This window comes from Quercus suber, unplaced genomic scaffold, assembly GCF_002906115.3.
Source record: "Quercus suber isolate HL8 unplaced genomic scaffold, Cork oak 2.0 scaffold_60, whole genome shotgun sequence".
Classification (NCBI taxonomy): Eukaryota; Viridiplantae; Streptophyta; class Magnoliopsida; order Fagales; family Fagaceae; genus Quercus; species Quercus suber.
Window position 1 is genome coordinate 1,342,491 of NW_027069525.1, and position 72,089 is coordinate 1,414,579.

General features: G+C 37.9%; 2 protein-coding genes, 2 long non-coding RNA genes and 1 pseudogene across 4 annotated transcripts; 3 read left to right on the forward strand and 2 right to left on the reverse strand.

Annotated features, from left to right (window-relative positions):
• The first annotated feature begins 20,621 nt into the window (after positions 1-20,621).
• On the forward strand, positions 20,622-25,187 carry LOC112010658 (probable inorganic phosphate transporter 1-9). The gene is made up of 2 exons (XM_024043008.2): positions 20,622-21,575; positions 24,062-25,187. The coding sequence occupies exons 1-2, from the start codon at positions 20,863-20,865 to the stop codon at positions 24,891-24,893; spliced, it is 1,545 nt and encodes a 514-aa protein (XP_023898776.1). The 5' UTR covers positions 20,622-20,862; the 3' UTR covers positions 24,894-25,187.
• A 3,513-nt stretch (positions 25,188-28,700) lies between these two features.
• LOC136067153 (uncharacterized) lies at positions 28,701-31,301 on the reverse strand. The gene is made up of 2 exons (XR_010628673.1): positions 29,372-31,301; positions 28,701-29,192 (listed from the first exon to the last, which is right to left on the reverse strand). It is a non-coding gene; the product is annotated as an uncharacterized LOC136067153 (long non-coding RNA).
• A 512-nt stretch (positions 31,302-31,813) lies between these two features.
• Positions 31,814-57,707, forward strand: LOC112010660 (probable inorganic phosphate transporter 1-8; annotated as a pseudogene).
• On the reverse strand, positions 36,973-39,404 carry LOC112010661 (uncharacterized). The gene is made up of 3 exons (XR_002882773.2): positions 39,215-39,404; positions 38,219-38,285; positions 36,973-37,301 (listed from the first exon to the last, which is right to left on the reverse strand). It is a non-coding gene; the product is annotated as an uncharacterized LOC112010661 (long non-coding RNA).
• A 9,042-nt stretch (positions 57,708-66,749) lies between the features above and the next one.
• LOC112010647 (probable inorganic phosphate transporter 1-9) lies at positions 66,750-70,060 on the forward strand. Its single transcript, XM_024042995.2, is given in 4 exon segments — positions 66,750-67,450; positions 69,193-69,257; positions 69,260-69,628; positions 69,631-70,060. Coding segments are annotated over 4 exon segments (1,509 nt in total). The 3' UTR covers positions 70,005-70,060.
• The last annotated feature ends 2,029 nt before the right edge of the window (positions 70,061-72,089 follow it).

Below are 72,089 nucleotides of genomic sequence, written 5' to 3' on the forward strand. Positions count from 1 at the left end.
TGTTTGGCAGTGGAAATTCGTCTTTTGGGTAGACCCTGTTGAGATTTCTGAAATCTACACAACACCTTATCTGCTCGTTCTTCTTCTTTACTGGCACTATGTTGGACAATCAGCACGGGTGCTGAATGGGCTTAATGAATCCTACCGCTAGTAATTTTTGTACTTCCTTGACTATTTGTCCTTCTATCTTAGTGTGAAATATCTTGGCAGGTTGGGCCACTAGCTTGGCCTCGGCATCCATATTCAGCATATGCACTACTAGCCCCAGATCCAACCCTAACATTTCATTATAATCCCATGCGAAGACATCTTTGTATTCCTTCAGCAACATCATCAATTCTGAATTTTCCTTTTCCGACAACCTTGAGCTGATTGAGATTGGCCTTGGTTCCTGTGAGTCGGACTCCAATTTAATCTCTTCCAACTTTTCTTCTGCCACATCCTGTACATCCTTTTCTACCATGTCTTCCTTATCTTTCTCTTCATTACTTTCTTCCTTTGAGCTTTCTTGAGCCACGCAACACACTGGGCTCTTGTGCTGTCACTCTTGTCTAGGGCCCGCTTGTATTTCACTCGTGGGCCCTACGCACATTCATAATTTGTATATACAATCTTTCCATCAAGGCACCGGACTCTGACACATTGTGGTGTGTCGTCTGACTTTACGGCGGGTGCTTCCTTCCTTTCCTTCTTTCGTGATAGCATCTCTTTTAGATCAGGTTCTGGATCACTTTGGATATCTTCCCACTTAGGTACGAAGGTGCCTCGTGGCTTTAATATTGAGCTTTCCCTAGATGGTGCCCATTGGTTGTAGAACATAATTTCTACTAAATGAGCCTCTGCTTGCTCAAATGGCAAGAGATTTGTTGTTTTGCGTATTATTCTGCCATTCAACCTTCCTTTCACACACTAGTGATAGGTGGATAGGACTAATCGGTGTTTATGCAACCATGGCCTCCCCAAAAGCACATGATATGAGACCTCCATCTTTACCACGTGGAACCAAGCTAATGAAGCTATGGGGCCCATCTTTAACCACAGTTGGATGTGGCCTACGGTGTATTCACCCCTTCCTTCGAATCCTATCACTTCCATTGGGCACCCTTGAATCTTTCTTTCTGAAATTCCTGCTGCTTGTAGAGTGCTTAATGGAATGAGATTTATAGAAGCACTTGTATCCACCAAGACTTTCTTGATGGGGATTTGATTTATGGATGCTGCTAAGTAAAGGGGCCTTCTATGGTCTGGGTACCCCACCTCCATATCCTCATTACTAAAAGTGATTTCACTCGATTCCTGTAAGAGGGCTCTGTCATCTGTGACTTCTGCTGATAAACATTCTATTCCTGCCCCAGAGGCAATGCTTACTAGGGCCTTTGTGGCTATCTTTCGCTCTTTGCCATAAGCCCCAATTGGTTAAACAAATTTTTGAATATGGAGCTTTTCTGTAAGGTGGTAATTGCTGCGGCAGGCAGGGCTGGATTCTCCTCCTTGTCCTCCCTTGGATCTGCACAAATTACTACTGTTGCTACACCCTTCCCTTTTTGGTTTGGGAGTGGGTTTCTTTGAACTTCCTGTTGAGATCATTCTAGAGTCCATTCTTTGATCGTACGGTATACCAGTCTGCGGAGCACCCAACATTTTGCGGTAGGATGTTGCACGTAGTTGTGCAAACGGCAGAAGCGTGGGTCCCTCTGCTCTTTTTTTGTGGGCTCTCTAGAAACTTGATTAGGCTTAAAGACTTCATCTGCTATCCACTTGTCTAGGAGCACATCTAACTCATTTGGGGTACATGGTATTGATGGAGGAGTATCGTATTCTCTTCCATCAGTTTTCCTTCTTTGTTCACCAGTGGATACTGCCATAGTCTGTGAAGCGTTACTTTTGTCGAAACTAGGCTTCACCGACTAGGCAATCTTCTTGGCTTTTTGCAATAACTGCGCAAATTTGGAGATTTCTAAGTTTTCCAAGATTGCCCTGTACTCCCCGATCATATTTGTCATACACATTTCCACCAATGTTCTTTCTTCACAATGATCATAGCAGTTGAATGCTATGTCCCTGAACCTTTTGATATATTCCATTAAATCCTCACCATTTCTTTGCTTGGTTGCTTGCAAGGTTGCAAGCGTTACTATTTCTTTTCCGTGGAAGTATTTAGTGCAAAATACATCCACCATGTCATCCTAAGTTGGGATTGATCCTGGCTTTAGGCCGATGTACCAGGTGTATGCTTGGTCACATAGTGATTTGGAAAACTCTCAAAGACATAAGTCCTCGTTTGCTGCATAAGGGCCAAGAGTATCAATAAACTTGCTCATGTGCTCAACGACACTTCCCTTTCTACCATTGTATTACACAAAGGCCCGTGGTTCATATCTCTCGGGGTATGGTTTGCTGAGTACCTTTAGTGGGTAAGGAGGTCTTTGTGCATAGAATCTCTCCTTAGGTGCTTTGGCCCTCTCTTACTCCAGGAGGGCCGTTACTTTAGCCATAGTGATAAAACGTTGTTTTGTATTCTGTGGGACACCTTCTGTTGGTGTCTCTTTTTTGTCTGCCGCATGCTTCGGGGTCATGCTGGCTCCTTTTCTCCTTTGTTTTGTCTATTTTCAGCTAACGAATTTCTTCCATCATTTGCTGCTATGAGTGCTGCAGGGACTGCAACACCTTAATGAAGACGTTGGCATTGTTAGTGGGTATTCTTGGTTGTGGTTAGGGTTTAGCCCCCATTCTGTTAACACCTTTTGTCTAATTAGGCTGCTGTTGGTAAGGTATTATTGGCTTAGACTCTGTCGGCAAGGGCACGGTGTTCATGTTTCGTGTTGTTATGGATTTAGGGGGCATTTGTTTGCGAGGGTTTCTGTCCCTATCTGCTTCCCAACTCCCCAATAAAGTCGCTAATTTAAATGTGGTGGGCCTTTTGGTAATGTTAGGCTGGGTTGCCTTCTACTGTACTGGGTCCAAGTGTTTTGGATAAGGGAGTTGGGATCGGTTCAATTGTAACCCACCTTGGTCTGGCTTTTGCACAAACTACGCCTCGTTTGCCAAAACTTTGGTCAATGCCTATGATAGGCGAAGCTGCTATAAGAAAGTTACGGCATGCAGATGTAATAAAGATAACAAAAAAATGTGTTCACTACTTAGACATAATAAATAAAGGGGAGCGACAAGAAGCGCCCTGTACATAAAATAGCAGAAATAAGTGGGGAAGAAATAGTAATGAGTTTGTTGAATCAAAGAGGGAAATACTAGTTTGCCGTGCCAAATTATATTACAGGGCCGAAACCAAGAAGGGAGCCATTTCATCAATGTGAATAATCTCCCCTAGAAAGAAATTAATTGCTTTGAGGGAACGGGCCTAAATAACCTGTGCCCAAAAGAATCCTTTGCCTTTTGACAGAGAACAGGACTTTAGAGGGAGAGAGGGGATTAACATATTGGTGCATGCCTGCCATTCTATGCTCTCTATTTTTTCGTTCCTTCTAATTCTTCTTTTCTTTTTCCCTTTTTCTTTCTCAGTGCTTGCTTATATGTTGTGATTCTCTCCTAGAGTCTATGATTACTGTGATTGTGATCCCCCGGCTATTCACAGCAAGGGTCCTTTATATAATGCCTGTTGTGACTGACTTTTACTATTTTAGCCTTTAACTACTTTTGTCTGGTCTGGGTGTCATTGCCGACCACCATTAGTTTGTCAGTCGCTCAGCCACGACGACTTACCTATGCTAGCTGTGCCACTCCCCATCACCAGATAAAGAAGACTATTTTATTTGTTTGTTTGTCGTTGCATTCTTACCTGTTACGGTGTGGGTACTCTCTCTCTCCCTATCTCTCATGGCATGCACCTAGTAGTTCCAACTCATCATTACTTCTTTTGGACGATATGTCATCCCAGCAGGACATTTCTCCCAAAAAAGCTTGAGTGGGAAACCCAGAATAGGTTTTCCCCTCTCCCCACCACTAGACCATGCCCTTTCTTACATTTGACCCATGACCCACCACTTCTTGTATTGGTTAGGTACAGGCTGGTGATGTCTGGGCCTTGCGTGTGATCCACTTCTGTGTATGTCCAAAATCTGCCTGCTGCCTATGCATTGGTCGTGGTTTGGAGGCTTATCTGCACATTCTGCCGTCCATCCTTGACTTCTTATGGCGTGAGCTATTTTCTGATTTTCCATTCTTTATGGCCTGCTCCCTTTAGGGACTGGACTTTGCTTGATTGTGGACTTTTCTTCCTTTAGCCTACTCTCTTTGCTCCTTTTTGCAGTCTTGCTACCATTTCTTACTGTACCACTCTGTCATTCCTACTATGATGTTATTTGACCCAAGCCTGCTGGGCCTCTTTGGGCATGCTGCTTATTCTTCTCTCAATGATTTAGTATGATCATTGAGCTTTTTATTACATTACTCGCGGGCTCTTTTGTACCATTTATTTCCTCTTAGGCATCCTTGGCCCATTTGCTTTCCTTGGACATCCTAGGCCCTTTTTCTAATTCTGCGTTCCCATGGGCTTTTACTAACTCTTTTGAGCTTCCTTGACCCAATTACCTTATCCTTTATCCTTAGGGCTCATGGACTTTCCATCAACCCCTTACTTTCTTTGCTTGCATTACTTCGGGCTTGTTGTGGCCCATTCTCACTTTTCTACATCACATACCGCCCATGAGTTTGCTACTTCTCTCTCCGGGCTCCTTTAGGCCCGTTTGCTTCCTCAAGGCTCATTTGTTTATTTTATGGGCCTATGATCCATTATTCATGCCATTTGGGCTTAATGGTTTTTCTATCAACTTACTAACTCTTTTATGCCCATGTTGCTAGGCTTCTTCCTTCTACTAGGCTCCCAAAATGAGCATCAACAATATCAGAATCAGAGACAGAGAAAGAAAAGAGAGAAAAATAAAAGAAAGGAATCATTCTGTGAGAAACGAAGAGGCCGGCGTGTGGAGGCTGGCGGTAAATGTGGACTGATGAAGGCCGGTGTGTGTGAGACAAAGTGATGGAGGCGTGTGAGTGTGAGAGACAATGAGAGGGATTGAATGTGGGGTAGGTAGGGTTATTTATTTCTTTTTTTCTTTCAATTAGTTTATGTTTAACGTAATTAGTTTAAGTTTAAGTTTAATGTATGTTAGTTAATCTAATGGGTTAATGGGTTTTAAATAGCCCAATGTTTATGAAAATAAAAAAGGCCCAATGTTAGCATTGCAAGGCCCAATATGTGTTTTATATTATATATATAATATAAAATATATTATAAATTATAATCTATTATAATTTGGTTCGGTTTTGGCCTGTTCGGTGCATATAAACCTGCCACCGAAACCGAAATTGAAAATTATGGTTTGTAAGAAATGAAAACCGAAACCGAGCCACTTCGAAACTGAACTGAAATTTTGGCAATGATTTGACCAGTTTCGGATGGTTTTTTAAGTTTCTTGGTTTTGCGCACACCTTTAGCCTATACCCTACTTTACCACTGCTAGCCATGCAAGGATGGGACAAGTATCAAGGAGAACATTAGCAACCCTCCAAGTGGAAGGTTGAGATGTAAATCAAAGGACTATAAAAGGGGGAAGATCCCACATGACTAGGGATCTGAGAAAAAAGCAAGAAAGAGGTTTAGGATAGAAATTATAGTTCACAATTGTATAAAAAAGATCCATGGCCTGCCTGAGGAGGAAGATAAATAAGAACTTCGCTTCATTTAATTCTCATTATTGTTAACCAAGTCTTGGACTCAATCTTTTCTCTTTACTCATCAAGTTGGTAATCCTAGGAACCAAAGTGTTGACTTGCACATCCATCTCTAACAAATTAATTGTATTGGGGTCAAGATCTAGCCTAAGCCCGCTACCGAAGGACACATCTTGACTTTTTGCCCCCTACAATATTTATTAGGAGACCAATTGTAATGCTATCAGCCAAGATACTTCTTTAAGGATTTTTTATTTATTATTATAAACCATTTTTTTTTTCTGGTGTCAAAATGTTAGGAAATGTAAACCTACTCATCTTCTTTAACATCTGAGACTCTTGTACAATGTTTGGAAGTTTATAAAATACGAAATGGAATGAAAAGAGATGTGACTTTATTTTCTCTAAGGGTTTATAAAAGAAGGAAAATTGAAAAAAATTCTTGTTTATTAAATATGCATGAAATTATTAATAAATTATCGATTTGACTCAATTACATGATCCGCAAGATTAGTATTATATACCGCATTTCAACAATTCACAAAATAATATAAAATAAGAAATATAAATAAACAACCATATGAGTTGGCGTAGAAATGGAAAACAAATGAGTAATTAATTCAAAAGAAAAACTACTATGCCGTAATTTATCCCTAGGCAAACCCACTAAAAAAGAGTTTCTAAACTACTTGCAAAAGAGATTTTTTGGCTTATTCTAAACCCACTAACTTATTCTCATACACCACATTACGCTCCACTGCCCTCCTGCAAAGAATTTTTGGCTTACGTTTTATTACGTCACGTCATTTTTCCCCCTTCTCGAGTCGTACCACTACCTCATTCACATATCAGTTTTTTTTTTTTTTGGTTGAGAATTAAGTTACCTCACATCTTTTATGTTTTAATGTGAACCACAAGGTGGGCGTGATTATGAAATGAACCCATTTTAAATAAGAGATTCATTTGTTTAAGTACGAAAGTTGACACCGTAGGCACAAGCAAAGAAATAACATATTTTACAATATTTTTATAATTAAATAATAAGTTCTAATTATCTAAAACATAGGATCGTCACTATCATCACTTTTTATCCATTAATCACAAATTAAGAAAAGTTTTATGAAGGATTACTCTCAAGTCTGTACACAACTTTGATAATGCTTTTCATATTTCATATTATAATTTCTAATGTTTTATAAGTTTTGACGACCTAGCCTTATTCTAGTAATGAGATTACCAGCTCGTTTGGTTTAGAGGTGTCTTAGTTTTCATAACTCAGTACTCAGTTTTCATAACTCAAACTCAAAACTCAAAACCCATAACTCATAACCCAAACTCTACTATCACTCAAAAAATCCAACATTTTTGTTTGGTCACAAAACTCAGTCATGTATCTCAGTTTTTAACTTCACTTTTTGCCAAAATAATGGAACCACCCACTGCCACTACACAGAAGAATATGGTTGCTACCCGTGTCCCTTTTCTATTTTGCTCCTCAAACCCAGCTACAACGAAGCCTAGCTCCACCACCAACAATGACAAACCCTTCATCCACCACTATCAACCAAGCTCCACCACCACCAACAGCAAACCCAGAAATCCACAACCACAGCTGCCACCACCAACAGCCCTCAACACAACCACAACCTCCACCAAAAAATCCGAATGAATCAAAAATTCAAACCCACCAATAGACCTCAACCAAATGTGTTTGATTGAAGAAGAAAAAAGAAAAGAAAAAGAAGAAGCATTAGGTCTCATCGTGTTATAGCCATCACCGTGTGAAAAAGAAGAAGAAGAAGAAGAAGAAGAAGAAGAAGTAGCTAAGAGAAGAAACCAGAGTGAAGAAGAAAGAAAGAAAGAAAAGAAAAAAGAAGAGAGAGAAGAAAGCATTAGGTCTCGAATCCCCTGTTGCCGGTGAAACTTCTGATCTTGAGGTCTGCGTGTCTCATGATTCGACCTGGGCTCAGTTTGACGTCGTTTCTTGAATCCCCTATCACCGGCGAAGCTTCCAATCTCTGGTCTTGCTCTCTCTCTGATGCCATACAAAAAAGAGAAGGAGGGCGCTAGGTCAGTGAGAAGAGAGAGCTCTGGGTAAAAGGAAAAAATGAAGAAGGAGAAGTGATAAAGAAGAACGGGTTGGAGATGGGACAAGACATACGGGTGGGTCCCATTCTTTTCTTAATTTTACAAAAATGCCACTGAAACTCAATTCTCAAAAACTGAAAACACCTTCCTTTTTTTTTTTTTTTTTTTTTTTTTCCATCATTCTAACTCAAAATTTATGGGACTTCCTTTTTTTTTTTTTTTTTTTTTTTTCCATCATTCTAACTCAAAATTTATGGGTTTTGAGTGATGGAAACACAATGTGAAAATCAAGCCAAACAAAAAAAATTTGTGGGTCCCACGTTTTTTGAGAACTTGGTTATGAGTTTTGAGTGATATGATCCAAAACAACTCTAAACCAAACAGGCCCTACATATCTCTAATATTATTAATTTGTTAATACATAATTTTTTGAAAAATATATAGACCCGCATGACGAATATTATAATATATAAAATTTACATAGGAACATAGTTTTATGCTTATGATCAAATGATACTTTGTTATAGATAATACTAACTAGTAGTTAATATTTTTCTTCAACTAGTTATATTTATTAGGATACCAATGGTAATGTTAAATTATTGCACAGCTAAGATACTTCTTTATATTAGTCCAAGTAGTTAAGGCCCAAGCCTAGACATAATTGGTGTGCAAGCCAAGACATATACTTGTATTACAAGTACACTAACTATAGTTAATGTAGGGTTAGGCCTATTATAAATACGTATATTGCGTTCTCTATAATATATGAATTATACTTCACTCATATATTAAATATGCAGTCTTTAAGGGTTTCATCTATGGACATAAGTTGTTAGACCGAATGCATATTTAAAGATTTTAGTCGAGTGAAAATACAAGATCAGTAATAGATATTGATTGCTTAGAGCATCCACATCAGTGGATGCAAAGTCTTGTATAATAGAAAAAACACCACATTTTACACATTTTGACCTAAAAAACACCCGCATCAGTGAGTGTAAAATTGTGCATTTATGCACAAGTGCTACAGTAACCATGCCTATATGCACGGTTATTGTAGCTTTTGTATTTATTATTTTACATTTTTTTTCTCTCTCCTTCACCTCACTCTCTCAACTTCTCACTCTCACCTTTCTCTCGTTTATCTCTCCCTCAGTCCATCGATCAGTCCAACTTCACTCTCACCGATCATCAATCAATCCAGTTGTTGGAAAAATACATGTTTGTATCGCATAAAAAACATATGCAACGGAAAATTAATGGATCTACTTCATTCACAATAGATAACATGTACTATGTAAATTTTAGAATATAAGAACAAGAGAGTGTACCTTGGTGCGGTGAAATTCAAAACCAAAGATTAGAAGTACTCGAGAACACTTTTAATCTTCACTCCAATTCCACTTGATACCTAAGAAGTGTGGTCTCTCAATCAGTTTATATGTATGTGTTCAAGGAAGAATAAGAGAATGTCTTACACTCACATACAAACCATTTCATTCTAATAATAAAATTCTGTATGTTTCTCTCCTTATAACTGATTATCTATTTGGGCTAGCCTCTTGAGCCATTCCAATTGGGTTTTAGTATGTGGCTTGGGGTGGGACCAAAATAGAACAAATAAGATACTAGCCCCAATGGGCCTTGAGCTTTTCTGTCAACTCTTGACAAGTCTAAAGTTACTATTAATTATATTTAATACCACTATATAAATATAATTTCACTTTAGGCCTTATTAATAAATTATATTCCAAGACTTTATTATACATACAACCTCTTCATAAAATATTCGTAGTAATATAAAGTCATAAATATAGGCTTCTACATTGAAGATTACTATATCTTAATTCTTGAGTACCTGGTTTAATCCTTTGAGTTATTCATCATATATTTATGAAATCTAATTTCATAAATATATACTTTAGTAACTCCTTACTAAAGTAGTTAGGCCTAACATTCTGAATAATCAAACCCATTAAACTTATCGAAAGGGAATATTTTATATCTCTGTTAAGAGACTGTGAATTCCATCTTGAAAATATATGTTCCATCAACACTAAATGTGGCTGCCCAACATATTGAAATTTTGATCGTTACTTTAGATTTCACTCTTGATATATCAAATTAACCTACACTTCATGATTATGACCATTATTCTCTCGGGATTAAGAGTTCATGTCAATAGAAACCGTGAGATTTATTATTCATTTGACAGTCGTTAGAAGAATAATAAATCTTACAACGGTCCAGTTCAATATGTCTTAATTCTTAAAACATATCAACTAGAAGTTTCCACTTCTATGATCAAGACACATCATCTTAGTAATGTATTATAGTCTTCGTAGATGAAATACTCAATTTCATCATCGACTACAAACTAGAATTCTGAGTTTACAAAGAACTTGTGATTTATATCTTCTGTGACTAAATGATAATGTCTAAATATTCATGTAACTATTATTTTAGATAATAATAAAACAATTTTATTAATTACAACATTAAATCATACATAATGTCATACAATAGGATTTAAGGGCACTAATCCTAACACCAGCCTCATTCTCACTGATTAGTCCAGTGCTGCTGATACGATCTGAAGCTCACCGATACGATCTCACCTCCGATACGATCTTACTCACCTTTGATCCTTTTTAATTTTTTTGTTTGATCAGTTTTGGATTTTTTGTTTGATCAGTGGGTTAATGATGGTGGTTATATGGGTTGATGATGAAGGGATGGTTATTGATCGTTGATAGTGGTTGGGTATTGATCGGGTTGATGGTGGCTGGGTTTAGAATATTTTATTAAATAAATGTATAGAATAGACAAACTAATGTGGGTGTTTTGTAAAAATGGGTGTGTAAGTTAGGCTTAGATATTTGGCCTATAAGAAATCCATAGTTATAACAAAGTCCCTTGTTCTGTATTCAAAACTGACATTTTGAAAGAACACTCCTCTCCCTAGTGGGCTAGCCAAAAAAATAAAAATAAAAGCAAAAAAGAAGAAGCCACATTCTATTATGTACATCTATCAAAAGTTGAAACGCATTTGGGGAAAAAAAAAAAAATCAGAACCTGGTATTGTTGTCTTTTAAGGACATAGTGACCAATAAGACAGTAAATATATTCATATGCCATCATAATCATAGTCATATACAATGTATTTATTGGGGCTGACATCGTTAAGGTAGAAAATCCAACGAATCAAATAGGAAACCACAACCTTAAAGTTGTCTCAGGAAAACAAAACAAGAAAACTCACAGCAATGCAATTAGCGTGAGTTTGGATAGCGGTTACTGCTATGTTTCCAGTGTTTGCATTTTTGGCTAAGTCTCATGACACTATTCATGAATTAGCCAAAAACATAAAACTGCGCACACCAATGCATTTTTGGGTCCCATTACACTATTCACACCATTAAAAATTATTTTGCTACAGTGTTTTTAGCAATAAGTTTTCAGTTTTTAGTAAATAAGCGGTATCCAAACACACCCTTAGTATTAGAAATTCATGATTGAGAATACAATACCATGTGATTACCTGATGATGCAGACATTGTCAGTTGATTAGGTTCGTCTATATATGTTAGCATGGGCTTTGTCTTTGTACCTGCAAGGTTAAGAACAAAGTCCTCTTTGAGTGGTTACTAGTGTGGTGCTGGCCATAGAGTCTCCGATGATAAAGTTAGTGAATGAAATTGCCTAAGAGGGCTTGTGAGAGTTAAAATGAATAGTAAAAGTATCAGTACTTTTGTGTGTATGTACATTGTTTAGTTTTGAAATGCATATATATATATATACACCTCTTTTCTTCTAGCCATTGTACCCTATTTATGGTGGCATAAGTGCCTCTTTTGTAATGCCTTTAGGCTCATTCAATGTGGGGTTTGATGGGTCTCCCAACGGTCTTATGTCCAAGATATTGAATGCTCTCTTTATGGCTTCTCTTCCATCGTCCATGATGGGTCTGGGTGGATGATGGTACTTAATGAGTTCGTTTGGACAATGGCATTTATTGGGCCTATCAGTTGCACCCCCCCCCCCCCAAATTCTGTGGTCGTCCTTATGACGACCTCAAGAAGGTGGAAGGTTTTTGGTTTGGACGAGACCCTTGAAATTCCGTTCCAGTTTCATTTAATGCGTAGTGGTGGCGCTGTACATGTCGTGGCCACGTGTCACATTCTGACTGGTGGAATTCAATGCTCCACTCATGTGTCCTTTGGGTTTCCTGCCATTTTTTAGTTTTTCATGCCCAGATTTTTAAAACTGTTTTTCTTTTCTCTTTCTTCCTTACTTTTCTCCCCTTGCGCCATTGTTGCTTTGTGTTTCCCTTCTTCGAGTTCTCTAATTTCTATCGCGTTTTTCCTTTCTGGGACTGTTCTTTCCCTTGCTTTACTCTTTGTAGTGAAAATTATTGGTTTTTCCTTTTTTGTTTTGGGATTCGAGTTTTTTTTTTTTTGGATTCCATGGTTGAGAGCTCTGAGGTTAGGAGACTTTTTCCTTCCATTTTGTTTTTCTTTGCGTGCTTTGGGGCTTCTCTAGGTTCTTCCTGTACCTTTTGCCCTTTAATTGAAAGTTTTGTATTTGGGGGCAGTGGCCTAAGTTTAGTGTTGGCCGATCTGCTTCCCTTGCTTCATCAATCAGTGAATTGGTTTGAGAAACTAGTGGGTGACCGGAGGGCTATGTCAAAAGTAAGATCTAGCGAGTTAAAAATGGGGTTGTCGTCTAGCGACGACCCTATTGAGGCGGAGGTTGATACTGCTATCTCTGGTCGGGGGGAGGTCAGGGCTTTTAATGCCCTTAGTGAAGAGTGTGTGCTGAATGTTGACACTCTTTTTAGGTTTAAGGATAGGTTCTAGTTTCCTGAGGATGTCAAGATTTGTCTTCCTCATGAAGGAGAAAGGGCTTACCACTTCTCGCCTGGGGAAGTGTGCTTCTATAAGGCATCTTCCCAGTGTGGCCTTAGGTTTCTCGTCCATCCTTTCATCATGGAGCTCCTAAACCATTTCAACATCGCTCCTAAGCAACTTATGCCGAACTCGTGGAGAATAGTAATAAGCTGTATGGAAATATGGATGATTGTCACTGAGGGTGACATGATTAGGGTGGACGAGTTCGTTTACTTGTATCGTTTGAAGGAGTCAAAGGAGTACGAGTACTATGAACCTTTGCCATGGGTTAGGAAGGCTAGGATCATTACTAATCTATTGTCATCCTTCCAATACTGGAAATCAAGGTTCCTTTTTGTGTCTGGGGATGGATGGGAGACCCTTTATGATGATTTTTAGGGTGACATCCCTAGGTTGCTTCATCGTTGGAGAGCCCTGAGTTTAGGTGCGCTGTCTTTCTGCCAATCCTTTCTTCTTCTTCTTTTTCCTTGATTTGTTTTAACCTCTCATTTGTTGCGTTTGTGCAGTTAAGAAGCATTCAAATCTTAAGAGTAGGTATAAGGAGCGCGTCAAAGCTGCTACTAAATATGCTAAGATGATTGACGATTTTGGCGACCTAGTCAATCTGAGAACTTTGGCTCATCACTACCTTGGTCCAAAGCCTTCCTCTTTTGTTTTGTGCACTATTAAAATTGAAGAAAAGAGTAAGCGTTCGTTTGGTTTGTCCAGAGAATCGTCCATGTGATGTACTTGTATCACGCATTTTTCCTTTTTTGATTTTGCACATGGATCTGAAGGTTTGGTGTTTTACATAATCTTCTTTAAGGTGCTGGGAGAGACGATCCACATCACGTCAAAGTACTTGAGCCATGAGGCAAAGGCAACGTTAGTGAGGTCCAAAGTGGAGGCTTTGGGGGTGGAGAATGCTAAGCCGAGGAGGGAACTTATTTCCACATGGACGAAGTTAACATCGCCATGGAAAAAGCTAACTCCACTAAGGAGAAGACTAAGGCTTTGGCTGACGACTTGAGAGCTGAGAAACAGCTGACCATGAAGAAGGACGAGCAACTCCAAGCTGTGAATCAGAGGGTCAAGACTATTGCTGCTAAGGCCGTAAAAGCCTTTCAACAAATTGAGGAACACAACACTATTCTCTTCAGTTGGTATTACAAAGGTTTTGAACTCCTTCAGTAGTATCTAGTCAAGCACCCTACTGGCGTGGACTTGGGGGGTCTGGACCTTGAGGAGGTGGATAAAGAGATGGAGACAAACTATGCTTCTCAGTCTGCGGCTACTGCTCCTAAAGGCAATGCTCAAGAGAACACTCCTATTGACGTGGCTGGTAGTGACGAGGTTATTGTTGAAAAAAAAAATCTGTCTAGTATATTTTCTTGTTTTCGTTTTTGGGTGCCTAGTGTATTTTTTGGGCTCTGCATTCTACTTTCAAGACAATGCTTTTTGCCTAGTGTTTTTTGGGCATTAATTACTGCTTTAAAGACAATGTCCTTTGCCCAGTGTTTTTAGGCTCTAACTACTGATCATGGAAAAAATATGTTTATGCAGTGGTTTATTTTCATACCTTCGATGGTTCTTCTTCTATTCTTTTTATGGTCATCATGTGGATATTCTTGGCGATCTGTGTGTGACTTGAGTTTTTGCGAGAATCCTTATTTGCTTACACTTTTCATTCATGACTTGTATCCGTCTAAGGAATTTTAGCACTTATTCCTTTTTTGGGTGATTTACACCCATTTGAGGAATCTTATCACTTAGGCTTCATCAGTGATTTACATTTGTCTAAGAGAATTTTATCACTTAGCCATTTTTAGGTGATTTAAATCCACTTAAGGAATCTTATCACTTAGCCATTTTAGGTGATTTACATCCATGTAAGGAATCTTATCACTTTGGCTTCATCAGTGATTTACCTCCGTCTAAGGGAATTTTATCTCTTAGCCATTTTTAGGTGATTTACATTCATTTAAGGAATCTTATCACTTTGGCTACTTTTGGTGCTCTATACTTGCATACAATCCGTTGGAATATTGGCTGAATAATACTTTTATTGCTTTATTTTAGATGAAGATGTTATTTTCATGAATACAATGGTACTTTACATCTATTGATGATATTTCTTCAAATGCTCGATGTTCCATTATCGGGGTAACTTCTTTCCATCCATCGTCTCCAGGTGGTAGCTGTCTTGTCTTGAGTAATGGATGACCTTGTAGGGCCCTTCTCAGGTTGGTCCAAGCTTCCCCTGGGTTGGATCCTTTGTTGCTGGAGTGACTCTACGTAGAATGAGATCTCCTATGTTAAGTCTTCTGAGCTTCACCCTCTTGTTGTAATACTCGGCCATCATCTGCTAATATCTCGTCATCTTTTGGGATGCTTCATCTCTTATTTTGTCCAGACAGTCCAGGTTGACTCTCAATTGTTCGTCGTTATTGTCTTCATTGAAGGCCTTTTTTCTCATGCTGGTGACTCCTACTTTGACTGGAACTACTGCTTCGGTGCCATAGGTAAGCCTGAAGGGCGTCTCTCCTGTTGGGGTCCTCGCTATAGTTCTGTATGCCCACAAGACATTAGGCAATTCTTCCGGCTATACGCCCTTTGCCTCCTCCAGCTGAACTTTGATGATTTTCAGTAGTGTTTAGTTCGTCACTTCCATTTGTCCATTGGCTTGCGGATGTCTCGGAGATGAAAACTAGTTCTTGATCCCCAGTCCCGAGCAAAAGTTCTTGAAATCTTGGCTGTCGAACTTTCGTTTGTTGTCTAATATTATTGTTTGTGGTATCCCGAATCTGCAAACTATGTTTTTCCACACGAAGTTCTGGATTTTTGCCTCCGTGATAGTTGGTAGTGCTTTTGCTTCAACCCATTTTGTAAAGTAGTCAATTGCGACCAATAGGAATTTTACCTGTCTCTTACCTTGGGGCAGTGGACCTACGATGTCAATCCTCCACTGGGCGAATGGCCACGGGGAGGTTATGGGTGTCAACTTCTCTCCTGGGATGCGCTGAACATTACCGAACCTCTGACACTTGTTGCATCGTTCAACAAACCCCTTTGTGTCTCTTTGCATAGTTGGTCAAAAATAACCTATTCTGATGATCTTACTTATTAGGGATCTTGGGCCTTTGCGGTCCCCGCATACTCCTTCGTGAATCTCCTCCATGATGTACTTAGCTTCACTTTCTTCAACATACTTTAAGTAGGGCATAGAGAACCCCCTTTTGTACAAGGCGTCGTTTAGGATGGTGAACCTGGCTACTTTCTTCTTGACTTTCCTAGCCTCTTTGATGTCCGTCGGAAGTCATTCGTCTCAGAGAAAAGATAGGATTGGGGTCATCCAGTTGTTTTCGCTTTGAACTACGAAAGTGTGAAATTCTTCAATGCTGGGACACTTTTGGACTTCCATCTTTAAGTTTGTGATTATCGACTCCACTTCTGACAACACTTGCTTCGTTATCTCATCTGCTTCTGTATTCTGGCTCCTAAGGACCTGTATAAACTCTACTCGATCAAATTCTTGAGTTAGATGCTTCATTAGCCTAAGGTATTTCTACGTCCTGCCCTCCTTTGCCTCGTATTCTTCTTTTATCTGCCCTACAACTAGCTTAGAATCATTTTGGAGAAGTAGGTTTTTGGCGCCCAACACCTTTCTGACCCTTAATCCCGTTAGTATTGCCTTGTTGTTGATGGCGGGTAATTGAAGTTGAACTCCATACCTAAGCATATCTCCTTTAGGAGTAATGATGATAACCCCTACTTCGCCACTTTTTCGGGCTGACGACCCGTTAGCCCAGATCGTCCATCTTTCCACCTCATCCTGTGCTCCTTCTTCGTCAGGGGTCGTGAACTCGGTAACAAAGTCAGCTAACGCTTGTGCCTTGATCGCTATTCTGTGGTGGTACTCAATGTCGAACTGGCTAAGTTTGATTGCCTATTGCACCATTCTTCTTGTAGTTTCGGGCTTGTTCATCGATTTTCGTATAGGCTGATTCGTCATTACTAGAATAGGATTTTCCTGGAAGTAAGGGCGCAACTTATGAGAGGCTACAATCAAAGTAAATGTAACCTTTTCAATCCGTGGGTATTTTGCCTCAGCTCCTTGGAATGCTTGATTGACATAATAGACCAAGAGTTGTGTTCCATTCTCTTCTCAAATCAAGGTTGCACTCACGACTGTAGTTGATACTACTAAATACAAATATAGTTTTTTTCCTTCTTTTGATGGGCTGAAGAGTGGTGGATTGCTCAGGTAGTGTTTCAGCTCCTAGAAAGCCTTCTCGCATTCCTTCATCCAAGTGAAAGCTTGCTTCAGAGTCTTGAAGAAGGGTAAGCACTTGTTCGTTACTTTAGAGACAAATCTGTTGAGTGTTGTAATCCTCCCTGTTAATTTTTGAACTTCTTTCACCGTTCTTGGCGATGTCATCTCCAATATGTCTCGCTTCTTTTCTGGGTTAGCTTTTATTCCCTTTTGGGACATCATGAACCCTAGGAACTTCTCAGAAGCAACCCTGAAGGAGCACTTGCTGGGATTCAGCTTCATCTAGTATTGTCTGAGGGTTGTGAAGGTCTCCTTAAGGTCTTCCAAGTGGATTCCTCCTTGCTCTTGACGAGCATGTTGTCCACGTATACCTCCATGTTTCTTCCGATCTACTTACTGAACATTTTGTTGACTAACCTTTGGTAGGTCGCTTCTGCGTTTTTCAGTCTGAAAGGCATTACCTTGTAGCAGTAGAACCCTTGGCTAGTGATGAAGGCAGTCTTCTCTTGGCCTTCTTCTAATATTTTAATCTGGTTGTATCCCGAGAATGCATCCATAAATGTGAGGAGCTTTTGTCCTGCCATAGAATTCACAAGTTGATCTATTCTTGACAAAGGGAAACTATCTTTTGGGTAGGCCTTATTCAGATTTGTGAAGTCTACACACATCCTCCATTTATCATTTGCTTTCTTCACTAGGACGACATTGGCCAGCCAGTCTGGATAGTATACCCAACGAATAAAATCTGCTGCCAGCAATTTGTTTACCTTGTTCATAATTGCTTTATTTTGTTCAGGGGCAAAGACTCATTGTCTTTGTGGACGGGCTTCCTCTCTGAATCTACATTCAGGCGGTGTTGAATGACCTCAGTTGCTATGCCTGGCATATCCTTGTGACTCCATGCAAAAACGTCCAAATTACCTTTAAGGAATTGGACTAGACTTCTCTTCATCTGATCGCTCAAAGTCGTCCCTATCCTCGTGGTCTTCATTGGTTCTTCGTCTACCAATTCCATAGTTTCTAGGCCTTTGACTTTCTCTTTCTCATTCTCCTTGATCATCCATGTATGGTTCTCCTTTGCAGCTAACATCGCTTGGTAGCATTCCCTAGCAAGCACTTGATCTCCCTTTACTTCGCCTATGCCATTCTCTATTGGAAATTTTACCTTCAGGCAATAAGTGGACGTTGCTGCCTTCTAACGGTTGAGTGTGGGCCTTCCAATTATCACATTGTACGAGGAGGGGTAATCTACTACCAAGAAGTCGAGCCGACGAGTTAACTGTTGGGGGTAAGACCCCACTGTGACCGTCAATGCTACTATACTTTTGGGGTACACCCAATCTCCACTGAAGCTGACGAGAGGGGACTTAAAAGGTCGTAACCTTTTGAGGTCTATTTTCAGCTAGTGAAATGCGGAGAGGTAGATAATGTCTGCAGAGCTGCCATTGTCTATAAGGATTCTCCTAATGTTAAATCCTTCTATCATGAGCATGATAGCCAAGAGGTCGTCATGTGGCTGCTTTACACCTCTGGCATCTTCTTTTGAAAACAAGATGTCTTTATCCGTTCTTCTCTGCTTAAGGGGTAGTATCCTGTGGACGCTGTTTACCTGCCTCTTTTGTGATTTCTTGAGGGATTTGAAAGATCCACTTATGGACGGTCCTCTTGTGATCATTTTTATTTCTCCTATCTCGCTTTATGGACGGTTGAACGTGTTGTCCTCGTCCTTGGGAACAACTTTGTACTTCTCCTTGTTAGCACTTCTAGATCTACTGGATTCCCCCTTTTTCACAAACTTCTGCAGCTTCCCCTTCCGGATGAGTTCTTTTATCTGCTTTTTCAGACCTCTGCAATTTTCAGTGTAATGGCCGTGGTCTTTGTGGAAACGACAGTATTTCTTGTTGTCACGCACATTAGGTGATGAATGTAGAGGCCTTGGCCACTTAAGGTAATGTTCATCCTTAATCTGCATTAAAATTTTGTCAACAGGCATAACCAAAGGGGTAAATTTTACTGTCCGAGGAGTTTTATCGTCTCTTGCTTATTTTCGTTAGTACCCTGACGGTCTCCCCTTTCTCTTTTACGTCCCCTATGGTCTTCTCCCTTTCCTTCTCTCTCTCTCTGGGCTTCTCCTCGTCCCTTATTGCTACTAGGGCATCTTCGGCGTTCATATACTTCTGAGTTTTCAATAACATTTCTGCCATTGTCTAAGGAGGGATTTTCGCGAATGCGACCATGAATTCTCTAGACTTCAATCCAACTTTAAAGGTCGTTAGCTACAATTTACAGTTTGCTTCATCTATCTCCAAGATTTCTCTGATGAAACGCTTCACATATGACCTCAGGGTCTCCTTCTCCCTTTGTCTGATGGTGAGCAGATGGTCTATCGGCCTTTTTGGGTGTTGTCCACCGATGAAATGGCGTACAAAAGAATTGCCCAATTGCTTAAAGTTGTCAATGGACTATGTTGGTAGCTTATTGAACCACACTTGCGTTGCTCCTTTGAGAGTGGTGGGGAAAGAATGACACAGTATCTCGTCAAGGGGTTGTTAAAGACCCAGAGTTGTTTTGAAGGTGGTGATGTGATCCAGCGGATCTTTCAGATTGTCGAATGATTCGAGCTGTGGGAGACGAAACTTTGAAGGTATTGGGCTTTCCAGGACCTTTGTTGTAAAAGGCGAGTCCATCCTCTTGACCATCCTGTCTAAATTTTGATGTGTTTTCTCTCTTATTGCACTTCTCAGCTAGTCCATCTCTCTTCTCATTTCCCTGAGGAGGTCTGAGTTTGCTTCCTCAAGGGTTTATGGTCGTCGGTGGTCGTTCCTTCTATGGCTGTCTTCATCGTCATTCTGGTTAGTCCCAGAGCGATTATCTTCTTGCTGAAACTGTAATCTTATCTCCTGGTTTTACCTTGTAACTTGTAAGTTCCTTTATGCTGGCTGTGAGTGTCTGGATTTGCAGGGCTAGTGCTGTAGAATCTTGGGGTGTGCTAGAATCCATTTGGATCTTAGAGTTGAATGGAATTACACTTTCGAATTTAAGTACAAAATTATCATTTTCATAGACGGTGCCAAACTGATGATGCCGAGATTGTTAGTTGATTATGTTCATCCAGATAGGTCAGCACGGGCTTCGTCTTTGTACCTGCAAGGTTAAGAACAGAGTTCTCTCTAAGTGGTCACCAGTGTGGTGCCGACCACGAAGTGATAAAGTCAGTGAATGAAATTGGCAGAGAGTTCTTGTGAGAGTTAGAATGAATAGTAAAAGTATCAGTATTTTTGTGTGTATATACCTTATTTAGTTTTGAAATGCATATATATATACACCTCTTTTTTTTCTAGCAGTTGTACCCTATTTATGGTGGTATAAGTGCCTTTTTTGTAACACCTTTGGTTCATTTAATGTGGGGTTTGATGGGTCTCCCAATGATCTTCTAACTGGTTCGTAATTGTTCGAGATATTGAATACTCTCCTTATGACTTCTCTTCCATTGTCCATGCTGAGTCTAGGTGGACGATGGTACTAAATGAGTTCGTTTGGACAATGGCATTTATGGGACCTATTACTACCCTTCAAAAAGTCCAACCCTTTTAACAAATAGAAGCAAAGCAAATAGTACAAGAAACATGAGGCGCCATAATATATACAGTGGTACACAGATAATTCAATATAGAAATATTCTTGAAATCATGGGATCCGCATCTTCACTGGAATAATAGAACCAAACAGGTCAATAGTCCACCCTTCCATCACTGTCAACGAAACAACCCAACGCCATCGTGTTGATCAACTTGAATTAACCTATCCGACTTATTTCAAAGTTTTAATTTTTACAAATATACCCGTATATATAGCTAAAACCCTACCCTGTCAACAAAAGAGAAAAAAAGACAACCCCATTTCTTTTTCAGTCCAGAAATGGGTTTGAAGGTTCTTTCAGCGCTTGACACTGCAAAAACTCAGTTATATCATTTCAAAGCCATAATCGTAGCTGGGATGGGTCTTTTCACTGATGCATATGACCTATTTTGTATCCCTCTGATTGTAAGACTGATCGGAAGGGTGTACTATGAGCAAGACCCGCGAAAGTACCAGATCCCACCTGGGGTTCTGTCAGCTACGTTGGCGATTGCTCTGTTGGGCACCGCGATTGGTCAACTGGTGTTCGGTAGACTCGGGGACCGAATAGGAAGGCGACGCGTGTACGGCATAGCATTGATGATAATGGTGCTGAGCTCGCTGGGCTGTGGCTTTTCGATTTGCAAATCGAGAGAGTGCGTTCTGGTGAGCCTCTCGTTTTTCAGGTTCTCTTTGGGGGTTGGGATTGGTGGGGACTACCCTCTGTCGGCAACGATTATGTCGGAGTTCGCTAACAAGAGGACACGTGGTGCCTTCATAGCCGCTGTGTTTTCGATGCAAGGGTTTGGAATCTTGGCATCATCAACGGTCACGATGGTCGTGTGTGCCATATTCGAGCATGTGTCGAAGTCAAACGATGGTACATCACACACAGTTTCGGTTGATCACACGCCGAAAGGAGTTGATATTGCATGGAGATTGATCCTGATGCTGGGTGCTGTACCAGCTGCATTGACATATTATTGGAGGATGATGATGCCTGAGACTGCCAGGTAACCACACCTTTTTTCTTATCTTCTTATTTTTTATTTATTTATGTTTTGGTTGACAATTCATATGCATGTGTCGTCACACTGTACCTTTCAGGGTTTAAGTATTTGGTTTTAGAGTAGTAATAATATTCCTCTATAAAAAAAAATTGTAGTATACAGGGCGGCTCGATATATTTGAATGTGCGTAAATTGATTATTTTGTATTAGATGTAAAATTACTACTAATTAATATAGATTACGTAGAATTTTTTTTTAAGAAATTTTATAGATAGAAAAAGTTTGATAAAATTTTCTTACTTGTTGATGTGGTAGGGTGATAGTGGTAAGTAAAAAAATAGTGTTAGTGATAGACTTAGATGAGAACTAGTAAAAGTTTGCTAATTTTTTTTTTTAAAGTGCAATATTCACAATATTTTTTACAACAAATTTTAAGTTTTAAGTTGTTTTTTCTTTTCTATTTGAAAATATTATTATTATTATTTTTTTGCTATCAATAACAACCTACTATTTAACATTAGTTATAAAAGTTTTGTAAAAAATATTGTAGATGTTGCATTTTTATCTTTTTTTTATTTGTTTTTCATCTGGTAAAAAAAAATTATTTTGGAAAATTTTATCGTCACGATCATATATAATGACAAACCTTAACAAAGTAAACAATTAAACTGTTGATAAGAGTATTAAAACTCGATCAGTCAAGTTGAAGGATTTTTGCACAAGTATAATATAGAAAATTTAATATACTTGTGTTGTACACGTTTAATAATAAAAAATCTATATTATTTAGGGTATTTTTGTTTCGTATAGTTGACAGAAGTTTATATATATATATATATATATATACACTTCCGTGTAGTATACGGTACAGCTTGTGAACTTGAAATACATGTAACGTGGTTTTTTCTTCAATGGTTTTTTTTTCTTTATAGACTGGTAGTTTTTACTTTTTAATGACTTGGGGAACAAAAACAGGACTGAGTTTGGCAATAAGCAATGTAGGTCCAGCATACATCATCTAACGTTGCGGATTTGTTTGTTTTGCCCAAGATTTTTGCTTTCAAGTGTGTATGCATGTCATCACGACGTTGCTATTTTTTTTTTTTTTTGAAGCACGACGTTGCTATTTTAGAACACACATGCATATATATCATTCGACACATATTCATGATGTGTATGCAAATAATTGGTGTTACGATTCATCGTTTGAATTTAGATTTTATTCATTCTTCAAACCTTAAATTAGATGTTCTAATTCTTTTCATGTATGCAAAACGTTTCATAACTGAACTTCAATTAATATCCTATTAATAAAGTATAAAAAAATGTCAACTTAAAAATTTCACACAAAAACAATATAAAACCTAAATTTTGATTCTTAATTTACAGTAAACTAATATTTGACAAACAAAAGAGATCCAAAGCCTTGTATTTCAACAAATTGATACTTTTTAATATTTTTTAATATTTTTAATAGAAACATTTAAGAATCAAATATCCTCTTCACCATTATAACTATTGAATTTATTAAAAAAAGGCCAAATGGAAGAGAAATTTCGTAAATATAATAATAATAAGAGAAGCGTACAAATAATTAAAAGCAACTCTTATACATGTAAATTAATAGAATAGCTTAAGAAGAAGTAACATTAGCCAAAGTCTTACAGCAACCGCAATTCAACAAATTATATATGCGACTAAACAAATTAACCACACCAAAAACACAACCCTGAAAAAAAAAACGGATGACAAAATATCGATTTGGAGAAGTGATACTGACCCACACACTAACAAATAAAAAATAAAAAAATTGGAGAAGAAATGTTGACGAAACAAATATATTGGTGGGCTTAATTTGACCAATAAATTTTTTTGGACCAACCTACCAACCGCTCATTAATTTTCTACATGGAATTGGAAGAAAACAAAAGGAAAACAGTGGATGCTATCAGATTGAATTGGAATTCTATGGCCCCTTTGAAATTTGAATCAAAAGTGCTCTTCCAATGTATGAGCTTTTCTTAATTAGTTAGTTACTTTTGACTAAGAACAGGACCCGAATGAATGGACCGGACTCCGGTGTATGTTAATTAAATTTACTACTTTGTCACAGTTTAAAGTTTTAATATAAACTGATAAAAAAAAAATGGTTTTAATATAATCGATAATTTATCACTTATCAAAATAGGAAAATTCACTCATATATAGAAAATATAAAATAAATGATTAAATTTATCATAAATACCATAAGTTTTTTTTTTTTTAATGAAAAAGTGATAATTTTTAGTAACCAAAGTATGGGTTTTTGTTATCAAAGAGTCATGTAACTCAATTAATTGAAACCTTCTAATATATCTATGACATTTAGCGTTCAAATTTCACCTTTTCTTTTGGAACTATTGAATTTATTTTTTTTAAAAAGTATGAGTTCTTGTTGATCCGTGCTTTGATATATAATCTATAATAATTCATTTGTACGTTTATGACAGATATACAGCTTTGGTTGAGCTAAATGTTCTTCAAGCAGCCAAGGACATGGAGAAAGTGTTAGATGTTTCAATAAGTCAGATTGCAGAAGATGACCCACAGCCACTACATCAACCATCCTATCCCCTCTTCTCAAAGCAGTTCTTACGTCGCCATGGCCGTGACCTATTCTCTTGTGCCACCTCATGGTTTCTTGTTGACATTGTCTTTTACAGCAACAATCTCTTGCAATCTCAGATATATAAAAGGTACCTTCGTGACCAAAATAGAATGAACGCCTATCAAGATGCTTTCAATGTAGCAAAACTTCAAGCACTCGTAGCAATCTGTTCCACAGTTCCAGGTTACTGGTTCACCGTCTGTTTCATTGATCGCATTGGAAGAGTGAAAATTCAACAAATGGGCTTCTTATTCATGGCAATTGTTTATTTAGCAATTGGAATACCCTATTACACGTATTGGGAGGATAGCTCAAATGCAGGTTTCTTGGTCCTCTATGGGCTCACCTTTTTCTTCTCAAATTTTGGGCCCAACACTACCACTTTCATAGTGCCTGCGGAACTTTTTCCAGCTAGATTTAGATCTACATGTCATGGTATTTCTGGTGCTGCTGGCAAGGTGGGGGCAATTATTGGGTCTGTTGGATTTTTGTGGGCATCACATAAAAGGAAAGAGGATGGTTATCCTAAAGCAATTGGAATGGAAATCTCTTTGGTAATTTTGGGCTTAGTTTGTATTATGGGAGTGTTGGTAACAACTTTTTTCACAAGAGAAACCATGGGGAGATCATTAGAAGAAAATGAGAATGAAAGTGAGAATGAGAATGAGAATTAAATTTTTTAGTGTACTGTCTATACCCACTCATATTCATTTCTCAACGAAGCTGGGGCTGCCTAGAGCTCTTTCTACGTGTGTACTTCTATATCAAAGACATGATGAATCTCTTTTATCTCCTCCGGCCTCACGCACAAACTAGGCTAGAGAAATTTGTGTAATTTAGATTTTGTGCTGAGGTGTGGCAGAGAACTTGTAATTGTATTTGAAATGGCAATTTTCTTGTATATAAAGCTGGAAACACGTCTGCCCAGAGAGTGAAATGTTTGCCTTGATAGCATCATTTGTCTGAAATTCCTAGTCTTAGCTAACACATTCCTTGTAGTTTGGTCATACAGAACTGGAATGCTTTAAAGAAGTTGTGCACAAATGCGTCTTTGACCTCATACATTCTGGAATGTGGATAGTAAAAGCTATTAACATAAAGTAGTTTGTATATAAATACTTATGCCGATGCTGTGATAGCGGAGGAAGGCAGATACAGGGTTAGATCCTAATGACACATGGAATTCAGAATTTCGAAATCTATATTCCACTTGAAAAATGGAAAATAAAAAACCGAGATTTTACTTATAATAGGTTTCTCTATTTTCATTTTATAGCTTAGGGGCTAATTTGATGTCTCTAAAAAAACATTTTATTCTGAGGAAAAACATTTCTAAACAGATTCTAATAGATTATCATATAAAGACTTTGACTTTAAAAAGTCCTAAAAATATCTGAAATGAAGAAGATAAATACATAATAACAAATTAGAAAAATGGCAACAATAAAAAACAAGTCTTTCAATAATGTGTATGACATCTTAATTCATGACTCTAAGTTCAGGTTATGGCACTTATGCTAGTCATTTTCAGAATGACACCTGTTTAATAAGTGATAACTACGCAATTCTTTTGATAGAATCTTTTTGATTTTGTAATGGATGACTTAAAACATATTTTGTTTTGTTTTTTTTTTTTTTTTTTTTTTTTTTTTTTTTTTTTTTTTTTACCCCCCCCCCCCCACTTATTTAGCCAACCAAAAGAAGCATCAAGCAGAGTAGCATCCCACTTATCACCAGAGACAGCCCCAGGCAGATGAGCAAACTCTACTCTCTCTTCCTGTAGCCTGCAATACCATCTTCAAGGGTTAAAATCTGTTGCCTCTGCTCTGGAATCAGCACCTTTCCACGCTCGCAGATTTCATCATCACGCCACTGAAAAAAAAATTAAAAAAAAATATTGCACTTGCATCCAGCCTGACACCCAAGAGCCAAATAAAACCCATTATATCTTCAACCAAAATCATGAAAAACAACAACAAATAGTATTAGCAAAATCTAGTCAAAGCCAATCCAACACTTGTATTAGCAAAATACTAAAATCCTTGAAACTAAAAAAGACCCACTAAAGAAAATAGCTATAAAATAAAAACCCAATAACAAAATCCTATAAATGTTCCATAAAAACAACATCTTTACAGTCAAAGAAGCCCAATCACCTCTCTCTCTCTCTCTCTCTCTCTCTCTCTCTTCACAGTGGGTCGACTCCTTTCTCTCCCCAGAAAAAGTTCCTCTTTCTCACACTTTTTTTTTCTCACCTAAACTTCACCCCCGCCCAAAAACTCAATAGAAATTTAAAAACTTTACAAAGAGAGATCATGTATGATTGGAAAAAATATGTGCAACAAGAATAGTCCTGATATGAAAACCAAGTCTATGACCAAGAAAGAGAAAGCCAGATGCAGAGTTAGAGTTAGAGAGATAGATACTAACTTACCCAGAAATTTGGACACCCGTAGAACCTTCTTCCAGGGTTCTCAGGTGTCCACGAAACAACGAAAACGGGTTTCTCAAAGTAGAAGCATTGGGTTTGGCCCCTTTTCCTCAAGCTTCCACTCGATGACATCGAGCTTAATTCCATGAGAGCAGTTGAGTTAAAGATTTTTTTGGGCTGTGTTGTGAGCAAGGAGCTGAGTTTGTGGCAAGGAGCTTAATTTAGGGGTTAGGGATTTCTGAATTTGGCAAGAAGCTAATCCAGATATTTCAATGGGCAGATGATTATGAAGTCACGTGAGGGCCACATGACCTCCTACAGGTGGGAATGGGACTAACTAAGGGCGGGAAAGCTACATGGAGCTTGTAGTGACACGTGGACATTATTTTAATATTTTTTAATTCTGCCATTTGCCACGTGCGCATTTTCCGTCTTTGATGTAACGACAAGAACCAAAACGAGAAATGTTTTTCAAGATAGGGACTAAAAGCAATAAAAATAAAATCTATGGACCAAAGTGGGAATTTCCTAAAAATGTAGGGACAAAAATGTGATTTCCGCCTACTTATATTTGAAAAATGTGCTACAATTATAAACTTATATAATAATTTAAACTTAATGTAACATGTTACATGTGTTCCATGGAATGGGAGTGTACATTTTTTTTTTTTATAAATATTCTTGGATATGTTCAAATTAGTCAACAAATTATGGTATTTTTTTTATTTAAAAAACAAAGTCATTTTAATAACATCTTCTTCATTTATATAAAACAATATAAATATTTTCATTAAATTACATTTGTCATATATATCACTATTGATTGTTGTTCAATTCAAAATACCATTACATAAAACTCATAAAAATATAAATATAAAAAAAAAATTATATAACACTTGCACTGTTTAATTTACAAATTTTACTATTATATTACACTTTTTTCAGGGGAACTAGTGTTAATAGCATTGTTATTAATACCATTTCGGACCCTGTTTCGGTTTGTCCAGTGGAATGGAATATTTCGATACCGGCCGATTTCGGCGTACCGTTTCAAGGTGTTTCGAAATTCCTAAAAAATAATTTTTATATATTCTTGTAGAACATAAAATTGTCAATTCTAATAAATAAATAACTAAATATCAAATAATACAAATCATTTAGTCTTAACTCTTAAGTCTTAAACATCAATATAACATCAATTTAACATCATACAAAAAGAAGATTTAAAAGAAAATAACTAAATATCAAATAATACAAAACATTTAACATCAATTTAACATTGTAGGGACTCAGTTTGGATTGACCCTGAGTGATGGGTTTTCAGCCCAATAAGCCCAAACAATACATTTATAGAGAGTGGGGTGAAAGGTTTAGGTGCTGGCTGTCGATCACCAAGCATGAACTTTCTTATAAAAAAATGCTAAGTGTTTCTCTACCAATGGGGGGATGCTCTTCGGCCTGTGGCCGAGGAGGCCTTATAGTTCTCTCTTTTTTTTCTCCCCCTCCTTTCTTACTTTACTAACTTTTCTTTTATAGTTTTCATCTTCCTATCCCCTCCTTCCATCTGTTGATCATCTATTTGCCTTCTTTTCTGGCCGTCCGTCCCANTTTTTTTTTTTTTTTTTTTTTTTTTTTTTTTTTTTTTTTTTTTTTTTTTTTTTTTTTTTTCACTGAGGCTCATCTTTTGCTATTGAACATGTACCGGCCAAATCTTGCATTTCGGTCGGATTTCACCGAAATGAACAGGAATGCCCAAAACACACCGGAATAGGCCAGAATTTTATCCGAGGTGGAACAGAGGGGTGTGCCATTCTGGTTTGCATACCGATACGAAATTTTTCGGCCATTTCGGCTGGAACGGAACGAAATCAATAACATTGGTCAAAACTTATCAATTGCCAATCTCAATGGGTTGTAAAAAAAGTGGTGTCTTTTTTAGACATTGTTATGTTGCTTTTGGTTTGTTAGTCTCTTTAGTAGATATATTAATTATGGATATTGTTAATGTTAACGTATATAGTGTTGTGGGTTTTAGGCCCAACTAGATTACTTGTATAACACACATTCTTACTTGTACTGCATTCATATGCCTCCTATATAAAGGCACTCATGTATATACTTTCAGGGAGAAATAAAATACAATTATTCATTCAGTATTTCTAACATGGTATCAGAACTGAATTTGGCAAACCAAGCTCGTAGAGCTTGTTTAAGGCCATAAAGTGCACGTTGAAGGTGACAAATCTTGTTTGAGTCAACAGATACACCAAGAGGAGGTTGCATATACACTTCTTCACTTAAATCCCCATTAAGAAATGCATTTTTGACATTCATTTGAAAAATGTCCCATTTACTGGCAGTAGTAATAGCTAAGAGGGCACGAACCGATCAGATATGAGCAACCGGAGCAAAGGTCTCTTCATAATCAATTCCATACTCTTGTGTAAAATCTTTTGCAACAAGACAAGTTTTGTAGCGCTCAATGGACCCATTAGAGTGAGTTTTAATCTTGTAGATCCACTTACAACCACCCGCAGATTTCCTAGGGGGGAGTGTCACCAAATCTCAAGTATGGTTTTTAGATAATGCATCAAGTTTTTCTTTCTTTGCAATCTGCTATAAAGGGTTAGTGGAAGCCTCACGATAGGTGTGAGGCTTATGTAGTGTAGCAAGGGCAGTGTAACAATGATAGTCAAGTAAATGTGCAGGAATAGATCTTACCCAAGTTGAGTGACGAGGTGGAATGTCTTGTGCAAGATCTTCAGGCAAAGTAAGAGCAGGAGACCCAAGCTCAAGATTGGGGTTGGGTAGCTTGTCTTCAACCTGTTCATCTTCCACCTGTTCATTAAAGGGTGAATTAGGAAAGGGATCAGTGATATCTGGTGGTTGGACAGAGACTATAGGAGAATCTGGAGCAATTACAGGAGAATTAGGAGCAGTTACAGAAGGAATATTTGCCTCATCTGGAAAAAGATCTAAGACAGAGGAGGAAGACAGGGAGGAACTGAAATGAGATTTTGCCATCTCATGCTTTGGTTAAATGGCCAATCATTATGATTCCGCCTTATTTGTTCGTCGCACTAACAAAGACACTATTTTACTTCTCCTATATGTGGATGATATGATTATAACTGATGATGACTTCAGTGGTATTCAAGAACTCAAGACTTTTCTCAGTCAGCAGTTTGAGATTAAAGATCTTGGACATCTTAGCTACTTCTTGGGTCTTGAAATCACTTATTCTACAAATGGACTTTATATTACTCAAACCAAGTATGCCTCTAAACTCTTGTCTCAAGCTGGACTCACTAATAACAAGACTGTTGACACTCCAATTGAGTTTAATGCGCATCTGACTCCCTCGGGGGGGAAACCATTGTCTAATCCCTCTCTTTACAGACGCTTGATTGGTAGTTTAGTTTATCTCACTATCACTCGTCCAGACATTTCCTATGCTGTTCACCAGGTGAACCAATATCTGTTTGCTCCACAATCGACTCACTATGCTACTATTCTACGCATTCTTTGATACTTAAAGGGTACTCTCTTCTATGATCTTTTTTACTCTACTTAGTCTCCTCTTATTCTCCGTGCATTTTCTGATGCTGATTGGGCAGGAGATCCCACTGATCGTAGGTCCACCACTAGTTATTGCTTTCTTCTTGGTTCTTCTCTGATTTCTTAGCAAAGCAAGAAACAAATTCATGTGGCTCGCTCCAGTATCACTCGTCCAGACATTTCCTATACTGTTTACCAGGTGAGTCAATATCTATCTGCTCCACAATCAACTAACTATGCTGCTGTTCTACGCATTCTTCGATACCTAAAGGGCACTCTCTTCTATGATCTTTTCTACTCTACTCAGTCTGCTCTTATTCTCCGTGCATTTTCTGATGCTGATTGGGCAGGAGATCCCACTGATCGTAGGTCCACCACTGGTTATTGCTTTCTTCTTGGTTCTTCTCTGATTTCTTAGCAAAGCAAGAAACAAACTCATGTGGTTCGCTCCAATACTGAAGCAGAATATCGTGCCCTTACTGATACCACATCTGAGCTCCTTTGGCTACAATGGCTTCTCAAAGACTTAGGTGTGTCTACATCCTTTACTACTTCTCTTTATTGTGACAATCGGAGTGCTATTCATGCTGCTTACAATGATGTCTTCTATAAATAGACTAAGCACATCAAGATTGATTGTCATTTTATCCGTTATCATCTTGTCCATGGTGCTCTCAAGCTGATCTCAGTCTCCTCTAAAGATCAACTTGTAGATATCTTCACCAAGTCACATCGTAAGAGACACCTTTGTACTTTGGTTGATAACCTCAAGTTAGTCTCATATCCACCTTGAGTTTGAGGGGGGCTGTTAATGTTAACATATATAGTGTTGTGGGCTTTAGGCCTAACTAGATTACTTGTATAACACACATTCTTGTATTACACTCTTACTTGTACTGCACTTATATGCCTCTTATATAAAGACACACATGTATATTCTTTCAGGGAGAAATACAATACAATTATTCATTCAGTATTTCTAATAGATATAGATGAAATGATCATTTGGAAAACATAATCAAACTCGGATGATCAAATTGAAAAATCTCAAACTTATGGGACCAAAAAGAAAACAATCTAAATTTTAAAGATAAAAAATTAATATAAAAAAGAAAAAAGAAAAGAAAAGAATGAAAGATGGATGCTGAAATGGTTAAAGCCTGAAACTAGCTTCAATGTTAATAGATACCACCTAGATCTAGTGCATTATTGTATTTAGTGTAGTGGACCTAAACTTAACCCAGTCAACTTATCACTCTCCGAAAGTCCAAACCATCCAAAAATAAAAACTGAAAACCGAAAACTATACACTGAAGGGAAGTTAGAATAGGTCCCAGAACCATCTTTGTACCCTTATCAAACCTAATTTTTTGGGCAAGTTGTACCCTTTTCACACTTAAATTATAGTAATACAGCTATCAATACGGAAAGGATCTGAAGTTCAAAGGTTCGATCCGGATATTCATTGGAATTAATCATGGACACAAATAGTCAAGTCCACTCTTCGGTCACCATCAACGAAACTACTTGGTACGATATATATAGACCTCAGCCAAAGAATTTAAACTTTCTTTCTGATCTGGGCTTTCAAAATTTTTTCCAACAATGGTGTTAAAAGTTCTTTCAGTCCTTGACACTGCAAAAACTCAGCTATACCATTTCAAGGCCATCGTTGTAGCTGGCATGGGCCTTTTCACTGATTCGTATGACATGTTTTGTATCCCTCCGATTATGAGATTGATCGCTAGGGTTGACTACGATAATGGGTCCAAAGAGTACAAGATCCCACTTTTCGAAGTGTCAACCATGGTGGCTATCGCTCTTTTGGGTACCGCGATTGATCAAGTGGTGTTCGGTAGGCTCGGTGATCAACTTGGTAGGCGTCGTGTGTATGGGGTTGCATTGATCATCATGGTGTTGAGCTCCTTTGGATGTGGCTTCTCTGTGTGCTCTAAAAAGAGCTGTGTCTTAGTGAGTTTGGGGTTGTTTAGGTTCTTCTTGGGCATCGGGATTGGTGGGGACTATCCATTGTCGACTACGATTATGTCGGAGTTCGCTAATAAGAGAACACGTGGTGCTTTTATAGTAGCGTGTTCTCAATGCAAGGCTTTGGGATTTTAGCTTCTTCGACGGTCACAATGGTGGTGTGCAAAATATTTGATCGCTTGTCCACTGTGTCGCCAAAAGATTGGACGCTCGATGAGGTAGATATCGCGTGGAGGTTGATACTAATGCTTAGTGCAATTCCAGCTGGGTTAACATTTTATTGGAGAATGATGATGCCCGAAACTGCCAGGTATTCCATTATTTATACACTGTGTTACGTTGGTTTTTAATTTTATGTTTGTTTTGGCTTTTTTGAATTATATGTGTGGGGGGGTAAAGACCATCCATACATAGTGGGCCTAAAGCCCAGGGTGAAGATTAGTGTATATCCGAGGAGGATAAAATAGTCGAGGTTTATTTCGCGTGAAAGAAGGATACATGGGAACGAAGAAACTCCATCCGAAGAGAGTATCAGTGTTCTGAAGAGATGACTATCCTCGGATGAAAGGATTTTGGGGTCATGTAAATATCTGGGGGGTTCAAATGAGTTACTAGTGACTTCAACAATTTGGATAAACTTTAGACACGCCTGGAGATAAGAGGAACAGAGAAATATCTAAAAGGAAAAGCTGCCACCACCGTATTAAATGTATTGCAACAACTTTTTTGACCGCATTTATGTGGAGAAGACCTCTGAACAGTACAACTTGAGCTACTGTCATTCACAAAAGTTAAGAGAGATACACAACATGACATGTACTCAAGTAGGGAGCTAGATGAAGAACAAATGGACAATGGGGATGGTAGTGGAGGAAGATATATAAAGAAGAAGGGTTCCTAATGAGAGGGGGTAGGAACTGTAACAAAAAGAGTTGTAACCTGTATCCAATCTATCATAAGTCTCTTCGGATTTGAATTTACTTGGTCTTTACGTATACTTTTATGCTGGTTTATAATTGTATGCTGTGATCAACCGTTGTTAGCTCCATAGTTAACCTAACTCTATCACCCACACTCTACAAATTTTTTGTTTTTAGGCTTGGGCCACAAATCCTAACCCTACAATTGGCGCCGTCTGTAGGAAGAGCTTGAGTGTAAGTAGAAGCAACAGCAGTTGATAATGACTGAACCAGGGTAACAACCAGCAAAATTCGGGGTGTCCCAACACATAAACCATTTTCTCAATTTGGAGCAGAGACAAGATCGTGAAGGCAGTGTGTATATTACGCACCCTAAGAGAATTCAACCGCATTGAGGAAGTCACGTGTCTCATGCAGAGAAGAACAGCATGCAAATGGAAATTGAGAGGTTAAGGAGGGAGTTGCGCTATGCAAAAAGAAAACGTATTTCTATGCATTCTGATGAGGATTGGGATGACGAGCGAGATGTCACTTACGAGCAGAGGTCTCGAATACCAATCAGTGAATCCTTCTCATACGAAGAGGAGCACCGTCGCAAAAAGCAACTTCGGAGCCCATCACGTGGAGGGGTAGGAAACGACGCTATGAGTAAGCTCTGAATCAAATCTCTAGGTCACCCTTCACGCACAGGATCGAAGGAGCGAGACTTCCTCGGTGTTTTAACCAGCCAACCTTCACCATTTATAATGGTAAAACGGACCCTATGGAGCATGTAGGCCACTTTAATCAAAGGATGGCTGTCTATTCCAAAGATGAAACTCTGATGTGTAAGGTCTTCCCCTCTAGTCTTGGACCGATTGGAATGAGGTGGTTTGACAGCCTGAAAGCAGATTCCATTAATTCCTACCAAGAGCTTACTTAAGCTTTTGGTTCACGTTTTGTCACATGCCGAAGAGTGGCCAGGCCCTTGTCTTCTCTGCTATCCTTGAGCATGTGTGAGGGTAAGACCCTGAAGGCATACTCAGATAGGTATTAGGAGATGTTTAATGATATAGAGGGCAACTTTGATGTAATGGCCCTTGACACGTTCAAGCTTGGCCTCCCTACTAACCACGGTTTAAGGAATTCCTTGTCCGGTAAACCTGTTACTAACATTCGTCGACTCATGGACCGTATTGAAAAGTACAAAAAGGTTGAAGAGGATCAACAACAAGGGAAGGGTAAAGATAAGGTTATCCCCCAGGAGAGGAAGGATTTCAGGTCGTATCGTTACAACAACAACAAGCCACGGAGAGATTTCGCTGGGCAGTCGGGATCAACAAATGCTCAAGTAGTCAATATAGTGTTCAAGGAGCTAGTCCACCAAGTTTTGGAAAAGATCAAGAATGAATCATTCTTTAGGTGGCCGAGTAAGATGGTGGAGAATCCTAAAAGGCACAATCACAATCTCTATTGCCAATACCACCAAGACCATGGACATACCACTGAAAACTGCAGAAGTTTGTGGGATCATTTGGACCAACTGGTCCACGAAGGCAGGTTGAGGCATCTCTTGCATCACTCCAGTGGCCGAGAAGGTCAGATGAATTCCGAGCCCAAGAGGAATGATTCTGCGAAACCTTCATTAGGAACTATTAACGTCATTTTCATAGCACTAGGAAGAATAGGGTCCTGGCCGTCCAAGGATATGTCAGTAGCTCGGTTACCGGCAGGGGACTTTGGTCAAGATCCGAGGAGCGCTAGACCAGTTGTACAGCCAGTTTTAGACTTTTCGGACAAAGATAAGGTTGGAACCATTCAACCTCATGATGACGCTTTGGTAGTCACCCTCAGAATCAGAGGATATGATGTGAAGAGGGTAATGATGGACCAGGGTAGCGCGGTGGAGATAATGTACCCTGACCTCTACAAGGGGCTGAACCTCAAACTTGATGACTTAACACCATACTGTTCTCCCTTGGTTAGTTTCGAGGGAAGAATTTTCACCCCGAAGGGCCAGATACGGTTGCCTATACAGACTGGCTCGGAAGTAGTGGAAGTAGACTTCATTGTCGTAGATGTTTGTTCCCCTTATACGGCAATTGTAGCCAGACCTTGGCTACATACGCTAGGGGCTGTTTCCTCGACTCTACATCAAAAAGTTAAATATCCATCTAAAGGGCGGGTTTGTGAAATCCGTGGGGTTTAATCCTCCGCCAGACAATACTTGGTGGCTGCCATCCAACACAAGCCCGAAACTGAGTCCTCGGTCAGGGCCGAGGGAGACTTATAGTAGTTAAAAAGTCGGATGTCACCTGTCGAAGATCTTGATGAAGGCGTTAGATGTGAGGATTTGGTAAAAGTTTTAATTGGGGACAATCCTGAAAGGTTCTTCCAAGTCGGATCTTAGATGCCTCAACCAGAAAGAGAAGAGCTAATTGATTTTCTTAAAAGAAATATTGACGTATTTGCCTGGAGTGCTTACGAAGCCCCAGGAGTAGATACAGAGTTCATTTGCCACCATCTGAGGGTCAATCCACTGATTGTCCCCAAGAAGCAGCCTCCTCGGCGGCCATCTAAAGAACATACAGATGCAGTCAAAGAAGAAGTAACAAAGCTCAAACAGGCTGGAGCTATTAAAGAAGTTTTTTACCCCGAGTGGTTAGCAAATACTGTGGTGGTGAAGAAGAAGAGTGGGAAGTGGCGAGTTTGTGTAGACTTCACTAACTTAAATAAGGCTTGTCCTAAGGATCATTTCTCCATGCCGAAATTTGATCAGCTAGTAGATGCTACTGTCGGCCATTCTCGGATGAGTTTCTTGGATGCTTTCTAAAGTTACCATCAAATACCATTAGCCCCAGATGATCAGGAGAAGACCGCTTTTGTTACCCCTACTGGTAATTACCATTATAAAGTGATGTCATTCGGTCTGAAAAATGCAGGCTCTACTTACCAGTGAATGATGACAAGGATGTTTGAATCACAGTTAGACAAAAGCGTTGAGGTCTATTTAGATGACATGGTGGTAAAAAGTAAAGTCATTTCTGAGCATGTGAAGGACCCTGACAACACTTTTGAAATCCTAAGAAGACACAAGTTGTGCCTGAACGCTTCTAAATGCTCATTTGGTGTAGGGTCAAGCAAATTTTTGGGTTACATGGTGACACACAGGGGAATTGAGGTTATCCCCGATCAAATAAAGGCTATTCAAAATCTATAGCCTCATCGGAATCTGAAAGAGGTTCAGAAGTTAACAGGGATGACAGCTGCCCTGAACCGATTCATCTCTAGGTCCGCAGATAGGTGTAAACCTTTCTTCCCACTGATCAACAAGTGGAAAGGGTTTGAATGGACTGAAGAATGTGCCTCGGCCTTTCAACAACTTAAAGACTATTTGGCTCGGCCACCGATTATGTCTAGCCCTAAACCAGATGAGGTCCTGTTTGCCTATATTGTTGTGGTTCCTTATGCTGTAAGTTTAGTACTGATACGTGTGGATCAAGGTGTGCAAAGGCCAGTTTACTATGTGAGTAAATCTTTACATGAGGCCGAGATTAGGTACTTGCCACTGGAGAAAGCTATTTTGGCAGTAGTACTCGGAACACGAAAACTGCCCCATTACTTCCAAGCACATACGGTCGTCATGCTCACACAATTCCCGCTTAAATCCACACTTCGAAGTACCGACTACACAGGGAAAATAGCCAAGTGGGGCTGTCACAACCCAAACTTGTACTTCAGGATTTAGAGCATGACCGGCATGTTAATATCAAGTTTACCTCAATACTAATACGAACCAACCTGATCTGAAAGTGCTTATCAAGAATTTGCTTCTTGAATTCCTGCTTATTTCTAACATAAAACCATAATATACAAAAATGATGAAAACCTGAAATTTCATTTCCTTTGAACTTGGAAAGATTACCACTTGGCTAAAATGTCAAGTATTCATGCAAATATTAGATAGCTAAACGTTTAGCAAACTCTTATTATAAACCTAACCCCAAAGACATACAACCGGGGTTTAAAACAAACTAAGATACTGAATTACATCTGTGCTCAAGAATCAAGTACATCTTGATTCATCCTATACAACAAAAGAGCTAACTACTGTACAACAAAAACTAACTATACATTCTAACAAACGAGAAAACACCGAATCCTTACCACCTCTAATACTCTCGCTACTTCTAGGAAGAACCTGTGCACTGAAATATAAAAGGGTGAGCTGCGAAGCCCAGTAAGGTTTTTAAGCTCCATGGGCCCTTGATAAGAATGCAGGTAAATCAAATATTTTATGGATATGCCAGCTTTGATAATACAGATTCATACTATTCAAGTTGTTCTTAAAATAACGTATGAACTTTCAAATAAAATACTTCATTTCCCCTTCATATAATAATAAAAGGGCATAATAAGAAACATAAACATAATTCTGTTATCTTATTTTTAGAAAGACTATAAAATGTTTCATTATAAACTTCTTTTTCATGAGAGCCTTTAACTTCATAATGCATTTAAATAAAATCATTCTCTCATGATCAATCACATAATATAGCTATTAAGGACATGTTGGTTATTCCATATCTGATAAGTCTGTACAGAGAAGGCCTCATCACATTTGGGTGACCTCGTGTGCATGATATTGTCCTCTTTGAGAGGCCTGATGACACATCTCCTCAAGATTTTATTCCTCCCCGCCGTCCGTAAACATTGGGGAGAAGGCCTTGTTCAGATTAGAGTTACGGGCAACCCCATTTCCTCAACTTTAAATGGCCAAACAGATAACATTTTCCATGGAAAGCCAATAATTAGCCCTTACTGGCTGAGTTCAAAACATAACAATGGAATAACCCGAACACTATATTTTTCTGATAACTATGCTTTTACCTAATTATTTCATAATAGTAGCATATCCACTTCATTCTGAAATATGATGTTCGTGATATAAGTACTAGCATTAATATGTTAAAATTATCCTGTATATAAGCTTGCACCACTCACGAACATATATTTTACTTAAATCATGCTTATAGGTAATATCTTTAATTAAAAGGTTTTATTGCATAATCCTTTTTGAAATAATCTTTATACTTATCAAAAGCACATATCTCAAATCCCTTACCTGAAAGCCAAAGACGCGAGAGATTGTACAAGAGGAGCTCAAGTGTCCGTGTTCTCGTTCTTGTCACCTAAATGAAAAACCAAACTTATTATTGAAAACCTCTTCCTAAGTATTTAAACTTATACCTCAATCATATCCTAACTCTCAAACTCAAGAAAATCTTAATTCCCATCACAATAAGTTCCCCAAAGCATATACAATCATCAAACACATTATGCATCCAAACCAAAGAGAAACCAAGGCATAAAATTTATATATGATTCAAACATACCAAAGAATGAGCATATTAAATTATAGCTCAAAACATTCAACCTAGCTTCAAAATTAAATCCACACAGTCAGAGTTATCCTACCCTGTTTACTGGTCATTACAGCAGCAAAAGCCCCATTTGTAAAATATGAATGGGCTGTTAAAACACATCCAAAAGTCATGAAATTTTATCTAACCACTCCCCCGTATGTCCAGTATATACCATAAAAATTTCGCATTCAAAGCATAAAATCATGATTTATTAAAAATCATACAAGACAACGTGTTCAAATCTGTCCTGGCAGAAATTCATGCAACTTAAAAATTAAACCATTATTTTTCTACTCATCCCATTGCTGTGAGACCACTTCCATGACAACCATATAGGTCTTAGAATTCATAAAAACTACTTCTAGTATCCTAATTCACAGCAAATGATTTAATACAGAATTTTCTTGTTGTAAACATCAAATCTGTCACAGTGACAGCTTCAGCACATATTCTTTCTAAAATCATCAACAAATAGCATTTGACCTTAATTTCATTTGGGTATTTTTATACCCATACAATGCATATTAAAATACCCTAATAAGCATCAAATAGACCATAACACCATCACTCTTTCAACTTACAAAAACAGAATCACAAGTTCAGCCTAAAAATCAGAACAGAGGATAAAGAATGAAAATAAACAAACAATCATATTATCCAAGTACACAAAATCAGATGAGGTTTAATTTACTTACCCTCACACTTTGAAGATGAAATATTAGTTTTTAGGCTCTTGATTTTCTTCTTTGGAGTGAGATTTCTATGATTTTTGGTGAAGAGTGAAAGAGAGGTACAGCTGTGTAAGAGCAAAGGAAGGAGAGAAAAAGAAGAACAAAGAAAGAGGAATAGAGAAAGTAGGGCTGGACTTTCTGATTCAGCAAAAGAAAAGATAAGGGAGAAGACTTTTGGGGTAGGATACGTGTATTGCTAGGGAAAAATATCACACCCACCTTTTTCCAACTTTTGGTAATTATAATTTTCACCCCTTATAAGCATATATATCTAGAAAGTCCCACACAATAATATAACTTTTCATATATATCCCTACCTTTATAAACTTCTTTCTACAACATTAAAAAAATAGCATGAATCTTCTATAATATCATAAAATCAAAGTTTCATGCACTTAGAAGTAATTAAGATAACAACATGCATATAAACTCATAAATTAATTATGCAATTAGGTTGGGGTGTTACAGGGGCACTATCCTAGGAGCTTTTGATATCAAGTACATGCCTCATACTTCAGTCAAGGGGCAGATCCTTGCAGATTTGGTGGCCGAGTTCACGGAACCTAGTTTAGAAGAAATAACGATAGAGAAGGACATGGATGGAAAATCGGTTGGCATGATTTCTCAACAAGGCCCTGCCCGTTGGGAAGTGTATATGGACGGTGCAGCGAATCAGAAAAGTTCTGGAGTGGGGCTAGTATTGATATCTCCAGAGAGAATCATTATTGAAAAATCGTTAAGGCTGGATTTCTTGGCAACAAATAATGAGGCGGAGTACGAAACCCTATTGATGGGAATGTCTATGGTGCAAAGAATGGGAGGAAAGGCAGTGGAGTTGTTCTCGGACTCAAGGTTAGTTATGGGTCAAGTACAGGGGGAGTTTGAAGCGAAGGATGAAAGGATGCAGGGATACTTGAGCCAAGTTAAACGTTTGCAGTCGGAATTCGAATTTTTCAGCTCGCTACATATTCCCAGAAGTGGGAACACATATGTTGATTCTTTGGCCACACTCGCTACCTCTTCGGTGCAAAATTTGTCGAGAGTTATCCTCGTCGAGGACTTGCATGGGCTTACTGAGGCAGGAAGAGATGCAGTCCAAGTTCACCAAATCAGAACCGGGCTTTGCTGGATGGACTCTATAATCAAATTCTTGAAATAAGACACTCTGCCTGAAGAAAAGGGGGAAGCCAACAAAATTCGAAGGAAGGCGACCAGATTCTAGCTGTTCGAAGATCAGAAATTATACAAACGATCCTATTCAGGACCGTACCTGTTATGTATTCATCTTGAAGCGGCTGAGTTGTTACTAGAGGAGTTGCATGAAGGAATTTGTGGGAGTCACACCGGAGGTAGATCTTTAGCTCACTGAGCCATTACTCAAGGTTATTGGTGGCCGAATATGCAAAAAGAAGCCCATGAGTATGTTAAGAAGTGCGATCAATGTCAACGATTTGCGCCGAACATACACCAACCAAGTGGAGTCCTCAACCCACTATCTAGTCCATGGCCGTTTGCTCAATGGGGCTTAGATATAGTGGGTCCATTCCCAAAGGCCGCAAGAAGCAGGAAGTACCTTTTGGTCGGCACAGACTATTTCATCAAATGGGTTAAAGCTGAACCTCTGGCCAACATCCTAGATGTAGATGTGCAGAGATTTGTATGGAAGAATATTGTTACTCGTTTCAGAGTTCCTCATATTCTCATCTCGGACAATGGCCTAAAGTTCGACAGTAAAGCATTTCAGAATTATTGTAGTGAACTGGGAATCATGAACAGATACTCCACTCCTGCCTATCCCTAGGAGAACGGACGAGCATAAGTAGTTAACAAAGTCATAGTTAATGAATTGAAGAAGAGATTAGACGATGCGAAGGGCAAGTGGGTGGAAAAGTTGCCACACGTACTTTGGGCTTACAAAACTACGCCTCGCAGATCAACTGGAGAAACCCCTTTCTCGATGACTTATGGGGCTGAAGCTGTCATCTTTCTGGAAACTGGATTCCCAACTCTGAAACCCAGTTCGTTCAGTCTGACCAGCAATGATGAACTTCTAGAAAGGAGTTTGGATTTGATTGAAGAAAGGAGAGAAAATGCAATGGTTCGATTGGCGCATTACCAACAAAAGCTCAGGCAAGGCTATGATACCAACGTAAAGTTAAGGCCCCCAGAACCTAGCGATTTGGTACTCAGGAAAGTTGTGGGCACTGCGAAAAACCTAACATAGGGGAAGCTAGGACCCAATTGGGAAGGGCCATATTGTATCACTTCAGGGGCTGGCATTGGGACATATTTCCTGGAGGACTGAGATAGTCATGTAATACCGTGCCATTGGAATGTAAATAACCTCAAAAGGTACTATTATTAATTGAATCTTCTCTTTAACCACTATGACAATTTGTACTCCTTATCGGTTCTCTAAGTGTTTAAACTTAAATTCAATCATGCCTGTAGTCCTCGGACTAGATGATTTAGGTTAGTTAACACTCCTTATTGGTTCTCTAAGTGTTTAAACTTAAATCCAATCATGCCTGTAGTCCTCGGACCAGATGATTTGGGTTAGTTAACACTCCTTATCGGTTCTCTAAGTGTTTAAACTTAAATCCAATCATGCCTGTAGTCCTCGGACTAGATGATTTGGGTTAGTTAACACTGCTTATCGATTCTCTAAGTGTTTAAACTAAAATCCAATCATGCCTGCAGTCTTCGGACTAGGTGATTTCGATTAGTTAACACTCCTTCACATGCCTGCAATCTTTGGATCAGATAGTATAGGTTAGTCAACGCCACTGTGTTGTTATTATTATTGAGGTTTAACTTTTGGAATAAGTCTTGTCTGACATCCTCGAATGTATTTAAATTAACTCTAGCTTATGTTAGCCTTCTTTGTGCATGTTCGAAAAGATCTTTGAAGTTTTTATAATACTTGTCGTATTCAGTATTTAGTAGTAGTTTTTATACAAACTGCTCTTTTCAATGCCAATCTTAGTTATGTGCATTATTAGCATGATATGTTGATTATGTTTACTTACATTACCATAATTACAAAGTACAGTTATTTGTAGCAAAAGTAAGTCATATGATATGCAATAAAGACACCAAAAGTAGAAGAGAAAATGTTTCATTGATCAAAAGAGGATAGTTTACAATCACTTACATAAAAGAAAAACAGGAAGAAGAGAACAATAAATAAATAAAAAAAAACCCGAAGTATCTAAGCTTTTGCCTGAGGGACCACAGGGTCAGTAGCCTAACTTGTTCGAGTAGCAGCAGCTTCTGGGGCCTGGTCCTTGGGCTCTAAAGAGGTCTTCTCTTTTTCCAAGCCCTCGCCCTTATCCTTGGGTGGCTCAGCTTGTTTGCTTTGAGCACCTGGTTAACCAGACTCCTTGGAGGCCTCGAGGGTAGTGGGAGGGACTTGGCTGACCAAGGATTGCTCCGAAACCTCTGGGAGTTGTGTTGGAGGAGGGGGATCAGACTCTGGGAGCTCTCGGATGTCAGGATCGTAATATATGCTCCCAGGCAGCCTCAATTCCAAGTCAGCAGGCACCCCAGCAGCATCCATTGCCTTGTCCCATGTTATATCGCAGTAGTCCCGGTTGACCGAGGCAAACTGCTCAGTTAGACCCTTTTCGGTCACCTCCACTCCCAGTTGGTATACTGCTTTCGTTTCAGCCTTGGTCGCCTCCTTGGCTAGCTGAGCATTCCTCTGAGCTAGCTTGGCAGCCTCTTTAGCCTTTTGGAGGTCGGCGCGAAATTCCTTCACAAGTGCTTTCTCAGCTGCCAAATTGGTCTGAGTCTCATTCAGTAACTTGCGTTGGGTTGTGGCCTGACTCTTAGCATTTTGCAGGCCAGCTTTGAGGCTACTCCTTTCGTGGGATACCTCTTTGAGCTGCTCGGAGATTTGAGAAAACTCCTCTTTCAAGCTGCCTAGAGTTTTCTTTGCCTCGGACCGAGAGTGGGCCTCTGCTTGGGCTTTGACGTAGGCCTTTTTGTTCCACTTTTCGGCCACGAAGACTTGCTGGGTAATCTGCATAGTGAAGTAAAAGCGTTAGTATAAAACGAGCTTAACATGCCAACTAAAGAGCTGGATAAACTCACTTACCATGGCCAGGTCCTTCTTCAGGGACATGAAGAGTTTATACTGGCTAAAATGCCTGTATGTCTCCATGTCTCAGGCGAGGAGCAATGGTTGCTCCAAGGCTTCTGCCATCCAGCTCCAACCTGGGAGACCATGTGCATTGCCCTCGGCGCACATCAGCAATAGGAGGCTCATCCCGGCTCTCTATGGATGAGGCCTTTTTGCTTCGGTGGTCTCTCGCCACCTTCTGTTGCTTAGTTGTCTTTGGTGGCACTACTACCTCCCTCTCCTCAGTCTCGAGGGGCCTTGTCTTCTTTAGGTCCGGCACGGGCTTTAAGCCAAGGTCAAGAACTTGAGGAGAAGGTGGAGGCAGACTCACCACGGGTTGGGAAGTCCCAGTGCCCTTCAGCTCGGTCTTCTTGCCCTTGTTCCTCATTAAAGCCCTTAAATCTGACATTTCTTCTTCTTCCGAGGAGTCCTTTGGAAGAGTGGTTATCAGAATTGGAAGGTGGACACTGGATTGCCTATCAATATCCTCATCAGACTCTGAGGATGGTATCACCTGAACCCCTCCTGAAGCTTCTCCCTCGAATCTAAATTTATCTATCTGCTCCTTTAGTGAGGAGGTCAAAGAGCCAATCCTTTCGCCTACCATCACCGGTTCAAGGGGAACTTGCTGAACTGGCTGGACGAGCAGTGGTACACCTTAAGGGTTTGGATATGGCACTGGAGGGAGATCAAATAGGGCCAAAAAGTCCTTCCGACCAATGTCGATTTGGTTGAGGCGATAGTCTCCTTGCCTTATTACGTTCCCAATCGGCTGCAAATCGGATGGTTTGGAGTTGTAACCGAGAATAAGGGGGACCGATCGGAGTTGCCCATCTTCACTTACAAAAATCTCCGATCGCAACAAATAGTTAAGCGCGACAGTGTTGGTAAGACTTAGCCGAGGAGAAACGTTTCTTTTATCTGTCAACATCATAGGAAAACTCGATCAGAAAGTTGGCAACAATAAGACCGAGAAGACTAAGTTGCAATGAAAGTCAATCCTAAATCTAATGTTAGCAAGCCTAAATCTAAGATGACCCCACCTGGTTCTCCTGGCGTGGTTGGGCAATGAAAACCGTCGTGCCACGCACCCGAGACGATTAGATAATCGTCTTTCATTCCTTTGTTAGACTTGGGGAGGCAGGAGACGAGCCTGACCGCGTCGGATCGAGATTTCAAATAATATCCCACTCCTTTCTGACTGTGGCACTCGTACATATGCACCACGTATAGCTAGGTGAGTCCTAAGCCCAGATGGCGGTTCAGATCATCAATGGCCCCTAATATCCTAAAAACGTTGGGCGCACACTGCTCGGGGCTAAGCTTATGGTTTCGAAGGTAGTTAGCAGTGATAGGGCCCATAGGAATCGTCATTCCTCCTTCCAGGAAGGCGATGATGGGGATTATCACTTCACCCTCTTTTCGATCTATTAGAACTTTTTCTGGGGGGCTATATCTCAAACCCACGTCTTTAGGAATGCGGTATGTGGCTCTAAACTTCTCCATCTAGGCAGGACTGTCCACCAAATACTGATACTTACCCATCCTAAACAAACGAGATAGGAGGAACTTTAAACGTGGTGACTAGGGGGTGACTACTCGAAGGACAAAAAGAGTGTCCGAAGAGAGGAATAAAGACGAATATATGAGGACTTACACGAACCGGACCGAAAAATGATATCTGAGCTTGTGGAGATGCTTGGAAATTTTGGATTTGATGATCGTAGAGTCTGGTTGATTTGAATGCCTCTGTTCGTTGGAAAGTCTGAAAATATGTAAAGTAAGGGAGAAAAAGCCTCCTCCAGGGCTTTATATGGAGACAAGCGAGGGAGAAGGAGTTATCCCGCCCAAATTCCGAGGAAGGATCACGTTCGTTGGATCAGTAGTCCACCGTTAGATGGCAAAGACAAAACGCCGCCTGAAGTAATTAATGGCACTTTGAAAACCTTGAAACAACAGCAGCAATTATGAAGCGTGCAAATCCATACTACTACACGTGCGAATTAAGATATTTGTGCATTTCTAATTTTTATTTTGTAGCAAATCAAAATCTCATTTTTTCTCTTCGGAGGCGAAGTAAAAATTAAAATTTTGAAGGGTTATTGTTTCCCCCCCCCCCCCCCCTAAAGCCCATCCATACGTAATGGGCCTAAAGCCCAGGGTAAATATTAGTGTATGTTTGAGGAGGATAAAATTATTGAGGTTTATTTCGCGTGAAAGAAGGATACATGGGGACGAAGAAACTCCGTCCGAAGAGAGTATCAGTGTTCCGAAGAGATGACTATCCTCGGATGAAAGGATTTTAGGGTCATGTAAATATCTGGGGGGTTCAAATGAGTTACTAGTGACTTGCAATTTGGATAAACTTTAGACACGCCTGGAGATAAGAGGAACGGAGAAATATCTAAAAGGAAAAGCTGCCACCACCATATTAAATGCACTGCAGCAACTTTTCTGGCCGCATTTATGTGGAAAAGACCTCTGAACAGTACAACTTGAGCTATCGTCATTCACAAAAACTAAGGGAGATACATGACATGACATGCACTCAAGTAGAGAGCTGGATGAAGAACAAGTGGACGATGGGGATGGTAGTGGAGGAAGATATATAAAGAAGAAGGGTTTGTAATGAGAGGGGGTGGGAACTGTAACAAAAAGAGTTGTAACCTGTATCCAATCTATCATAAGTCTCTTCGAACTTGAACTTACTTGGTCTTTACGTGTATTTTTATGCTGGTTTATAATTGTATGCTGTGATCAACCATTGTTAGCTCCATAGTTAACCTAGCTCTATCACCCACGCTCTACAAATTTATTGTTTTTGGGCTTGGGCCACAAATCCTAACCCTACAATATGTATACTTTAAATTACTTAAAAAAAAAAAAAAAACCTCAAAAAAGTTGTTCTCAAATAGACACTATATATATATATGTTACTTATATTTTTATAATCATACTCTGTTAGTCAAACTTACTGTTATCACGTGTGTTTTAATTAACTCAATTAGTTAAATTTCTTATTTCTCAAATAAGAGATATAATGTTCCATTCTCACCTATAGAAAAGAAAAAAAAATCAATTAGTACATCGGTCTAATGATAAAATTAAAAAAAAAAAAATTGCTATTGTAAAAAATTTTGGGTTGAGCTTGTTGTGTGTCGTCTATGTTAGAATATTGTTCCATATCTTGTGTGCAAGTTTGTTTCTTAAAAAAAAAAAAAAAAAATTACTAATCTCACGACAATAACTTTATAACTTAATTGATACACTTTGATATTTCTAACTTTTGACAGTCTTTTACCCCCAAAAAAAAAAAAGTTTCAACCTTGACATCTAAAGTTTAATTTAATTTTTTTTATTATGTAAATATCGAATTTATAATAATAAAAAAATGGTAATGTTAGGGTGATTCACTTGTGGGACAGCCAAATACCTTTTTCTATAGGAGGTAAGATGTTAGTTGGGTTTAGATAACCTGATGAATTTTAGAAGAATGATGTGTAAGGGCATTCCCATCCAAAAATGCTATTCTATTTTATTTTACCATCCTAAAAAACTACTTTTCCAATTATACAATACCATTTTACAATACACCAAATATCCCAACTTTTATTTTACCATACTACACATTAAAATAATATAAAATAATATAAAAATATTTCTCATTTCTCTCTCTAATCTCTATTTCTCTTACTCTCTCAACCACCCATCACCACCACCACCACCGTCCAGCTTCTCAGTCACACCACCCACCTCTATTGAGCAAAATCTAGCCAAAATCAAAATCCAAAATCCATAGCAAAATCAAAATCCAAATCCAAAATCCAAAATCCAAAATCAAAATCCAAAATCCAAATCCAAAATCAAAACCAGGCCCACGCTACCACAATCCCCTGCTCTTGCCGCCACTGCACCACTTGACCCACGCCCACATCAGTCACAAACTCACCATCGCTAGAAACTCACACAACTTGCGGATCTTTACCGCTAGAAGCCAAAACCACTCGCCGATCTCCATTGCCAGAAACCACAAAAGATACCCAAAAAAATACGTTAAAGACTATCACGCCGATCTCGCGCCAAAATCCACCTAAAACTCATTGATCTCGCCACAAAAAATACCCAAAAAATAGCGAGTTAAGAAAGACTATTGCGCCGATCCACCTAAAGACTATCACGCTGATCTTGGACCATGCTTCGGCCAACAGTGAGTTAGAGAGTGAGAGAGGGTAGATGAGAAAACAGAGATGAAGAAAGAGAGAGTTGAGAAAGAAAGATACCATCTTAGCCTAGAGAAAGAGAAGACATAGGAGAGAGAGAATAAAAGTGATTTAAAAAAAAAATACTATAGTGCTACAGTGCCATCCTACGAAGGATGGCACTGTGGCAACATTGTAAAATTTTTTACAACTGGCACAATTTGGCAGTCTGGATGGAATATCATTTTAAGGGTTTGATGGTAAATCAAACCTACATTTCCCATTTGGTAGTCCTAATGGTAATGCTCTAAGGACTTGCGCTAGCCTTCATTTAAAAAAAACAAAAAAATTGACATTATTCAATTTCTTTCTTGGGGTTTTAAAAAAAAATTGAATAATGTTGATTTTGGGGGTTTAAAAAATTGAAATTATTTGATTTTCTTTTTTGGGCACCATTTCATATGAAAGTCAACATCGTACCTGCTATTAGGGGTGTTTATCAAACCGCATAAATCACACAAACAACACCAAAACCGCCTGCAAAATGGTATAACCGCACTGCATTGCAAGTAATAATGCACCGCATTGTACCACACCGCATGGTGCAGTGCGATTTGTGGTTTTATAATAAGAAAAAATCGCACCACATTACACCCTCTCTATATATTAATATATTTATTATTTTTAATATTATATATATTATTAATATTTTAATAACCCTAGTTTTCAAAAAACAAAAAGTTTAATAACCTTAGCAAGTGTTGACTAGAAAAGCCAACCCGAAATAAAGAAAAACTAACTCAATAATTTAAAATTTAGCCCAAAAAAGGGAAAAATTGGGTTTGGGCTGAGTAGAAAAAGCACAAAATTTGAAAAATACACCGACTTCAAACCGCATCTTATACATAGTATCACACATGTGACCGCAAAAATGAGGTGCTGTGCGGTTATGGTTTTAACTAAACTTTAAACTGCACCGCACCGCACATGTGACCGCAAAAAACAATGTGCGGTGCAGTTATGATTTTAACTGAACTGCACCGCAAAGTGCTGTGTTAAAAATAGCTCAAAACCACACCGTATCGCACCGTGAACACTCCTACCTGCTACCAATATTTCTATTAGGGGGTAAGATGCTAAAATGCTTTTTACATTCTTGCATTGTTTTTTATTTTTATTCTGCAGCAGATTTTAAAATTTTATTTTCTATTTCTTATTCTTGGTGATTTGTAATGGGTTTGTTGTTTGAGGGAAAAATTATCTTGTGTGATCGTTAGATAGTAGCGCTTTCCATATGTCGTAAGGGGCTATATAAGATAGTTTCTCACTTAAAAGGGAGGAGGGACTGTTTAGAGAAGTTTAGTGGGCTTTTTATGAGTAGGGCTGCTCAAGTTGGTTGTGCTCAAGTTTGGGTAAACTCGTCACTCAATCTGAATCCAACCAAGCACATTGAGTAATAGATCTTTTGTCCCAGTGTCAACTATCGGGAAAGATGGAATTTTTTGTGACCTATTTGCTGGTGGATAGTTGGGCCTCAAGTAAGCCATCAGGTTAAGAAACTTAAATAAAGAAAATTAACAAATACTCTACAAGTACCTCAACTCAAGTTTTTGAACATTTTCTTGAAAATTAAACATAACGTCATGGGAAAATATACCATGTATACCTCCTCAACATCAAGAGTAAAAATCCTTCAATTTTCACAATTGATTTAAAAAAAAAAAAAAAAATTAAGACGCATGCTGGTATGAATCCTTTCCAACGACAACCTTTGGTGAAGAGTGAGGTTCGAAATATGAAAATAAAATTTTAATGACTACAAATTATAATAGAATATTTTTGAGATTTGAACTGAAGCTCACTGGTTTTCCATCATTGAAGTCATGGAAAAGGGGAATGGTGGCCACCAATGGCGGAGTTAAGTGGGAGTCGATGGGGGCAATTACATACTAATAATTTTGAGAAAAATAAAAACTTTAATTATGAATATTAAATGGATGGTATATCCTCTTATCACCAAAATTGATTTAATAATTTAACACTTTCTATTTATGATGCATGTTACTTTTATTTAAGGAGTTTCATTACTTTATTTATTAAGAAAAAAAATAACCTATAATTCGTCACCGATAGATTTAGAATGTGTTTGACATATTTATTGAGAATGCATTTCATAGTTTTTTATAAAGTGAAATGCATTATGCAGTTTTGGTAATATTTGACAAATATTTAATTAATTTGTAAAATAAATTTTCTGAATAGTGCATTTTATCATCCATGAAAAATGATGTTTTCCTATAATTTTTGTTATCGTATTTTATATATATATATATATATATATATATTGTAGGGACCCAGTTTGGATTGACCCTGAGTGATGGGTTTTCAGCCCAATAAGCCCAAACAATACATTTATAGAGAGTGGGGTGAAAGGTCTAGGTGCTGGCCGTCGATCACCAAGCATAACTTTCTCACAAAAAAGACAAATGTTAAGAATTTCTTTTCCAATGGGGGATGCTCCTCGGCCTGTGGCCGAGGAGGCCTTATTGTTCTCCCTCTTTCTTTCCCCCATTGGAAAAGAAATTCTTAGCATTTGTCTTTTTTGTGAGAAAGTTCATGCTTGGTGATCGACGGCCAGCACCTAGACCTTTCACCCCACTCTTTATAAATGTATTGTTTGGGCTTATTGGGCTGAAAACCCATCATTCAGGGTCAATCCAAACTGGGTCCCTACAATTGGCGCCGTCTGTGGGAAGGATTAGGGTGCTGGCCGGCGCACCAGGTAAGTGTTCTAAGTTCTAAGTATTCGTTTTACAGTAAGTTAAAAAAAAAAAAGGGTATATGGAAGATTTGGCAGTAAAAAAAAAAAGAGAAAACAAAACAAACAAAGAAAGATCTTGATATTATTATTTCATGCATAGAAAAATTACATATTACAATCAGAGGCTCAGGTAGGCCTGTTCTACAAGCAAATTTACGAGCTAATAGCCACCTGCTATTCCTACAATTAGAGGCCCAGGTGGAGCCGCCCTAAGGAGAAGCTAGCCGGAGGGAAGTGTCAACTCGTGCTTTTATTTGGCACAAAGAGAATGGGAGAGCTTGACACGCGGCGGAGGAGGTGAAGGGCAATCATGCTCTCAGGCCCCCAACCGCTCCCTCCTCGGCTAGGCGGAGCAGGAACAAAGAGAGAAGCAGATATAGGGGCTCCGGGATACCCTCCCCCATGATGTTCCCTCGATTCTCTCCGTTCCTCTCAAGTGTTGGCCGCTGGAGACGGCAACACTCGAGCACCGCCCATGAGGTGAATTCGCACGCCTTCCTCGTCGGGGGTGTGCTCCGAGGAAAGACGTTAGGTTCTCTAGCAACATCCCTCTGGGATACCTCGAAGGGCACCATCAGGGTTACGCCTAGACTCTGCCGCACCGAAAGCCCAGTGGGGGCTGCGGCCATACGGTCTTTGTCAGTCCCGGGAACAATTCCAGCGGGGTTGTTAAAAGGGCATGGGAAGTTGGAGGAAAGTGTTTTGTTCTGTTTGTGTTGAGAGGTTCATGGGTTATGGAGGAACCATCTCCTTACTTTATATAGGAGATGGGGTTTGGTGAGAATTAATTCATGCAGAGTTCGAAAAGAGTATTATCAGCTGGGTCAGTAATGAAGTCGCCAATTTCCAAGGAGGCCACGGACGGTTGGACTCGTGTCAATTTACCAGGACATTAATGAAGGCGCGTTTCGCGCACCGGAGCGTCAAGCGCGGAATATGAACAGACAAAGGGCGTTTCATAAATGAAAAAGATGGGGCCACGAGTTAGAGGCGAGGTCAATGCCACGTGTAAAGATCATAATCTGACACAAAGAGGAATCATCTCCAGCAAAGCGATTTGAGGACAAACCTCTACTGACAGGAAAATTGAAGTGGTAGACAGAACCAAGGTATTGCATGGTCCCCGGACCCAAACCTATGGTATAACTACACACACCATTACATCTAATAGTTATAGAAAAATTGAAGTGGTAGACAGAACCAAGGTATTGCATGGTCCTCGGACCCAAACCTATGGTAAAACTACACACACCATTATACCTGGGTACTAGACAGAACTAAGGTATTGCATGGTCCTCGGACCCAAACCTATGGAGAAACTAGATGCTTACAGGAAAATTGAAGTGGTAGACAGAACCAAGGTATTGCATGGTCCCCGGACCCAAACCTATGGTAAAACTACACACACCATTACATCTAATACTTATAGAAAAATTGAAGTGGTAGACAGAACCAAGGTATTGCATGGTCCTCGGACCCAAACCTATGGTAAAACTACACACACCATTATACCTGGGTACTAGACAGAACCAAGGTATTGCATGGTCCTCGGACCCAAACCTATGGGGAAATTAGATGCTTACAGGAAAATTGAAGTGGTAGACAGAACCAAGGTATTGCATGGTCCCCGGACCCAAACCTATGGTAAAACTACACACACCATTACATCTAATACTTATAGAAAAATTGAAGTGGTAGACAGAACCAAAGTATTGCATGGTCCTCGGACCCAAACCTATGGTAAAACTATACACACCATTATACTTGGGTACTAGACAGAACCAATGTATTGCATGGTCCTCGGACCCAAACCTATGGGGAACTAGATGCTTACAGGAAAATTGAAGTGGTAGACAGAACCAAGGTATTGCATGGTCCTCGGACCCAAACCTATGGTAAAACTACACACACCATTACATCTAATACTTATAGAAAAATTGAAGTGGTAGACAGAACCAAGGTATTGCATGGTCCTCGGACCCAAACCTATGGTAAAACTACACACACCATTATACCTGGGTACTAGACAAAACCAAGGTATTGCATGGTCCACGGACCCAAACCTATGGGGAAACTAGATGCTTACAGGAAAATTGAAGTGGTAGACAGAACCAAGGTATTGCATGGTCCCGGACCCAAACTTATGGTAAAACTACACACACCATTATATCTAATACTTATAGAAAATTGAAGTGGTAGACAGAACCAAGGTATTGCATGGTCCTCGGACCCAAACCTATGGTAAAACTACACACACCATTATACCTGGGTGCTAGACAAAACCAAGGTATTGCATGGTCCCGGACTCAAACCTATGGTAAAACTACACACACCATTATATCTGGACACCAAACAGAACTAGGGTATTGTATGGTCCTCGGACTCGAACTCATAAAGAAAATATCTCGAGAAAAACCAAAGCGTTACTTAGAGTCAAGCTATAAAACGATCCTTAGATTTACACTTGAAGGATAACAGATGGCTTCATGAGGCTAGCTCCAGAATAGAATACGAATATTGAGTAGAACACAAGGGTAAAGCAAACAAAGGAAAATATCATAAGATGAAAGCAAAGTATTATGTATTCAGTTCAAATGGAAAGTATACAACTCCCTTACAATGCCACTGAGGCAAGAAACAAAATGAGATAGAAAAAGAAGATCAAAGAGAAAATAAACAAAGTTATCCTATGTCGTATGCTAGTCTCCTCAACTCGGTAGGCAAATTAAGTCAGTTTGTAAGTCAAAAAGCTTTGGCCAAGGCCTAAGGGCTTGGCTTCGAAAGGTCCACCGGAGGACTTGCCACGTCTTAAGGTATTTCCTGACCCTCGGTTACAACGTCCCCCAACGCTCTTTGGGCTCAACCTCCTCGGATGGTTGATCAGTTAACGGTGCATCCTCGGCGGTCTTATCGTGACTTTCAACCGGTGGTAACGAGGATCCCTCCTCAGGAGCAGCAGATGCAAACTCGCGAATGGCAATAGGGAAATATACNTGTCAAGAAGATTAGTTTGGGGCTGTCTTTTTAAACCCATCTCAGCCTGAGTACCAACTCTTAAGGACTGAAGATCGGCTTCGGACAAGTGAGGGTCTCCTAGGTCACCGGGAGGATCCTCGGACTGATCAACTAAGTCAAACACACTATATTCGTCCTCGGAGGAACTCAGTTCAACCACCTCCCTCGCTTTCTTAGATGGTCCTTTCTCGGCCACCGTTACTTGCCGGGATGAGGAAGGACCTGATAGCGGAATGCCTTCAGGTATATGAGACCCCTCAGTAAAAGCAAAACCGCTCTCCACCGCGGTAATCTGCGTAAGCCGAGGGTCACGAGCTCTAATTACGTGCTGTGAAACTGGGGATGACGTCTGAGCTGGGTCGCACCCGAGGATTTTATGAGCAGCTCTGACTTGGTTATCAGGTTCGTTCAAGAAAAGGTCCGACCTGAGAACGGTTTCAAAATCCGCTTTGTTAACCAGGTGGAAATGACGTGCAAAAGCGTGTGGGTCTGCGAAAAGAAAAGCAAAATTCCTATGGTTAATCAACCAAATCGAGTATACAGGTATAGAGCTTGAAAATGCTGAGACCTAGATTATCTTGTATTTCGAATGCCCTACCTGGCTCCCCCTCTACCGTTGGGCAATGAAAGCCGTCGTGCCACTCTCCCGACACTATGAGGAAATCTTGGTTCAACCCCCTATTGGAATTAGGAAGACACTGGATAAGACGAACCCTATCATCCCTTGTCTTCATATAATATGTCTTGCCCCTTAGGTGATGAAGGTTGTAACGCCAGTTCACATCGTGGTGAGTCAGCCTCAGCCCCATTTTCTCATTCAGGGTGTCTACACACCCTAATATCCTAAATACATTCACGGCACACTGGGTAGGGGCCAGGCGAAAATGCCTAAGGTAATTAAGGGTCACCGGCCTTATAGGGATTCTCATCCCTCCTTCTACGAAAGCAACTATCGGGATCACAACTTCACCCTCTCTCCTCCTAAGGTACCACTCACCCTCTTCACAGTACTTTAAATTCACATTATTGGGTATTCCATAGTCAACAATGAATTTGTTCATCATCTCGTCGGACTCGACCAACTTCCTAAACTTACCCATTCCCCAAAGACAACTAAAAGTTCCAAAAGAGAAAAGGAAGAGTGAAATCAAGGAAATTTGGGGTCGCTAGAAAAAGAAGACTTACAGAAATATGACGATACTCTTCAGATAGTGTGCAAGTCGAACCAGATTCAAACTATATGCATCTATAATTGTAAGCGCGAAAATGATGAAACCAGGCGGTTCAAACAGGTATTTATACTCCCCTTAGGTTCCCCAAATGTAACCGCTTGCTCACAAAAGCAAAAGATCATGCCGTTGAAAGTGGGAAACGTGGTGCCGCCAAAATTTAATGTGGGCGCCCATTAAGTTTTGAAACGCTAAAAACGCGCATCGGGCAGTCAAAAAGCCGCCAACATCAGTACAAACCGAAGCGGGGCAATTCGTCCAATGGACCAGCAGGTATCAAAACCCTCCTCCTTGTCCGAGGGAACGTGCAGCAGAGTTTTGAGGGGCTATTGTGGGGCCCATGGGCCTGATAGCCTCAGCCCATCATGTAGCAGGCCCAAGGCCCAGGCCGAGGAGCACAGGTTGTTCAGGGCCAGGGTGAGGGAAAGCCTTTCCTTCCCAATCCACACCGAGGACCACCTTGTCCTCGACCTGACGAAGGTAATTTTGAGGAGAGACTAGCCCCAAAGTAAGCTGTCACTCTCACATTTAATACATTCAACTAACCCTCCTGGCCGCATTAATGGGGAGGTAACCCCTTGGCAGGATAACGTTGATCAGAGTGAACCACTTGAGTACCGATAAGGCCTCTGATGGGACGGACGGCCAGAAAAAAAGGCAAATAGATGATCAACAGATGGAAGGAGGGGATAGGAAGATAAAAACTATAAAAGAAAAGCTAGTAAAGTAAAGAGGGGGGGGGGAAAGAAAGAGGGAGAACAATAAGGCCTCCTCGGCCACAGGCCGAGGAGCATCCCCCCATTGGAAAAGAAATTCTTAGCATTTGTCTTTTTTGTGAGAAAGTTTATGCTTGATGATCGACGGCCAGCACCTAGACCTTTCACCCCACTCTCTATAAATGTATTGTTTGGGCTTATTGGGCTGAAAACCCATCACTCAGGGTCAATCCAAACTGGGTCCCTACATATATATATTATACTGACTTGTTATAAATTATAATATATGTTTATGCACAAAAGTGATGTTTATTATTTAAATTATTTAAAAATAATTAAATTTTTATATGTTTCATAATTTTTTACTATATTATACTAATTGGGTATACTATAATTTATTTTGAGTTATACTCTAATTGGGGGAAAAAAGTTATTTTGAGTTATGTAAATAATAACTGTAGGGTTAGGATTTGTGGCCCAAACCCAAAACAATGAATTTGTAGAGAATGGGTGAAAGAGCTAGGTTGATTATGGAATCGACAACAATTAATTACAACCCTCAAGCATAAACCAACATGAATTTACATGTAAAGAATTGGTGCACGAAGAGGCATATTATTGATTATGTGGTGAATACAGATCTTAGGGTTACAGTAAAATCTTTTTTCTTTTCTCCCTCATTCTCCTCTCTTTTCTCAGGAGCTTCTTTCCTTTATATAACCTCCTTCCCCATCATCCCCATCGTCCACTTATTCCTCATCTGTGACCCTACTTGAGTATATGTCACGTCAAGTATTTCCTCTGGCTCTCTGTGAGTGGCGGTAGATGAGGTTACACTGTTCAGAGGTCTTCTCCACATAAATGCGACCAGCGAAATTGCTGCAGTGCCTTAAATGCGGTGGCACTGCAGTGTAACCTCATTTAAGGCACTGCAGTGTGCCTTAAATGCGGTGGCACTGCAGATATTTCCTCATTCTTATCTTCTCCAGATATACCCAGAGCTTATCTTGGTCAAAAAGGTTGCTAGGAAAATCATTCGGACCTTCCACACGTTTGATCAATCAATACTATTCGTGTCCGAGGAATAAAATCTCCTCGGACGGAAGACGGTCTCCTCAGACGGCAATCATCCTTCTTTTTGGGGATCCTTCTTCCAGATGGGCCTTACCCTTACCATCTCCTTCTCTTCGGACGCACAGTAATCCTCACATGGGGCTCTAGGCCCACTATGTTAGATTGAGCCTTTTTCCCCCCACAATAACTTATGTAAATTTTTTGTTTTAATATAGGTGAAGATGATATATGTTAAATTATGTTACAAACATACTTTATTTACAAAAAAAAATGATTACTCCTAATAATATTTAACTTAGTCCTCCTAATAATATTTGATCGACTTTGCCGCTGTCCAAGAGTAAAATGTTGACTCCACTTTTGTTTCTACCTTTTTCAAATTGATATATATGAGACTTGATCTTAATAAATGGATGATTAATTATCCCTTCTAGTTACGCATTATTTTTCTTTAATGCTAGATTTACAGCTTTGGTGGAGCAAAATGTCCTCCCAGCTGCTGTGGACATCGAAATTAAAGGTGTTGGAAGTTCCAATGAGTCAGATTGTGGAGGACAACCCACAATCACCTAGTCCACAACCCCATCCCTTGTTCTCCAAGCAATTTCTTCGCCACCATGGCCTTGATTTATTCTCTTGCTCCTTCGCATGGTTTCTTCTTGATGTTGTCTTTTATAATAGCAACCTCTTTCAGTCACATATATATAGTCATCATCTCCCAACGAATGACCAAGTTAATGCCTATCAAGACGCTTTTGACGTTGCAGAATTCCAAGCAATTATTGCAGCATGTTCCATAATTCCAGGCTACTGGTTCACTGTTTATTTCATCGACAAGATTGGAAGAGTCAAAATCCAAATGATGGGTTTTTTCTTCATGGCATTGGTTTATTTAGCACTTGGGATACCCTATTACAAATATTGGGACAAGGAACCGAATACAGGTTTTTTGGTCGTCTATGCTCTGACCTTTTTCTTCGCAAATTTTGGACCAAATACAACCACTTTTATAGTGGCCGCAGAGCTTTTCCCTGCAGGATTTAGATCAACATGTCATGGCATTTCAGGGGCTTTTGGAAAGTTAGGGGCAATCATTGGTTCTGTAGGATTTTTTTGGGCTTCGCATCGTGTAGAAGAAAAGCGTTATTCTGAAGCCATTGGAATGACTGCCTCATTAAGTAATACTTTCTGGAGTTTGTTTTTTGGGATTGGTGGTGACTTATCTTTTCACTCGTGAAACTATGGGAAGATCATTAGAGGATAATGAGAATGATGATTAAGTTAATTAGCTGTGTTTATACACATTATATACTGCGAAATGAATGAAACATATCTTCACACATGATTAGTTGATTACGAGCTTTGGGTGGCTTTTTATTTTTATTTTTTGCTTCGGGCTGAATGCATCTTGGACTGCTAATTGGATTTTATTCTTTGGGTAGTTATGGCCCAAACCAACTCATTATACATTTTTAAAAAAAAATAAAAAAGAGCCTTAGATCTGAATGTTTTTAGCAGATCAAAGGATCTCATTTCATTCTTCAAACTTAATCAGTGTCGGTCTTCTACTCAGGGACGATACCGTGCCGGTCAGTGCACTGGTACGACTACCCACTCTGTTTCATACCGGAAAAAACACCAACCTTACCGAACGAGTACCGACCGTACCGGCAAAATCCGGCCGTTCCAACCGGTAAAGAGATACCGGACCGAAACACATCCAAGCCACAAATTTTTTGTGATTTTGACAAGTTTTCAAGAGATACATGTCCTCTTTCTTTCTTTCTCTCACGCTCTCTCTTAGCTGTTCCATGTCTCTCATCTCTCGGCTTCTCTGTCTCAAAGTCTCTAGCTGCTCTGTCTCGGCTTCTCACTTTGCTCTGTCTTGGCTTCTCATTCCTTGTCTTGGGTCTCGGCTTCTCACTCTCGGCCCCTCGCTTGCCTCTATTCTGAATCGAAAATCGAAATCGCCGAGAGGATTTTTTTTTTTTTTCTTTCTCTTTTCCCTTTTCGCTTTCCCTTTCCCTTCTCTCTATTTTTTCGTTTTGGGTTTTGGGGCCTTGGGCTCTTGTTTGTTGTGGATCTATGACTCAAAGACCAGAGAATGGGTATTTTTTTTTTTTTATTAGAATGGGTATGTTTGTTTTGTTGTGGCGTGCCTTATGGGTCTGTAATTCAGAGTAAATATATTATTTTATTTTTTATTTTTTGCTGAGAATGGGTATGATATGTGGGTATGTGAATATATATATATATATATATATTAAATATATAAAATAGCGGTAAACCCGAAACGGTACACCGATATTGACCGGTATCCGAAATATATCGTACCGCTAACCAAACCGGTACAACCTCTGGTACAATATTGACTCCCTTGCTTCCACTTTCATAGTGATGCTCCTTCGGCTTTAGTAGGTTGAAATTTAGACATGCTTTTCTTTTTACAATTCTTTTTCGTTTTTCCCAATTATAGTGATTTTTTATGAATCAGTATGGATAAGAAAAATCTTTAATTTATAATTAATATTTTTTTTTGGGTGTGAGATAAATCAATGTTTGTCGACAAATGCTTGTAGAAATATAAGATTATTTGCATGTAGGACGACGTGTACGTTTTTTTAACTTTCTGTAATGTGTTTTTATAATTATCTTCTTTATTGTGCTCATACAAAAAGTTTATAGTTTGAGCAAATTTTTTCTAGCAAATTTAGTTGGCTCAATTAGTAAATTAATTTGTTTTCTAGCTTCTTTAGATTAATTAGTATATAGATGACCATAAATTGGGTTATATTGCTATTTTCCATTTATTGTCTGATGTCTTTCTGTATAAATATTAGCTCAAACTGTTTTTGTCCAATTTTTCATATAATTTTTAATTTGAAACATAGTTAATTTAAATTAAATTATTAAAATTAGTTGAAGATATAGATGACTTTAAGTCACAATTTCATTAATTTTTGGAGTGTATATAAAATTGTGTAAAATAATTTGTGCAAAAAAACTGTACCTAAATAATAAATTTGATGAGAAGAATGATAATAGCAATGGCAAGGTTTGTCCAATTTTTCATATAATTTTTAATTTGAAACATAGTTAATTTAAATTAAATTATTAAAATTAGTTGAAGATATAGATGACTTTAAGTCACAATTTCATTAATTTTTGGAGTGGATATAAAATTGTGTAAAATAATTTGTGCAAAAAAACTGTACCTAAATAATAAATTTGATGAGAAGAATGATAATAGCAATGGCAAGGACATTGAATATTCCTATCAGATAAATGCCTTATATATGTTGGGGTGCCATGATATGATTAATGGTTGCTCTCTGGTACGTGCAGTGGCGTGCAAGCGATGGAGGGTGCTAGATTCCAAGTCCAAAATCCGCCTCTCCTTGCAAGACGTTGTGGGAAAGAAAAATGAAAAAAAAGGGCTTCGTCGGGGCCAAGATCGTGTAGGGACTGGCGGAAGCAAAGAGGGAGGAACAATGGCAGCTCTAGGATTATCTTTTAGGGGAGTCAATAAGAAACTGGTGTAGGACAAAAAATCTACAATTTAATTTTTGTAATTATTTAATTTTGATATTTTTATGTAAAAAACGTTATTTTAGGATTAAGTGATTTAGTTCATTGTTTTAGGTGCTTTTAATGGTTTTAGATCAAATTTGATTCCTGTTATGGTTAGGTACTAATTACGAGTTATTTTATAATATATTTTCTTGTCTATCAAGTTTTATGAAGTCTTTAAAGAGGCCACTAAGTCTGTAAACGTTTTTCAATACTTATGATATTAATAAAAATTTAGACTTTTGTTTATTGTTTTTTTGGTGGATTCTAGAACCCTTTTTCCTTGTGGATTTAAGGAACCCTTGTAAAATTGAAATTATTTTTAGAAGCAAATGTACTTAGGGATGACAAAAATAATCTGACTGCGGGTACCCGACACGTGAAACATTAGGGTTAGGTTTAGGTTTTTGTAATCCAACTAGTAGCGGGTTCAGGTCGGGTGTGGGTATTAGGAATACCCGCCCCAAGCCCAAACTCGAATGCAATAAATTACAAAATTGCCCTAACTATATATATATATATATATATATCCTATAATCCTAACCATTCCAAACCCTATATATATATATATATATATATCCTATAATCCTAACCATTCCAAACCCTAAACCTAATCTTAGATTCTCAGCCACTCCTTTCTCTTGCAAGCTCTCACTCTCACTATCACTTTCACTCTCTTTGTCACCGGCCACCCAATCTTAGCCGCTTCTCTCTCATGCTCTCAGCCTCTTGGTCTCACTCTCTTCACCGAAGAAGATGAAGACAACAATTTAAGGTTCTGTTCTGTGGGTATATGCTCTTTCGCTTCCACCGTGGTTTTCTTCATTCCTCACCGCAAAGTCTCTCTGATCTCATCCACTTTCGTTCAATCTTGCTCACTTTATTTGCTTTGCACTGAGTTTAGTGATAGTTGAATCCAACGACCACAACCACAGTGATTTACAGCAATGGTTATTGACGTTCTTCTTCTATTTTCTCTTTATTTGATTAGTGGGTTTGGGGATTTAGATTCTCTTTGTTTAATCTATGGGTTTGGGGATTTAGAGCTTTGGTTGTTAAGATTTGATGTTCTTTGCATGTGCTTGTTTTAGATTTTGATTTCTAATGTATTTGGTTTTTGTGAATAGGAAATTTGAATGGGTATGGTGGATTTGATTTGAGATTTCCTTGGATTTGTTGTTTGTGTTGCTAATGTGATTCTTTTTTCTCAATATTTATTGATTTTTCTTTTTTCTCAAGAAAACATAATTTTTATTTTTAAGATTGGGCCACTATTTGGGGGCCTTTAGATTGGGCCCTGAAGTGGCATGGTGGGGTGGGGCCTGCGGGGCCCAACGAGGTGGGTTTGGGGTTAAAAAAAAAAAAACCTGTTTAGTTAATAGGGTGGGTTTAGGTTTCGGGGAGCAGGTGGTAGGGTGAGTTCGAGGATAAAGAAACCCGCCTCAAACTTGACCTGTTGCTATTCTTAAATGTGTTTTGTTTAGTACTTTCTAGAAGTAGATGTGTTTTGTTTCTTGTCCCTTCCACATCCCGCATCAGTTGGTATTAGAGCCTTGACTTATCCTGGTCTGGTGGTTAACGTATGTGATGGTAGCAATTTTGGTGATAGAAAACTTAGCAAGTATTACATGATGTATAGCTAGCAGTCACAAATATCTTTGCTAGGATGCCGTTGTTGGAGCATGGAAACAATAAGGATATACTCACGGGCAACCTATTGGTAAGCAAATTTCATATAGGCCTTATAGAAGAATTGCAAGTTTTAATGGTTATTTTTATAAAGAAGATTTTCTTTATTGGTTACTTGATCTAGAGGATTTATTTGACTTTGAGAATATTTATTATGAGAGAAAAGTTAAACTTGCTTTGTATAAACTTAGTGAATATGCCTTACATTGGTGGGAACAAATACAGTCTGATGGAAATAGATGAGGTAAAGAAAAAATTTGTTCATGGCCAAGGATGAAAAAGATTCTTGCTATCAAATTTTATCCTTTGAATTGTGATGAATTTTTGCTGTACACAAGACAAGATTATTATTGGCCAAGAAGTTCATGAATTATTTTGAAGAGCCATATATTCCACCTTTAAAGGAAGAATTGCATGTTGAAGAAAATATTGTTCTTGAAGATTATGTAGAAGTCAAAGGACAAAGTATAGAGATTTCTGAAGAAATTAATGAGGGTCTTGTTATGGAAGAAGATCCTCTAATCAAGACTATTGTGGAGAATAATGAAGATCCTATTATAGAGAAAGATCTTGAAGTCAAGATGGTAGAGACCATTAATTGGAAAGAAATTGAAGAGGAAAGTTTCAAGGATCTCAATGAAATCATATCATATGATTGTCAATCTCAAGATCCTTTTATTTTGGTGGTAAGTGATACACCGAAGTTTAATTATTGATTTTATTGGGGTTAATAGATTTGATTTAATTGTTAGTTCTTATTTGATAAATCTCTACAATTACATTAAGACCAAGTAAAAAGAAATTCAAGTTGATTTGTTTGTTCTATTGATGAGTTGCAAGTATAGAAAGAAGATCATGGGGCTTAAGCATTCAAAGTACTTGTTTATTTGGAGTGGAAGATTTCAGATTTCAAAGATGAGCTCGAGTATGGGTTTGTTTCAAGTGAAGGGTCTGATGTAGGACAAAATCTACAATTTAATTTTTGTAATTATTTAATTTTGATATTTTATTGTAAAAAACATTATTTTATGTTTAAGTGATTTATTTTCTTGTTTTTAGGTGCTTTTAATATTTTTTTTAAAGTCAAATTTGGTTCATATTATGGTTATGTATTAATTAGGAGTTATTTTAGAATATATTTTCTTGTCTGTCAAGTTTATAGAGCCCTTAAATAGTCTCTTAAGTCTGTAAACATTTTTCAGTACTATTGATATTAATAAAAATTAAAACTTTTGTCTATTATTTCTCTGATGGATTCCAGAACCCTTTCTACTTGTGGATTTCAAATCCCTTTCTCCTTGTGGATTTGGGGAATCCTTGTGGATTCGAGGTTATTTTCAGAAGCAAATATGTTTTGTTTTTTGTTTTCTAGAAGTAGACGTGTTTTACTTCTCGTCGCTTCCACATCTCGCATTAGAAACATATTTTATAAAAAATATAAAACAAAAGAGAACTTGAATATCTTGATATTGCAAAAAAACAAAAAACAAAAACAAAAATACATAAAATTTTGCAATTGCTTTCTATGATTTTTCATATTTTGAAATCGTTACATGATTTCTTTATTTACAATCCTATGAGCTACATATCTTTCAATGTTTGCAGTCAAACAATCATTCATCCATTAATCTCCCATTTGAGTGATTAATTTCAAATTTGTTAAGATCTAAATGAGTTTTTTCTAATGTATAAGATTAATAAACTTTTACTTTTGTTTTAATTTGGACTTATTAAATTTTTTATTTTATTTTATAGATTTTAGATCAAATTTGTTTGTTATTATTCTTTTTGTTTTGTGTTTAAAAATGCCAGGGTATTGTTAAGAGGATCATATTCAAACTTACTTCAGTTGAGCTTAAAAAAAAAAAAAAAAAAATCTAGAGTCAGGGTGTTCAAAATTTTATTTTAGGGGGTCAAAATAAACAATTCTTTTTTAAAAAATATTATATATATATATATATATATATATATATATATATATTTTTTTTTTCATTTTTGGGGCCAGTTCAGGGGTTTGAACCCCTGGGCTCCAAGTGGAGCCACCCATGGGGAGGAATAAATCGATAGGATATAGAGAGGAAAGAGGAAACTAATAAAAAATTAGGAAAAAAACTGTAAAAGAATTAAAAAATAATAATTATTGGTTAATAGATAGTTTGTACATGTGCTTAGAGCATACCCATCAGGCGTTGCAAAATTATGCCATTTTAACACATCAAAAAACCTACTTTATTATTTTACCACATCATTTTACAATACACCATTCATCACATGTTCTATTTTTGATTCTAAATATTAAATAAAGATACACAACACAATAAATAATATATTAACTAAAAACCCAGCTAATATACAAACACACAGCCCAGTGGCAGTTGCCACCAACCACTGCTACAACCATTGCCACAACCAAGAGCTTCCTCCACCACCCAAAATACAACTCAAAACAAACACAACAAAATACCCACAACAAACCGATTACTAAACCGCCACCAACGGCAAATCAACCACGACAAACTACAACCACAATCACTGAATCCTCCAACAAATTCTAAGTCCAAAAACCTCAACAAAAGAGAAAGAAAGAAAGAAATAAAGAAAAAAGATAAAACTCAAAATCTTCAACAAAATAGAGAATAAAACTCAACCCACTATAGCCACAAACATCGCCGGCCCAAAACTCAACCAACCACCGCCACAACCACGACACCACCAGCGGCCCAAAACCCCAATCCAATCGATCAATCAATGACCAAACTCAACCAACGATCAGCCTAAAACCCTAGCCCAACCGACCCAAAACCTTGACCCATAACCCACACAACGCCAACCTAAAACCCACACATCGGAACCCATCCCAAAATCTAACATCCACAACCCAATTAAGAGAGATTTGAAGGTCGATGGCGAGAGCTGTGGAGGTTGGCGGCGAGGGCTAAAGAATGAGGCAGCGAGATCGGCGGCAAGGGTTGGAGAATAAGGCAGCGAGATTGGTGGCAAGAGTTGTGGAGGACGACGTAGCTTCAGGCAAATATGAGAGAGATCTTGAGCAACTTTCTTGAGTATGGAGGAGAGGGAAGAGATAGAGAGTGACAAAGAAAGAGAAGAAATGAGAGACCCAGAGTAAATAAATAAATGATGCATGAATATTGGTGTTTGGTGTGTCAAATGCCAAATATTTAGCATTTGACACACTTGATGGGAATGCTTTTAATAAGGCTCGAAAGACACTTAACCATCACATTAGCAATGATTTTAGAAAAAGAGATCCAATTAAAACGCTTAGTAACATTAAAGTTGCGGATCTAAAATTTTAAATTTCATGGTTAAAAACAAAATTATCCCAAATTTTTTCTTTAAAAAAATACAAATTACAATTTTATCAAAAAATAACATACCATTTAATTAATTAATTTTTTGAGAAGAACCATTTAATTTATTTGGTGAAGAAACCTTTAAAAAAAAGTAAACCGAAAATCTATGCACACCAAGTGGATATAGATTACGTCTTTGCAACGTACATTTATAAATACGGAAAGTGACTGACTTATACATTAATATTATTTAGGTTCGATCAGCATCTTTATGGAATAATAATTGACACATTATAGATTTATTTATTTATTTTGAATAAGGGGAAGTATTGACCATCAATTTAAAATGGACACATTATAGATTGATAGTCAATACTTCCCCTCTTTGGAAAAATCCCTTGTGAACTAGATGCATGAGACTTGCCTCTCACAGGCAAGTGGGTTTTACATGTCAATTTATAACGATGGACACATTATAGATTGATAGTCAATACTTTCTCTCTTTGGAAAAATCTTTCATGCACTTGGTGCATGAGACTTGCCTCTCACAGGCAAGTGGGCTCCACATGTGTGGGGCCCACCTACTTGTGAGAGGCAAATTTCATGCGCCTGATGCATAAGATACCAGCTCTCCCTTTTTCAATAACAAGTCCAAATCATCTGTCCTACTTTTTCTACTGCATTATATACTTCACAAATAAAAACTTGTCACATGTCTATTTATTTTATTAAATGCTAAATTTATACCTTCTATTATTTCAATTTCTTATAATAAATAAATAAATAACCCATCATATTTAAGTAATTGAAATAATAGAACGCATAAATTTAGTATTTAATAAAATAGATAAACATGTGACATGTCTTTATTTGAAGAGTTTATAGTGGAGCAGGAAAATGGGATAGAAGATTTGGACTCTTCAATAACACACTCTCCCCATCAACTTCAAGGAAACTAACTATTTGGCAGGTAGAAGGCAGACCACAACTATTAACAAGAAAGCAGAATAATTTTCAAGTCCCTTTCTGGGTCTTCTTAATTATTAATTAAGCTGCATGCTGATACAAATAGGCTCATTCCTTTTGTTTAACACCTACACTACTTGCCGACTCCCCATTCAAATCCAAAAGAAATGAAAAGGTCGTACCATTCAGTTTATTTGGTGCAGAAACCTTTCTTAAAAAAAACCCCGAAAATCTATGTACGCCGAATAGGGTAGGCCTTATACAGTTATACATAACATTCTTTTATGGGGTAATATTTATACAATATTTGTACCCTTTGGTGGCAACTCCTGAAATTTAATATGATATAAATATAAGAGAAAAATTAACTGATAATCTGAAAGTTTTGATTTAGAATTTATTTTTAGAAACTTTTAATGAGAAAAGAAAAAAATAACTAATTTTTTTATAATATTTTATGTCCCTTATAAAAATAGTATAATCATGATACATGATAGTCACTTCATAAATACAAATTTTTTATGAAGTAAAAAATGATTTAAATATCTAAAACTCTTGGATATAAAAATCTAAAGCATGTGAAGTAAACATTATACGTTCGATCAGCATGTTGCTGAAATCATGGACACAAATAGTTAATACCTCTCAGTCAATAACATTTTCCATCAACATCAAGGAAACTACCTGGTAAGTAAGGGACTGAGAGGCCCAAATAATTTTGTATGCCCACTTTCTGGCTCTTCTTCTTATATATTAGCTTTTCAAACCTAGCAAGAAATCACAATGGCGTCGTTAAAAGTTCTTTCAGCCCTTGACACTGCAAAAACTCAGTTATACCATTTCAAGGCAATCATTGTAGCTGGCATGGGTCTCTTCACTGACGCCTATGATCTTTTCTGTATCCCTCCAATTATGCGACTCATCGGACGTGTCTACTACGAACACGAGTCTGAGTCGCATAAGTACGTGATCCCACCAATCATAACGTCAACCATGGTGGTTATCGCTCTTTTGGGTACTGCAATTGGTCAAACGGTGTTCGGTAGTCTAGGTGATCGAATCGGTAGGCGCCGCGTGTACGGGGTTACATTGATCGTCATGGTGCTCAGCTCCTTTGGATGTGGGTTCTCTGTATGCTCTACAAGGAGGTGTGTTCTAGTGAGTTTGGGGTTGTTCAGGTTCATTCTGGGCATAGGGATTGGTGGAGACTATCCCTTGTCGGCTACGATTATGTCGGAGTTCGCTAACAAGACAACACGTGGTGCTTTCATAGCCGCCGTGTTTTCAATGCAGGGGTTTGGAATCTTGGCTGCTTCCATGGTCACCATGGTGGTGTGCGCAATATTTGAACACGCATCTGATGGAGTAGCAGAAGATCTGACGCCCAAGGATGCAGATTTCGCATGGAGATTGATATTGATGATTGGTGCAATTCCTGCAGGGTTAACATTTTATTGGCGAATGATGATGCCCGAAACTGCCAGGTATTTCATTATAAATAAAGTTTAGTTACAAAATTAATTGTAATCTAGAGATATAACCTTACTTAATATCATTCACATTATTACATATATTTAAAAATCTAACCGTTAAATTGCATATTATTTATGTTCTTAATATACATATCAAATTTTGTACTAGTTATATATTATTTATTATATTATTTATAAGCTTACATTTTGTGTATAATTTTAAACAACAAAAACTTCCAATTTAAATAATTTATTGATAACATAGTTATTGATTTTTTTTAAAATATAAGATAGAAATTCTACTCTAACCGAATCTAAGTGTATATGTGTATGAAGTTCCCTTTTGAAAACTTAAACTCTGGCTCTTGCCCCTTCACATCTCACAAGCAGTTATACTTGTGGAGTGATCATTGCGTCAAAGGTGCGCGGTGGTCATAGTTATTGATATATAATTTTATAGAAATTTTGCAAGTATGGAAGATACAAGAAGAAAATATAATCCAATGATAAATTTGTCAAAATTCATTTCTAATAAATAGATATTGAGTTAGATAATTTTATAGTTAAACTTTATCTTTCTATTATTACATTTTCGTTCTTTCTATATATCAGTCAAAATAAAAAAATAAAAAATTTAGCTAGTCCCGAAACAATGCTCAACATAAGAATTGCCGATGCAAATCATATACGTGTATACATTTTGATTTTAGGTCAAATAAATTTATTTTAACTATATTATAACTTTGAAATACTAGGAGTCTAGGATAGTAGGGTGTATACTATGCTTGTTGGTAAAAACTTCTCTATATATATTTTTTTGGTTAGGAATTTAAAAAAAAAAAAAAAAAATCTGTCGGGGAAGTTAGTTAGATTTAGATAACCCGTTGACTTTAACAAAAAGGATATGTGGGGACGTGGGGCCAGATTTCATTTTCAAAATCGATATATTCTATATTTTCATTTTTTTTGGGTCTATTTATTGTTATCCAATATTTTAAAGATATTTGTTAGCATTTTCTTATTTCTATTACTTTTTGTGTTGTGAAATCAGAATGCAGTCTTTTTTTTTTTTTTTTTTTTGGTAATAGAAGATTTTAAACATGTAATTAAATGATACATATGCAATTTATTATACATATCAGTATTTTCTAGGAGACAAACGACATTATTTGGATGAAATTGAAATTGTCTTAGGAAGACTAAAACGAAACATAAGAAAAATCAAGGATCACAGATAAAATACTCCATATTCAACGGCTCAAAAAAAGAAAAAAAAAAGGACTCATTGTGACAATTTCATAGCCCGGCCCATAGAAAACAAAATAACAAAATTCATATTGGCAATACTTGAGACCTTATTTAGCAACTATAAATCTTCCATTTGGATTGTACGTAAAATTTTGATTCAAAATTAATGTAAAATAGTTTATTCAGCCCAAAAAAAAAAAAAAAAAAAAAAAAAGAAGAAAACTAGCAAAAATTCACAATATCATGAATGTGATATGTTTCTTGCATATTTGTATGCATTAAAATGTTGTTTAATATATAGTTTAATATACCATCATTTAGTAGTAGGAGTATTATATGTGTGTGTGTGCACACCATGCATGTATAAATTTTGACCATAGAGTGAAATCTTGGTTTTGCTGTTGTTAATTTGTCCTTTTTGAAATTGATATATGAGAGATCTCAATTAATAGACAATCATTTTTAGTTCTCCCTTCTAGTTAAAAATGTATCGTCTTCTTTCCTAGATTTACAGCTTTGGTGGAGCAAAATGTCCTCCAAGCAGCTATGGACATGGAGAGGTGTTGGAACTTCCAATTAGTCAGATTGTGGAAGAGAACCCAGAGTCACCAAGTCCACAATCCTATCCCCTCCTTTCCAAGCAATTTCTTCATCGCCATGGTCGTGATTTGTTCTCATGCTCCTTCACATGGTTTCTTCTTGATATTGTCTTTTACAGCAGCAATCTCTTCCAATCTAATGTATATAATCATCATCTCCCAATGAAGGAACAAGTGAATGCCTATCAAGATGCTTTTCAAGTTGCAAAATTCCAAGCAATTATTGCAGCATGTTCCACAATTCCAGGCTATTGGTTCACTGTGTATTTCATTGATCGTGTGGGAAGAGTCAAACTCCAAATGATGGGGTTTTTCTTCATGGCATTGGTTTATTTTGCACTTGGATACCCTATGGCATTTATTGGACCAACAATCCGAATACAGGTTTTTTAGTCCTCTATGCCCTCACCTTTTTCTTTTCAAATTTTGGACCTAACACAACCACTTTTATAGTGCCCGCAGAGCTTTTCCCAGCAAGATTTAGAGCAACATGTCATGGAATTTCTGGGGCCACTGGGAAGGTAGGGGCCATTATTGGTTCTGTAGGATTTTTATGGGCTTCACATGATGGAGAAGGGAAGGTTTATCCCGAAGCAATTAGAATGACTTTCTCATTAATAATGCTTGCCATAGTTTGTTTGTTAGGAATGGTGGTGACATTTCTTTTCTCGCGTGAAACTATGGGGAGATCGTTAGAGGAGAATGAGAATGATGATTAACTAATTAGCAATATTGTTTGTGCAGATCTCTTTGTAGAAGTAAATTTATACAGTGTATATAGAGCTAAATAAATGAAAAATTATCTCCAAAAATGATTGTAGGCTTTGTGGACTTATTTTTTGCTTCGGGCTAAATACATCTTCGATCTTGCTGATTGGGTTTTAATTAGTTTTGGACCTAATAACAACTCATTAAACATTTTTTACTTCGAAAAGAACCTTAGATCAGATCATCTTTAGCAGATCAAAGGAGCTCACTTCATTCTTCACGCTTGATCAGTTTCTGTCTTCCACTTTCAAAGTGCAATTTCCAGTTAGTATATAGATCTAGCTATGTTATTCTTCTTACATAAATTGATCTCCATTTTTCCGAATCACAGCGACTTTTTTGTAAATGAGTATGTTGAAAACTCTTCAATTCATACTTGATTCTTTTGTAGGTAGATAATAAAATGTTAATCGTCAAATAAATGTAAAATATATTCTTATTTGCAAATGAGCTTGTGTGTGTGTGTTTTTTTTTCTCTCTTAATGGGTTTCTAAAATCTCTTCTTTTAAGGTAATAATACAATTTTTTTTTCTTAATTATTTGAGCTTTTATTCGGCTCAACAACTAAAGGTTTTTTTTTTTTTTTTTTTTTTTTTTCAAATCTTCAAATCTTTTAGATCAATTGATATATTGACAAAAACAAAAAAAATTGGGTTCAACAAAAATAAAATAAATGCTACTTTCACAACATTTTTATAATAATTTTACAATAAATCTTATGTGATAAAATGATTATAATTTGGGCGTAATATTGACATCACTTTTTTACCTACCAATAATATTTTTTCGCACAAGATTTGTTGTAATAATATTGAGAACGTAACATTACTCTAAAAATAATTCTAGAATCCCAAACATAATCCTTAACACCTTAAAAAACAAATGGCTTAAATAACATAAAAAAATTAGCCCAAATAACAATAAAATAACTCAAACAAAAATAAGAGTAGACCAAATAACAAGTGAACAAATTATTCAACCAAAAATCCTATTAAAAAATAAAAGGATAAAAATCTCTAATTATTCAAATTTGTAACTTATTCAATCCATTCATAAATAAAAATCCATTATCATTCCAATTTGTAACTTATTCAACCCATTCAATAAAATTAATTTATAATTTTTTTTCCCTTTTAGATACGGTACAAAGAGAAGTATTGTGGTTATGAGTTCTCTTTGGTGGTGTTGGCAGTTATGCTCTTTTTAGCTTTGTATTTGCAACAATTTTGCCCTCCTCAGTGATTTGGTTTGCAGTTGTAGAAAAAATTATCTCTCTTTATTTCTTCATTTTTCTCCTCTATTGTCATTTTAAATTCTCTCGCATTTCATTACTCTCATTTTATAGCATTCTCAGTTCTCATTTTATCTGTAATCAGTCCCTTTTATCTTTTTCTTTTTGTTAGTAAAAAGAAATTGTAATACTTCATGTATTTTTTTTTTTTGACATTGATATATTTAAGTTATCTTTTTATTAGATTTTGAATATAAAATTTAAGTTTCTTAGTGATCACCTTATAAAATATTCCTAGAACCACCACTGATTTCATGTGTTTATTTATTTATTTTTCATTCTATGTATACAGTGGAAAGAGTAAATGATTTATATTCGATCAGGCATAATTAATTAAATGAAAGAGCAATGCTACTGGGATTAATAATTTTAAGGGAATTTTTTTGGGAAAGTAAAATTATTTTAAGTGTTTGGATGTGGTACATTAGTAGTAAGTTGCAAAGACCCGCAAAATCTATGAACGCCAAATTTGGCGGACAACTACCTTTTCTCAGCTTTTTTATATTTTATATTATTATTATTATTATAATATAAGATAGAAATTCTACTCTAGTCTAATCTAAGTGTATATGTGTGTAAAACTCTTTTTTGAAAACTTAAATATTATCCCTTGTCCCTCGCATCTTATAAACATTTCTACTTCTACTTATGAAGTGATAATCCCACTAAAGTGTGCGGTGGTCCGTTTCTTAACTCTATAATATGATATTGGAGGGGCCATTTTTGTCAAAATACACGTGCCAGA

Coding starts and splice junctions, on each gene's coding strand:
- LOC112010658 (XM_024043008.2), top strand. CDS start 20,863: ATGGGTTTGAAGGTTCTTTCAGCGCTTGACACTGCAAAAACTCAGTTA. Junction 21,576..24,061: donor ATGATGCCTGAGACTGCCAG/GTAACCACACCT, acceptor CGTTTATGACAG/ATATACAGCTTTGGTTGAGC.